This window comes from Nicotiana tabacum, chromosome 1 (genome assembly GCF_000715075.1).
Source record: "Nicotiana tabacum cultivar K326 chromosome 1, ASM71507v2, whole genome shotgun sequence".
Classification (NCBI taxonomy): Eukaryota; Viridiplantae; Streptophyta; class Magnoliopsida; order Solanales; family Solanaceae; genus Nicotiana; species Nicotiana tabacum.
In genome coordinates, this window is record NC_134080.1 from 3,129,154 (window position 1) to 3,201,242 (window position 72,089).

At 36.7% G+C, this 72,089-nt stretch overlaps 2 protein-coding genes across 3 annotated transcripts in view; both read right to left on the reverse strand.

Moving 5' to 3' along the window:
* Nucleotides 1-42,304: 42,304 nt before the first annotated feature.
* On the reverse strand, nt 42,305-52,102 carry LOC107801222 (SUN domain-containing protein 5). Of its 2 annotated transcripts, none has more exons than XM_016624506.2 (4): nt 51,734-52,102; nt 49,363-50,705; nt 49,184-49,269; nt 42,305-42,676 (listed from the first exon to the last, which is right to left on the reverse strand). In XM_016624506.2, the coding sequence occupies exons 1-4, from the start codon at nt 51,891-51,893 to the stop codon at nt 42,469-42,471; spliced, it is 1,797 nt and encodes a 598-aa protein (XP_016479992.1). In that variant the 5' UTR covers nt 51,894-52,102; the 3' UTR covers nt 42,305-42,468. The 2 variants fall into 2 exon arrangements, with proteins under 2 accessions (XP_016479992.1, XP_075084437.1); XM_075228336.1 differs by having other exon boundaries at nt 49,170-49,269.
* Nucleotides 52,103-69,576: 17,474 nt separating this feature from the next.
* Nucleotides 69,577-72,089, reverse strand: part of LOC107829268 (putative inactive ATP-dependent zinc metalloprotease FTSHI 1, chloroplastic) — a 7,907-nt gene continuing 5,394 nt past the window's right edge. Inside the window, exons 11-15 of the mRNA XM_016656741.2 lie at nt 71,843-72,089; nt 70,888-70,971; nt 70,682-70,794; nt 70,358-70,607; nt 69,577-70,130 (exon numbers count right to left, since the gene is read on the reverse strand). The exon at nt 71,843-72,089 is cut by the window's right edge and continues 28 nt beyond it. Of these exons, the coding sequence (XP_016512227.1) occupies nt 69,954-70,130; nt 70,358-70,607; nt 70,682-70,794; nt 70,888-70,971; nt 71,843-72,089 (871 nt within the window). The 3' untranslated portion in view covers nt 69,577-69,953. The remainder of the gene's footprint in view (nt 70,131-70,357; nt 70,608-70,681; nt 70,795-70,887; nt 70,972-71,842) is intronic.

The window sequence follows — 72,089 nt, forward strand, 5'->3', positions numbered from 1 at the left end:
GATCCGCAGAACGGTACATAATCCGGAGTTATCAAAAGGGTTTTGTAGTTTGGCATTTCTGTACGACAGATACGGTCACCTGGGAGGGTTCAACAATCCCGAGAGTAAGATCTGCAGTGGGGAGAGCCGGTTAGAATGGGAAAAACATAGATGTATTGCTTTTATGATAGCTTTTCTGGGATTTTTGGTGTTCCCTAGAAAAGACGAAAAAATTAACATACAAATCGCTGGGGTAGTCAATACTCTGATCAGACAAGAAAAAAGCACTCTGGCACCAATGATAAATGCAGAAATTTTCCGCGCACTCACTATCTGCAAGGCCGGAGGAAGTTTCTTTGAGGGATGCAATGTACTACTGCAAATGTGGGTGATAGATCATCTATGCCATTGCCCTCAAATTCTGAAATATGGGTCGTCGCAAAAAATTTGTATAGAAGAGTTCCCCACCAGGATCAATGGGTTCAGATTGCCGGAAGGGGTCGCCGAATGGGTCACGCTACTGCGCTCTGTTTCAGCAAACCAGATAGAGTGGGCATTCGAGTGGCTACCCCTAGATGAGGTTATACACATGTCAGCCACCGAATCTTATCTGTTGTTGATGGGTCTCCAAAGTATCCATCCCTACGCACCATGCAGGGTGTTGAGGCAGTTGGGACGATACCAAGTAATCCCGAAGGAAGAAGATCTCAGTATCCAGGTGATTGAAATCGGACCTGGTGGGCAGTTCCCTGAAGCATTCGTTTGGAGGATCTGGAATGAATGTCAAACCTTGAAGGTAAATACCTGTGTACGAGATCGGGCTAAGGGCGAAGTGTCTCCGAAATACCTCCCGTGGTACAGAAGAGAGCTTGAACATCAGAGACCAACTAAGAGAGCTCACATCCAAGGCTTTGACGAATCCTCACAGGCAGAGTGGGGCTGGTTAAAAAGAGAAGAAGGCTACCGAGCTGAAATCGGAAAGCTAAAGCAACAAGTCGAGAGGCTTATATTTGAGAACAACGTGCAAGTCGCCTCGGAGCAGGGCGAAAGGAACAAGCTAGCCCAAGAGAACCAGACACTAAAGGCCTGCCTACGCCAAGCCAGCAAAAGCAACATTGACCGACAGAAATGTCGCTCCGACGAAAGGTTAATAGCAAGTTTGAAAAATCAGGTCGTCCAAAGCCAAGAAGAATTAGAACAATCAGAAGCTCGCGTAGCGAGGATGAAGGTCAGATGGGCAAGATGCACAATGGCCCGAAGGCAGCGTCTGCAACAAGTCATGAGGAATTGTGAAATGAGCATCGGGATATTAAGGGAAACGAACTCCACTTTGCATGATCGGATCATCAAACAAGCACGAGACGCCCAGGCCGACAGAAGACATTGTTACGACGCAATGGCCTGCATGGAAAGACAAATGGAGTTGTTCCAGGATCGACTTGCCGACAATGCTCAGGCATTGGGATTGAAGAACCGACAAATCAGGCAATTGTTCATTGAAAGGGACAACGTTCGAGGAAGGATTGATGAGATTGGGAATTACATCTACATGAAATGCCTAGCATGTGAGCGAATACCTCGAAAGACCCTCCTTGTTTCCATCATGGGCTGCGTCCACAGGATTATGAACGAGTTGAAGAGCTTGCAGAGGGACCTCACGCCAAGGGCCGCGGAAAGGCCGAATGATGCTTTGCGGGCCCCTAAATTGGAGAATTAATCTTTGGTCGAGTCCTGTTTATTTGGCTTTGTTGCTTTCCCGTATGTTGTTCTCTTTTCTTTTAGTCAAATCAGGTTAAGAACTGGGGAGTCTGTACTATTGCTGTTCCTTGTTTGAAGTAATTTGTAATAGCAAAATTTTGAGAATGAAATTAATTGATTCCAAAAAAATTTTTGTGCGTCTTTACTTTGTGGTAGAACTACGCCTGGTCTGATTCGCGCGGGGACGTGATACGTAGGCAATCCCCATAAGATTCGACCGCTTTTAATAAAGAAAGAAAAGAAAATACAGAAATAAAATAAAACACAGGGTTTCCCAAAGTACTTTAAAAATGGACGAATGAGCAAGCCGAGATGACGCATGTTGTTTGGAGCAAAGCATATAGAAACGGTTAACTGCCTAGGAGCATTGCATCCTCTATGTGTTATGATCAAATCTGTTAAGCTCTAACGCTAACAAAGTTTGTTATTGTCTGAACCAGACAAGTTAGTTGTTAAAGAACTCTGGCAACACATTCTTACCAAACCAGATCCAAAGGACCGGTTGCAACAAGCATGACTACTTCAGAGAATAGTAATGAGGAAGAAAGGCCGATGAGCTAGTTGTTAAAAGAAGCGATGGAAAAGATTGAAAGGATGGGACTAGAGATTAATGCAATGCAGCTAGCCCTAGCCAAAGCACAAAAGAGCCCTGAGCCACTAGGGCACATGCCGGAATACCCTCACTCCGGCCCTTCCACAAGCCTCCCAAATCCCCGTTATCATCAAGAAAGAAGCCCTCATGATTCCCAAGCTCCACCACCCCATCAACCTTTCCCAACGCCAAATATTCCCACTTTTGTGGGACCCACATCAGCCACCTTGCAAAGAACGACCAGTGAGCCATTGTTTCAGGCCCACGATACGCAGTACTACCCCCTGAGCCTACATTCCATGCCCCCGAACCACAGGCCTACAATCCGCACTTTGAGGTACCGGCAGAGATTGAAAAGCCGGTTAAAGCCCCTGAACAGGATGAGGTATTGAGAAAGTTCAAAAGCCTGGAGCAGTCCTTCAGGAACCTGCACGGATTGGGCAATCAAGTCAGCGTGGATTACAAAGATCTATGCCCTTTCCCGGACGTCCGACTCCCGGCTGGGTTCAAGATGCCTAAGTTTGATTTATATGAAGGGCACGGTGATCCCATGGCATATTTGCGGGGATTCTGTAGCAAAATGAGAGGGGCCGGCGGCAAAGACGAGCTGCTAATAGCTTATTTCGGCCAAAGTCTGAGCGGATCTGCACTAGAATGGTATACCAGGCAGGATTCCAGTAGGTGGTACACTTGGGATGATCTGGTGCAGGCTTTCGCAGGTCATTTCCAGTACAATCTCGAGATAGTCCCTGACCGTCTCACATTATTGAGAACTGGGAAGAAACCCGGGGAAAGCTTTCGCGAGTTCGGGTTCCGCTGGAGAGAGCAAGCGGCCAGAGTCGATCCTCCCATGAGAGAGGGAGAGATGGTGGACTATTTCTTACAAACATTGGATCCAACCTACTTTGGTCACTTGGTGACAACGGTTGGAAAATCCTTCAACGAGGTGGTCAAGATAGGGGTCATGATAGAGGAGGGTCTGAGGTCTGACAAAATCCTGAACTACTCGGCACTCAAGGCAACGACCCAGGCTATTCAAAACAGCACGGGAGGTGCGCTGAGAAGAAAGAAAGAAGAAGTTGCCACGATCGAGGCAGGCAGTTGGTCCGGATCCGGCAGGTCACACTACAACCAACCCAGACCTCATAGGACAAACTACCCATACAACCCACCGCATCACTACTATCCACCCCAAGAACCGCATTTCACCGTCCATCAAGCCCAGACATACACCCAACCTCCGGTTCGCCCATAATGGCGTGCGCCGGCTCCCCACAATACATACCCAGCTCCACATAATACCTACCCACCACCACAAAATACCTACCCTCCACACAGAGCATACAGGAACCCTCCAGGGACAGGTTTTCGAGGGAGTCAAGCTGCTAAAAATGATAGGCTACAGAAACATAGAGCCTTTACTGAGTTGGGAGAGTCCTATACCGCCATATTCCACAAATTGAGACGGTTGGGTTTGGTAAGTCCTGTCGAACCCAGAGAGCAAAACCCCCCGCCTCAAAATGTGAACAGAACGATAAGCTGTGAATATTGCTCAGGGATGCTGGGGCATGAAACTGAAAAATGTTGGAGACTGAAGCAGGCAATACAAGACCTCATTGATACTAACAAAATCGAGGTCCAGACACCGGAGGCACCTAACATCAATCAGAATCCACCGCCAGCGCACCACGAGACACACATGATCGAGTTGGTGTATGAGGGAGGAGAGTTGAGAAAGCCCTCGCAAACAGTGATGATGATCCAGGCCGCTCCGAGAGGAGGATCGACCAGTGGAGGAGTAGGGGTACAGTCGCAGGGAGAAGGCGTCAAGCCAGTAGTAATATTGGGAAAGAGCCCGTCCGCCAAAACAAGCAAACCGGAGCCAAACAAGTTGGGGACTCCGCCCACACCCGCAATTGTGCTAAGGGGGGTATGCAGAGAACTGGTCACCATAAAGCCCGTAGTCCAGCTGACAATGATTGATAGCAAGGCTGTGCCTTGGAAATACGAGAAGGCGGTAGTGATGTACAAAGGAAAACAGGTGGAGGAAGTTAGTTGCGAAGCGCAAGGGCTGACTCGATCAGGTCGGTGTTTTGCTCCGGTGGAGTTAAGGAAAACCAACCCAGCTGCAACCAAGAAACCTGTATCCGAAGAAGAGGCTGAGGAATTCCTGAGAAAGATGAAAGTGCAGGACTACTCCACGGTCGAACAGTTGAGGAAAACACCGGCCCAGATCTCGCTGCTATCATTATTGATCCATTCTGAGGAGCATCGTCGGGCCTTGATGAAGATATTGAACGAAGCTCATGTGCCCAACGAGATTTCTGTAAACCACATGGAAACCATTGCCAACAAGATTTTCGAGGAGAACAGGGTAACATTCTCAGATGATGACCTGCCGATGGAAGGTACAGAGCATAATAAAGCTCTCTACTTAATTGTCAAATGTGAAAACTCGGTAGTTACTCGGGTATTGGTGGATAACGGTTCGAGTGCCAATATCTGCCCATTATCCACTCTGAGCCAGTTAAAGATCGACCACAGAAAAATCCGCAAGAATAGCATCTGTGTTCGAGGATTTGACGGAAATGGAACAGCCACTGTAGGGGATATTGTACTTGAATTAACCATCGGTCCAGTCCTGTTCACCATGGAGTTCCAGGTGCTAGACGCCACAGTATCTTATAACCTTCTGTTAGGACGACCATGGATTCATGCAGCCAAAGCAGTGCCCTCCACCCTACATCAGATGGTGAAGTTCGAGTGGGAAAAGACAAGAGGTCGTGCTACACGGCGTGCACCATGGGTGGCGCCATTATACCTTTCATAGAGACCGATGATGACAAAGGTCCCTAGGTCTACCAGATTTTCGATACAGTGTCGGCAAACAAAATTTCTGAAGGAGAAATCATCCCGCACCCTAGGGTAGCTGCCGCGACAGTCATGATGGTTTCGGAAATGCTGGGTAATGGATTTGTGCCGGGAAAGGGCCTGGGAGTCGAGCTTCAGGGGATTGTCTAACCTGTTTCCCTGCCTAAAAATCTGGAAACTTTCGGATTGGGGTTCAAACCAACCACAACAGATGTAAAGCAAGCACGGAAAATGAAGAAGAAAGTCTGGTATCTTCCCAAACCCGTGCCACGTCTCTCAAGATCTTTTGTCAGAGCAAGCGCCAAAGGGTCACCGGTCCCAAAGATTCTAGGACCATTGATTGGTATGGATGGAGACCTGAACCAGAGTTTCGAGAGGCTATTCGCTAATATCAGTATGGTAGAAGTTGGAGAAAGTTCCAGCCGCGCAGAGATACAGTTTGTGGGGCCTGAGGCCAAAACCAAAAATTGGACGGTTACTCCTCTCCCTGTCCGAGGGGAGTCTTGGTAGTAGGCTTTGATTTATGTTTTGTTTGTTTTGTTTTGTTCGGATTATTCCAGGGTGTAATCCAAATTTGACTCTTGTTTTGTAAAAAGTGTGAACCCTTTTATCCCGCAAGTTTAATAAAGTTTCTCTTCTTCTGTCCCATTTTAATTTTGTTTTGTTCTTTTTCTTTCTGAACAGTTCTCTTTTTACTGGTTCTAACGACATGGCATGCACAGCGGATCTTCGACCTAGTCTAATAAATCAATCTGAACCCGACTTAATGACACAAGAGGTCGTTTGAGACGATGAATCTGAATATGACGCAGATAAAGCCTTCGAAGAGATAAACCGAGAACTGTGCCAATTTGAAGAAAAACCCAAACCTAACCTAAATGACACTGAGGCTGTGAATCTAGGAGACGCTGATAATGTCCGAGAAACCAAAATCAGCATCCATATTGAGCCGAATGTCAGGAAAGAATTGATCAAAATCCTCATGGAATTCAAAGATGTTTTTGCATGGTCATATGACGATATGCCGGGATTAAGCACCAATTTAGTGGTTCACAAATTGCCCACTGACCCGGCATACCCTCCGGTCAAGCAAAAGTTAAGGAAATTTAAAACAGAAATGAGTGTAAAGATCAAAGAAGAGGTGATTAAACAGTTGCAGGCGAAGGTCATTCGGGTCACTCGATATCCCGAGTGGTTGGCCAATGTGGTACCAGTTCCAAAGAAGGATGGGAAAATCAGGGTGTGCGTCGATTACCGCAACCTCAACAAAGCAAGTCCCAAGGACAATTTTCCATTGCCCAACATCCATATATTAATCGATAATTGCGCTGGCCGCGAGATTGGATCCTTCGTGGATTGTTATGCGGGTTATCATCAGATCCTAATGGACGAAGAAGATGCGGAAAAAACAGCTTTTATTACGCCATGGGGAATATACTGCTATCAGGTAATGCCGTTCGGACTGAAGAATGTCGGGGCAACGTACATGTGAGCAATGACTGCTGTGTTTCATGACATGATACACAAAGAAATTGAGGTGTACGTCGATGATGTGATCATAAAGTCTTGGCGTTAGGAGGACCATGTAACAGACCTAAGGAGATTCTTCCAAAGACTCCGAAGGTATGACATCAAGCTTAACCCGGCCAAATGCGCATTCGGGGTTCCATCAGGAAAGCTGTCAGGATTCATCGTCAGTCGACGGGGGGTTGAGTTAGACCCATCCAAGATCGAATCCATCCGAGATTTGCCACCGCCAAAGAACAAAACAGAGGTAATGAGTTTGCTGGGTAGATTCAATTACATCAGCAGGTTCATCGCTCAACTCACAGCAACTTGTGAACCCATATTTCGGCTACTGAGAAAGGATGCTGCGGTAAGTTGGATGACAGTGTGTCAAGAGGCTTTCGACCAAATCAAAGGGTATCTGTCTAATCCACCCGTATTGGTCCCGCCTAAGCCAGGGAAGCCCTTAATTCTTTATCTGACGGTCCTGAAAAATTCATTTGGTTGTGTACTGGGGCAACATGATGACACAGGAAGGAAGGAGCAGGCCATCTACTATCTTAGCAAGAAATTCACAGTATATGAAGTCAAGTACACTCAACTCGAGAAAACATGTTGCGCCCTAACTGGGTAGCTCAGAAGTTGAAACACTACCTGTCCTCGTATACTACTTATCTCATATCCCGTTTGGACCCATTGAAGTATATCTTTCAGAAACCTATGCCCACAGGGAGGTTGGCAAAATGGCAAATTCTGCTCACAGAGTTTGATATTGTCTATGTGACTAGGACGGCCATGAAAGCCCAGGCGCTGGCCGACCATTTGGCAGAGAATCCCGTTGATGAAAAATACGAGCCTTTAAGAACGTATTTTCCCGACGAAGAGGTAATGCATACAAACGAGCTGGAGTTACCCGAGGAACCGGGTTGGAAGCTTTTCTTCGATGGAGCTGCAAACGCGAAAGGGGTTGGAATAGGAGCAGTACTCATTTCTGAAACAGGACGCCATTATCCTGTTACGGCTCAACTACGCTTCTATTGCACCAACAATATGGCCGAGTATGAAGCTTGCATTTTGGGTCTGCGATTGGATGCGGACATGGATGTCCAAGACGTCTTGGTCTTGGGAGACTCGGACCTCTTGGTACATCAAATACAGGGTGAATGGGAAACGCGAGATCTAAAACTCATACCATATCGACAATGCTTGCACGATCTGAGCAAGCGATTTCGGTCGGTGAAGTTCAAACATATCCCGAGAATTCATAACGAGGTTGTGGATGCATTGGCCACCTTAGCATCAATGCTGCACCACCCTGACAAAATGTATGTTGATCCTCTGCACATCCAGGTCCGTGATCAGCACGCTTATTGCAACGCCGTAGAAGAGGAAGCAGATGGCGGGCCTTGGTTTCATGATATCAAGGAATACCTTAGAATGGGAATATATCCAGAACAGGCCACTGGAGACCAAAAAAGAGCCCTTCGGCGTTTGTCGAATGGTTTCTTCCTCAGCGGAGGAGTTTTGTACAAAAGAACCCCGGATTTGGGATTGTTGAGATGTATAGATGCCGGTCATGCCACGACGGTCATGGCAGAGGTACATGCTGGAGTTTGCGGGCCACATATGAGCGGATATGTGGCAAGGAAGATCCTTAGGGCAGGGTATTATTGGCTCACCATAGAACACGACTGTATCACTTTCGTGAGGAAATGCCATCAGTGCCAGATACATGGAGATATGATTCATTCTCCGCCAACAGAGTTACATACGATGTCAGCACCCTGGCCGTTTGTTGCATGGGGCATGGATGTTATTGGACCTATCGAGCCAGCAGCATCCAACGGTCATAGGTTCATTCTAGTAACCATTGACTACTTCACCAAATGGGTTGAGGCTAAAACCTTCAAGTCGGTAACTAAAAAGGCGGTGGTGAATTTTGTGCACTCCCATATCATCTGCAGATTTGGGATCCCAAAAGTAATCATCACGGATAACGGTGCGAATCTTAACAGCAGCCTGATGAGAGAGGTATGCCAACAATTCAAGATTACACACCGCAATTCCACCCCATATCGTCCCAAGGCGAATGGAGCGGTCGAAGCAGCCAATAAGAACATCAAGAAAATACTGCGAAAGATGGTGGAAGGGTCCAGACAATGGCACGAGAGATTACCCTTTGCTTTGTTGGGTTACCGCACTACCGTCCGGACTTCCATAGGTACAACTCCTTATTTGTTGGTGTACGGAACTGAGGCCGTAATACCGGCAGAGGTCGAAATTCCGTCCCTTCGGATTGTCGCTGAAGCCGAGATTGATGATGATGAATGGGTCAAAGCTCGATTGGAACAGTTGAGCTTGATAGATGAGAAAAGATTGGCAGCAGTGTGCCATGGTCAGCTGTATCAGAAAATAATGGCGAGAACATATAATAAGAAGGTACGCCCCAGGAAGTTTGAGATAGGGCAGCAGGTATTGAAGAAGATCCTCCCACACCAGGTCGAGGTAAAAGGCAAGTTCGCCCCAATTTGGCAAGGGCCTTATATCGTAACCAGAGTATTATCCAATGGAGCTTTGTGTTTGACGGATATCGAGGAAAGATGTGTTGACATGGCTATCAATTCGGATGCAGTCAAGAGATATTATGCGTAATTTCTTTGACTATGGCAATTATTGGTTCGTTTGTTTGTACTTGGTGCTTATTGGATAATGAAATGACGGAGGCAATTCTTTCTTCTATCCAAACACTTTTTACCCTCGTTTCCCCTTTTTGAGCCTTAAGTTATCCTTTCATACCCCTCTTTTGGAATCACTAAACGGAAAAGATATGAAAAGAGAAAGAAGAAGAAGAGAAAAATTTTAAGAGAAAGTGGAAAAAAAAACATAAAAGGGAGAGAAAGAAAGAAAAGAAAACAACTAAACAAAAAGAAAAATGATAACAAAAGCAAAAAGAAAAAAGTCAAATGAAAAAGAGGAAACTGGGAACTACGTTTGACCTGATTCCTCAAAGAGGATACGTAGGCGCCTCACGGCTCGGTCATAGTATGCATAATATCCCTAGCGTGCATAATAGGCACAGTGTGCATAACGCACATAGCCCAACGTAGTGTAAAAAGTAAAATCCCCCAAACAAGAAAACTGGGGCAGAGGTTATGTTTTAAGGTTCCAACAAAGGTTTGATTCCAAAAGTTGTAGCGTATCACCCATCAAGTTATTTCATTTTGTTAGCCTCTCTTTTAGCCCCACACCGAAACCAACATCGACGCCCAAAAGACCTCCCGATTAATATCCAAGAGGTGCCAAGTCAGGCAAATAAAGCCGAGAGTAATGCACTAATCCCCGGCAAAGAAGAGGAACATAAAACGGGAAATGAATTGATCTCCAGAAGAGAGGGTCATATCGACAGCACTCCAATCCTCCGTTGAAAAAATATATAATAAAATAAGAGAGTCTTGGCAGTGAAAACCTTCGCAGGCACCACAAGGCGACAAAAGATGAGGGATATAAAACGAGAGAGTCTTATTGGTGAAAACCTTCACAGGCACCATAAGGCACCGGGAGCTGAGAGAAAAGAGAGAGTCTCATTAGTGAAAACCCCTCGAAGGGCACTATGAGGCGACGAGACAGATCAACAAAAGGGATCCACGTTCACAAAGAAATGGACGCCCATTTATCCCCAGCAAGTAAGGTCATCTGGCAAGTTGATTGATACAAATAGACTGGGTCGGCAATCTATGGTGCACGTCATGATCACAAGGACCAGTCATGTTATCCAGATAAGTTCTTCTCTTTTCCTTTTTTTCCACCAAGTATTGGTTCAGAAAGATTTTCCTCCTTTTCTATCTTTTTCATTTTTCTTTCTAAGAATTCGTTTTGAAAAAGATTTTTCAAAGTTTACTACCAGAGGCCGAAGGGGTACGAAAGCAAAATACGAAAAGGGTAGGCCAAGAGCCGAGGCAATAAGACAAAAGGCACGGGTGAAGGACTTGTGGACCAAGTTCCGAAGAGGTTTCCCCACAGAATGTTGATAAATCCCGGACCCGAATCCGAAGTGGTCAGACGCCAAAAGAAAGGGAAATCAATCCGGTGCGAGATATCCCCGGGCAATGCAATTCTATGCCTTGCAGTTCCGGGAGGAAGTAAACCCCTAAAGGGAGTAGTTTCGGGACTAAAAGCAGACTCCCACAGCATGTCTTGAAAAGAGAAAGCAGAAAAGGGGACAAAGGGAAAACCACCCCCAGCAAGCAGCGTCGTCCACCAACCGGGAAATAAAGGTTGACATGGCAGACGGACGCGATACTAGAAAGGTCACCAAAACCGGGGCAGAAAATTTTCTGCCATGACCAAATATTTTCTCGGAGGAACGAGAAAGCAAAATCAAATATGTCTTAGTTTAAATAGGCGCCCACCTGTATAATGAGAGGAATAATTTCCAGTCTTAGTTTAAATAGGCGCCCACCTGTATAACGAGAGGAATAATTTTTAGTCTTAGTTTAAATAGGCGCCCACCTGTATAACGAGAGGAATAATTTTCAGTCTTAGTTTAAATAGGCGCCCACCTGTATAACGAGAGGAATAATTTTCAGTCTTAGTTTAAATAGGCGCCCACCTGTATAACGAGAGGAATAATTTTCAGTCTTAGTTTAAATAGACGCCCATCTGTATAACGAGAGGAATATTTTTCAGTCTTAGTTTAAATAGGCGCCCACCTGTATAACGAGAAGAATAATTTTCAGTCTTAGTTTAAATAGGCGCCCACCTGTATAACGAGAGGAATATTTTTCAGTCTTAGTTTAAATAGGCGCCCACCTGTATAACGAGAGGAATATTTTTCAGTCTTAGTTTAAATAGGCGCCCACCTGTATAACGAGAGGAATAATTTTCAGTCTTAGTTTAAATAGGCGCCCACCTGTATAACGAGAGGAATATTTTTCAGTCTTAGTTTAAATAGGCGCCCACCTGTATAACGAGAGGAATAATTTTCAGTCTTAGTTTAAATAGGCGCCCACCTGTATAACGAGAGGAATATTTTTCAGTCTTAGTTTAAATAGGCGCCCACCTGTATAACGAGAGGAATAATTTTCAGTCTTAGTTTAAATAGGCGCCCACCTGTATAACGAGAGGAATATTTTTCAGTCTTAGTTTAAATAGGCGCCCACCTGTATAACGAGAGGAATATTTTTCAGTCTTAGTTTAAATAGGCGCCCACCTGTATAACGAGAGGAATAATTTTCAGTCTTAGTTTAAATAGGCGCCCACCTGTATAACGAGAGGAATAATTTTCAGTCTTAGTTTAAATAGGCGCCCACCTGTATAACGAGAGGAATAATTTTCAGTCTTAGTTTAAATAGGCGCCCACCTGTATAACGAGAGGAATAATTTTCAGTCTTAGTTTAAATAGGCGCCCACCTGTATAACGAGAGGAATAATTTTCAGTCTTAGTTTAAATAGGCGCCCACCTGTATAACGAGAGGAATAATTTTCAGTCTTAGTTTAAATAGGCGCCCACCTGTATAACGAGAGGAATAATTTTCAGTCTTAGTTTAAATAGGCGCCCACCTGTATAACGAGAGGAATAATTTTCAGTCTTAGTTTAAATAGGCGCCCACCTGTATAACGAGAGGAATAAATTTCATGTCTTAATTTAAATAAGCGCCCACCTGTATAACGAGAGGAATATTTTATGTTTTAGTTCAAATATTTCAGGTTTTGAGAGCAGTAACCCCACCGGAAGGTAGAGGGTTACAACAGGAATATCCAGCAGGAAACAATAAAAATCCCCAGCACCGGAAAGCAGAAGGCGGCAAACTCAGGCACACGAGTCAAAAGGACGCGTAAGGAAGCGTTTTGAAAGAAGCAGCTTGTGAACATTGAGTCATGCCCAGCGTGGCAAATCTGATGAAGAGAGCCATACCGCCGAAGGAACCATTGAAAGGCTTGATGAAGAAGCCATGTCCCAAGCGGATCAAGCAAAATGATGAAAGCTGGTACTCAGAGGAGCAAAAGGCCCATACCATCCCTCAAGTTCACAAAATAAAAGCATCGGAGGAAAACGCAAGCCGACAAGAAAGCAAGGCGACAAGAACAAGTTGAAGATAGGTGGTATCTTATGATCCATAAGCTAGCCTAGCTTCTTGTTTTCGTTTCAAGCACAATGTAACGAGGGGATCGGTAAGCAATAACGGCATACAGCAACACGTAACAACACACGATATCGGCAAGCACTACAGTCACACGGTAGTCCCAGCTACCAAAACTTCCCGAACTACATTGACTTGATTCCTGTTCAGCCCAGGATATGTAGGAAACCTCGGAAGCAAAGGTTCGGTCAATTTTTATTTTTTTTTCAAAAAATGCTTCACACGGAGTACTCGGACGAGCAAAAATCGCTCGCTTTATCTTTGCGCGAAAACCCTTTGTGTCTTCGGGCAAAGAGGGGCAGCTGTAGGCACGTGATATTTGCTTCACGGACAATCACTCCAAAAAGAAATCAAAAATAATGGCAAATGGCCTCGTTGTACAATTTTTCGATTTTCACGTGACACGTGTTGGTAGTCATTTGTGGTTCTGTCCATTTTTCGTTTAATCTTATCAAACAAAATACAAAATATGTATGTCATGTGTAATTAAACCATAATTCGGTCATTAAAAGAAAATTCAAAAAATATATATGCATCTTTTATTCTAGGTTGGGATTTAACCTACTTAAATATTTCCATATGTGTGTGATAATTATGTTAAAGTGTTACAATATTGGTTGTTTTAATTTCATTGTTTTTTAGTTATTTATTTTTATTTTGGTTCATTTAGTTTAAAACTAGAAAACAAAAGAAAGAGTGCTGAAAATCGTTTTGGGCCAAAAATGAAACAAAAAATAGGCCCAAGTCCAGGACACCGATCCAGCCCAAACACAGGCTGCCCGGACACGGTCCAAACGGCGTCGTTTCTGTCCCGTCTAAGCTGGGCCGTTGATCTCAAACGAATCAACGGCCAGGATCACATCCCCTAAACCCGTTAATCTGGTCCGACCCATTTCCTTACCCGGTCCAACCCACCACACGCCTAAACGACCTCGTCCTTCCTAAGAGAATAGATCCTGGCCATAAATCTCACTTGATCCAACGGCCAGGATCTATACCCTCAAAGCATATATAAACTTAACCCTTTTACCCCGCCCCCCTATCCAAACACCCACCCCCCGTTCCTTCGTCTCTCTCAGAAGGGACCCCCAAACCCCTGAAACCCTAGCAGCCGCCCTGGTGCCCTTTCAGCATAAGTCCGGCGGCCAGGATGCCGGTGGCTACCATAGTTACACCCCTGAACCACCACGACCCCCCCTCTCCAAATCCACACTCAACTTGCCTCGAATCTTCCCCGAACGTCTAGAATCTTCATTCGAAGATCCGAGACCAAACCTAGATCTACACCAAACCACCCCATATTCACCCTGGTCACTCCCCTAACGTCCCTCAGGCCTTAACTAGCTTTGGTCCCGGTCAAATACAAACAGAACTTGTCAAATCCCAAATCTGAGTTCAAGAACCCTAAAAAACCAAACCTGTTTTTGTTTGAGGTAAGTTCCGATGTAATCGTCTTTTCTTGCTTTTGTTTAAGTGTTATGCATATGTTTATGGTTCTGTTTAGTTTGTTTTTAATTATTCTCTGTCCGTCTTCAAAGACCCTTTTGTTTGGTCGATTTCTTTTCTTGAATGTTAGTTGAGTGTTATAAGATGTTTAGTCGCTTCGATTGATATTGTCGGTTAGTTAAGTTTCATAAACTGCATAATTGAATGTCCCGAGTTTTGAAATAAATTGGTACCATGTTTAGTCTATGTTGTTAGTCGTTTAATTGTTATGTATGATAGTTCGTATAGCCGACCTGAGTAACGTCGTCAAATAAATAAGTTTGTAAAGTTCCATTGTTGTCCGGAAAAGGCCTAAAACGCTCAGTTTGTTTCTGTTTTAAGTTTAGTTGATTAGCGACTAATTAGTATACGTTATAATTCGCAAAGTCGACTCGTCACATGTTTGACGTTAGTTTCACAGTATTAAATAACAAACGACCTAACTGGCTGATTTAGGTTAGTTTCACATCCAGTTACTGGCTAGTTTTTGTGAAGGTTTTGTTTGGACTGATTATAGTTTGGTTTGTTAGCTGTGGGAGGGGGGATTCGAACTGGAAAATCTGACTAAGTGTTCAGGATTGAAAGAAGATGTCAAGTGTCAATTAAAATACTATTAATGGGGAACAAAACACAAGAGCATGAGAATTAAATGAATACTTAACTAAGCCCATAACCCTTGATTAGAGTAATGAGACAGAGCATGAGGGGCTGATTAAGGATTCCAAGAAAATGCCTTTAGGCATGGGAAGCTAAGGGGTATGGGCAGACTGCGACTTGCAGGAGTAAAGACAGTTGGACTGGCCTGGGGGTTTGGCTTATAAATAAGCTGTTTTAGAACATAAAAGGGGCTGGACTTTTTAGTCTTCAGAAAAAAAAAAGAAACATAAAGAAATTTTCAGAATATTGTAACCAAACACTGTCTGAAAACTGCTTAGGAGTTCCAGTTGGCCAAGCTGTCTTTGCTAATTGTTTGTGGGTTATTTGCCGAGCTGTTTGTGTTGGTCGAATTGCTGGTGCTGTTACATTGAGTACTCTGGCTTTCTGTTTGTTTCATCATTCTGTTTCTGGGACTGCTTGTTTTTTTGCTCGACCACTTGTGAACTTCGTCATTGTGGCTGGTTGTTTGTTACTGTGTTGTTGCTGTTTATCTGCTGCTGATTGTTTGCTGTATACTGCTCAGCTGATCATTCCCCTTCTTCTTTTGCTTTGCTATACCAGGTACACGATTAACAGTATCAATGTAACTTGAAAGTTAAGCATGAATACAAAGAGAAGATCTGAAGATGTTTTTGTACATAGACTGTTATATTGAATATCATGTAATGTATAATAGTTTACATTTTGTTTGGATACCAAAGGTAGCTTGCACGCCTAGTAGATATCAATGTATGGTGATTGAATGTTAGTTTGTATATGTATGCTGTTAGGTAAAAATATTCCCAATGCAGTAGGTTGTATCCTAGACTTAGTTTAATTGTGTAACATATTCTTTAATACATGCCAAGCATGAAACTATCCATTACTAGTTAAGTTCATCTCCTTTTGATAAACTGCTTTATTATAATTATTTATAAGCCACACCTTTAGAACAAAGAACATAAGTTTACGGTCTCAACCTCATAAAGGTCGAGCCCAAGTTTAAACGGACCAAGCAGGCCTGGTCGGAAAATTAGTGGCCCAAGCCTGGCCAATCCCGCACAAACTGGGCTTGAGCCCATGAGATTCGATCGCTTGTCCGTGGGGCGCAGCCTTGTTTCTGATTTTTTAAGCATTCTGAATCCTGCTATAAATGACCTGCAGGCATATAATTAACTAGGACTATCTCTGCTTTCAATTAGTAGAGATAAACGCGACAAGAAACGTAGTTGCTATAGGATATCCTTTTAAAATAAAGACGAGATGAGCCTCGACAAATGAAATAAAAACGCACAAGCTGCGGGGCCCTCGTTAAATGTATATATCAAAGCATTCAGTTTCCAGGACGGGCCGTTTAGCAAATTTCACGGCCCTACCCAAAATAATAATGCGCTAGTTGCTTTAGGCGCGCCTTTAATAATATTATCTCCCTAAACTCGGGTGCACATTTATGTGACCCAAATCCAAATCTCAACGGAGTCGAAATATGTCTCTAGTCACGGGCACATTGATTGTGGCGTGGCCCGAGATGCATTTCCATGACGTTGTAAATTCCTTTTAATAATAAAATGAGACGAGCCTCGACAAACAAAAAATTGTAGAATCTGCGGGGCCCTCTAAATGCACATATATTAAAATACTTAGAATTCGGGACGGGCCGTTTAGTAAATTTTACGGCCTTCCCCAAAATAACAATACGTTAGTTGCTTTAGGCGCGTCTTAATAATTTATTCTCCTTAATTCGGGTGCACATTTATGTGACCCAAATCCAAATCTCAACTGAGTCGAGATATGTCAATAACCACGGGTGTATTGTTGTAACGTGGTTCGAGATATGTTTTCACGACATTGCAAGTCCTATAAAATAAATAGTGAATGATAAAAGTGGTTAAAAGATAAAATTGGCACATAAGTTCACATTTGTATAAAATCAGATAATCAAGCCGAATATAACAGTTGAGCGACCATGCTAGAACCACGGAACTCGGGAATGCCTAACACCTTCTCCCGGATTAACAGAATTCCTTATCCGGATTTCTGGTACGCAGACTATAATATAGAGTCATTCTTTTCCTCGATTCGGGATTAAAATTGGTGACTTGGGACACCCTAAATCTCCCAAGTGGCGACTCTGAAATAAATAAATCAATCCCATTTCGATTGTCCTTTAATTGGAAAAAACTCCCTTGTACCCACGCGGGTATGTAAAAAGGAGGTGTGACAGTATGTTCATTAGAAAATTAAAAAAGAGTATGAGCCTATTTGTGGTAAATGGTTCATACTTTTAAAATAGTTTAAAAGGCATAATCTAACTCTGATAAGAATGGACTTTGGGCCTAACTCAACCCCAAAAGCTAGCTTATGAAGTGTGGACTGTCCAAGACCATATAAGGAGACCAAAATACCTATAACCAACCGATGTATGACATAACTCAACAAACTCTATTGATCCATGCTCCTTTCAAAATATGACTAATTACTCCCTACACTTTGATAATTAACTGCTTTCGATGTATGTGATGCTACTTAGTACTTCTGATTTGTCAGAAATTAGTTCTTGACTTATTTTTCATAAAATTAAAATATTCTCAACTTTGAAGTGTCCAATCTTGCTAATTTGGGTAAGTTTCATACAGGAAAGAATCATAAGATTTTTGTGAGAAATATTTTATTGCAATAAATCAAACTGCCACAGTGTTGATAAAGGTGACGGTCACAAACAAGGTTTAATTTTCAAATACTCACTGATAATAAATATTAATATGTTCTCTAAGCTTCCTTATTTTATGAAATTTTGCACTTTCATTCATAAAAATTTGTACTTTAATCTTTTATGTGTAATTATTTACTCATAGATTTATTTTTATAATATTGCTATTATCTTACATAACCGTATACTACATGACTGTGGAGAAACTAGTATATTATTAAATATATATTCATGTTAGTATTTAATATTTAATCATGATATTGGAACACATATAACACACATACAATGAAACTAATACTCATTCAGAAGGAAAAGGTAGAAAAATATAATTGAACAGTAAGACCTCTCCTAAACCCAGAAGAATACTAAATGAGGAGTTTAATGATTAAAAAAAAATCGAATAATAAGGCAGTCCATCTGATGGTAGTAATTAAATCATATAATTAGTGATGCCTAAAAGAATGGGGAATATAGGTAACTCACTCCATCTAAACCTCTGCCTATTAGCAGAAAACAAAAACAAAAAAACAGATCGATCTGCCCTTCTCTCCCTCTTTCTCTGTCTCACTCAGCACCCAAAGGCCGAAACTATTATGGCTACTAGCGGTAATGGTGGTCGGCCTTTCCCTGAGGATTTAGCGGTGGATATTCTACTCAGGTTGCCAGTGGAGTCCTTGTTGCGATTCAAATGTGTCTGCAAGAAATGGTACGAGATAATGAAGAGCCATAGCTTCATCAGAGAACACATGCATCGGAACAGCAAGAGCAGATCCCCTCAAATCTTGATTTATGATACATAGTGCCCCACATGATTCCCATCCGATCACTTTTGTTTCGGTTTCAGATGCTAGTGTACTTGAAAATCCACCTGATTATCTCCAGGGCTTTAGAGGTATGACGTACCTTTTAGGTTCTGTGGATGGCTTATTTTTGTTGGAGCGAGAAATCGATGGCAGCATATTCAACATCTCCTTGTCATTGTGGAATCCTGCCACCAGGGAAGTGAGGCCCCTTCCTGCAGCCAACTTCGAGCTTCAACCATCTTTCAAACAAATGGACCGTCAGTTTGGGTTCGGATTAGACCCCATGACTAATGACTACAAGGTTGTTTGGTTTCGGTCTTTCTGGGATGACATCGGAAATCATAATATCCCTCGACAGTATGCAGCAGTCTATTCTTGTTCTAAAGATTCGTGGAGAATCCTTGAACCTACAAATCTCATACATGAATTCTGTGTAGAAGCCTTTGGTACTGCTTATTTAAATGGAACTTATTATTGGCTGCTAGGCGGCGGGAGTTGTGCTTCTAATGATTGTAGTGTTCTTTTATTTGACTTTGGCAATGAAGTGTTTGTAGAGATTGGAGGGCCAGATGTTGGGCGCGCTTTCAATCATCGCAATGTGAGACTGGTATTGCTTGATGACTTCATTGCCCTCATGACCGTTGTTGAAGGATTTGTTTGTGATATATGGGTAATGATCCAACCAGGTGTTTGGAACAAACAATTTACCTTTCAATGCACATCCTACATAAAGTCTTGGTATTCTAGCGCTCTCATTTTTGTAAATAAACGTTCCCACCTATTCTCCTATGATGTTAGGACTCAGACGACGAGGAATCTCGGATTTCGTCATCCAGGCCTGAGGAGAACCATCTGGAAAACCACAGATGGTTGTTCCGTTCATTTTTATAAGGAGAGCTTAGTAACAATTAAACGAGAGAATGGAGAGTCGAACCATTGAAGCATACTAACATATTTGACTCTTTGATTAAAGTTTAAACAAGAGTGGATAATATATTACCACTCTCCCTCAAGTTTCCCTAGCTAAGTGTGTCTAGTGTCAATAAACCTTTCTGGTTTAAAGATCACAATCATGTTATTATTATTGTTTATTTGTTTCAAATATAACTTTACAGTTACTAATTTCTCTTTCTTGGAGATCACAATCTTCACTTTCTATATATATATATATTGTCACACCTCCTTTTTAACCACGCCTGAGAGGGCGCAGAGGGTTCAAGGAGTTTTTCCAATCAAAGGACAATCGAAACGGGATTTATTTATTAAGATTCAGAGTCGCCACTTGGGAGATTTATGGTGTCCCAAGTCACCTGGTTATAATCCCGAATCGAGGGAAAGAATGACTCTGTATTACAGTCCGCGAACCAGAAATCCGGATAAGGAATTCTGTTAACCCAGGAGAAGGTGTTAGGCATTCCCGAGTTCCGTGGTTCTAGCATGGTCGCAAAACTGTCATATTCGGCTTGTTTATCTGATTTTTATACAATTGTGAACCTATGTGCCAATTTTAACTTTTAACCGCTTTTATTCAAATTATTAAAGAAAATTGAACATCGTTTAAAACATGTCTTTGGATTGCGTAACATGAAATGCACCCGCAATCCTGAACACATTTGATTCGATGTTTTGGGATTTGGATTAGGGTCGCATGAAATGCACACCCAAATTTAAGAAGGTAAGATTATTAAACACGCGCCTAAAGAGACTATCGCGTTACTATCTTGGGATGGGCCGCGAAATTCGCTAAATGGCCCCTCCCGAAATCTATGCAATTATTAACATCTATTGAGGGCCCCGCAGCCTGTGCATTTTATTTGGCGAGGCTCGTTTTATTTATTTTTAAAGGATAATCCTAAAGTGACTATATTTTTTTATTAAATTCGTCTCTAACATAAAAGAGAAAAATCCTAATTGATTACATGCTTGAAAAAGGGCGTAACATATTAATTGTTAGACTTAGACAAATGTTAACGGAAAGGAATATTACTAAAACTTGAAATTATAAATAAAATACAGAATCGACAAATAATATATTCAGAAGAGACTAATTATCCTATAACTAGTTTAAACTCACATTGTTAGATGACTTGAACCATTGGAATTAATTATTTACAAATATTTGAAACTAGAATTAACCTTAATCACTAATACTTATTCGAAAGTTTATTAAACTTAAACGTTATCTAGTCTTGTTTGAACTCAAATCATGCCTTAATGCCTAATTCACGAAATTAGTTCAAATTCATGCCTTAACTAAATTTAGCTACATGTTCACGATTAATCTACTGTTGACAATATTAAAACCTTCATAGCTAGTGAACTAACCAGTTTTGCCAAGCCGATTCACTAAAGACCAACTTATGTTATTTTCCTCTTATTCCAATTATTAAACAGTTTGACAGTAATGAGCATGCTTAAACATATACTGCCTAATAACCAAACTAAAACAGAGTATTATTTAGTACATCACTACAAGATGCCTAGTTATGCAAAGCGACAGAAATTTATAGAATAAGAATACATGAAATAGCCTAAATACAATCAGTAAAAGAAACAAAGAAAAAGCTAAATTAAAGCTTCAAAGTTCCATTCTTCATATGTATTCATGCTTTCACATTTCAGCTTACAATATCGATAATATTACAGCCATGTACCTGATATTAGAAGTAAAAAAAAAAACAGCAGTAGCAAAGCAACAAGAACAGTCAGCAACAGCAGTGGCAAATTGAACACCCAGGGACAAACTTTAAAACCAACAGAGATGATTCCACAACCAGTAACAGATTCAGGAATAACCCAACAGCAAACAATATCAGAAACCCAAGCTGAAACCCAAGAATTCAATTAAACAGCACTCCAGAACCAAAAGAAAACCCAGGAAGACCAATCTGAAAATCAGTAGTACCAAATGCAAATCACAAAAGCAGTAACAATATTCTGATTCTCAGTAGTAAAAAAAGGCTTTACTTTCAGTTTTTAATTCTCAAAGACTGAGTTTTTTAAGTTCTGACCAATCAGTTTTCTTTTCAACTTAAGCTCTGAATTTATGATGATCAAATCCAGTCTATTTTTTTTAACTCTCTAACTCTGACTCTCCAAGATTTTTCAGAAGTCCCCTTAATTCTGTCTAAACTCCCCTTATTTATGTCCAAAAAAACAGACCACTTTAAACAATTAAACGAATAAAGAAAAGGTCACATTTTCTTGAGCCCCGTAATCCCACTACTATATGTCTTGTTCCCCATTACTGATTAAACAAATACATTATCCCCATCATTATATCTTGTTCCCCATGCCTACCTTAAACAATTATATTATTCCCCCACTACATTATGTCTTGTCCCCCACCATGTACTATTTTAATATTATTAATGCTTAGTGGGCGGAGCACTCAAAATAAATAATTGCTCAAATTTTTAATTAGTAAAATACCCCTCTGAAATTAGTAAAATTACCATTCTACCCCCATCAGCTATAACCAATTCACCTAAATCAATTAACCAAAATATAGCAACTATAACCAATTTTTAATCATATTCAATCAACAAATTCAAACTAAATGATGAACAACAAAGAAACAACTGGAATTATTTTGACTAAACAATATTTTCTAACAACAAACCTACTTTCAGATTCAACAACAATAACAAACAAATTTATTCAAATTCGAATTAAACTTAAACGGAACAACTAAACAGATTCAAATCACTAAACTCAATAATCAGTGGCACCTCAAACTAAATCTAACAATTTTACAAACAAGGTAACGGATTCAATTGACTAATACATTTCTATATTAAAACTAAACAAGAACAAATGAATAAAAACAAACTGAAGAAATAATCAAAGTGAAAATAATGAACAAGAAAAGAATCAAACTTATACTAATTTCGGATCCGAAAATATCAAACAAAATACGGAGAGAAATGAAACTTAAACCAACTAACCGGATTGGAACAACGACGAACTCGAACGGAAACAAATCTGCCCGGAAACAATCATCGCACCAAAATAACTCGACGATGAAGACGACCAATGAAGAAGCAGCTGAACGTAGCAGTGGCGTGCTACTTGCTGGACGGAGTAGCAGCAGCGACGCTGCTGGAGTAGCCATGGAGGTGAAGCAGCGACGAGCTGCTGTGACGAATGATGCTGGGCTCGCGACTGGAGCTTGGAGATGGCAGTGGTCGTTCATGGCTGGAGCTTCGTGCCTGGAGGAGCTGGGTGTTCATTGTGCTGCTGGGTGGCGAAGACGAAGCAGTGGCAGCGGGGTCGTTCATGGCTGGAGCTTCGCGCCTAGAGGAGTTGGGCGTTCATGATGCTGCTGGGTGGTCGTTTGAGATGAGAAGATAAAGGTGAAGGGGCAGCCATTGTCGAGCTTGAGCTAGACATGGAAAAGACGAAGAAGATGGCAGCCATGGGAGCTCGAGCTCAACGACGAAGACGAAGCTGGGGCGATGGGGGTGTTGGGTATCGAAGGTGGACATGGCTAGGGGGTCGACGACTGTGTGTGTACGTGCGTGTGTGTTGAAGGAGAAGAGGAGGCAGCCATGGTTGGGAGCTTGGGGTGCTTGGTTTGGAGAAGAAGAGAGGGGAGGGGGGATGTTTAGGTTTAGGGTTTGTTTGTGAAAAATGAAAATGAAGTGAAGATAGGAGGTTGGGCGGGTGGTTTGGTTATGGGGCGGACCGGGTCGAGTTGACCCGGTATGGGTTTGGTTCTTTGGGCTTGTGGTTAAAAATTGAAGAAAAGGCCCAACCCGATTTTCTTCTATTTTTGTTCTTTTCTATTTATTCAATTTTCTAATTAATAAAGCTAAAATTCTAAGATTAAATTATAAAACCCAAAATTATCTAAAAATACTAATTAACTCCTAATAACAATTATCACACATAATTAAATACCAATTAAGCATAAAATTGTACGATTGGACATTAAATGCTAAAAATGCAAAATAAATATTTTTATGATTTTTTTATTTTGTAAAACAAACTTAACTACTCCTAACTGTAGAATTAAATATTAAATGCAAATGCGACATATTTTTATATTTTTTATTAATTTAAGAAATAAACATGCACAGACAAAAATACAAATAATTATCCAAAATGCCACGAAAATTCTCAAAAATTGCACGCAAAGAAAAATTATTTTATTTTGATTTTTTTGGGAATAATTCTCATATAGGGCAAAAATCACGTGCTCACAGCTGCCCCGCTTTGTCCGAAAACACGAAGGGTTTTCGTGCAAAGATAAAGTGAGCGGATACAAGCGATTTTTGCCCGTTGGACTACTCCGGGTGAAGCATTTTTTTGAAATATTTAACTGAACCTTTGCTTCGAAGGTTTCCTACATATCCCTGGCTAAAAGGGAATCAGGTTAATGTAGTTCGGGAAGTTTTGGTAGCTGGGACTACCATGTGACTGTGATGTTGCTGTTACTGCTGTTGCATGTTGTTATCGCTACTTACTGACCTCCTTATTACACCATGCTGAAAGAAAACGAGAAGCTAGGCTAAACTATGAGTTACAAAATCTTCTCTATTTCCGACTTGCTCTTGTTGTCTTGCTTTCTTGTCGGCTTGTGTTACTTCGGGTGCTTTTTCTTCCTGGCTTGACTTGCAGTCTTTCTTTTGATTTCTGCAGTGCAATTTATGTTGGGGGTAATTTGTCGTAACCCTCCGCTTTACTGCCTTCTTACTTGTTCTTGAATGTATTCCTCTGTTCTACAAGCGGGCTTCTGACTTCAACAACTTTGAAAATACAATGCATTTGGCAATGATTTATGAAATATATATTTTGGCAATGTTTATACAAGCAGGACCACTCGGGTCCAAATAAATTTAATGTCCTTTTGAGAAAGGATTAAATTCAATATCCTATTCGAGGGTGGATAGACCTGAAATATCCTATTCGAGGGCGGATGAACCCAAAATATCCTAATCGAGGGCGGATGAACCCGAAATATCCTATTCGAGGGCGGATGAACCCGAAATATCCTATTCGAGGGCGGATGAACCCGAGATATCCTATTCGAGGGCGGATGAACCATAAAATCCTATTCGAGGGCGGATGAACCCAAAATATCCTATTCGAGGGCGGACGAACCCAAAATATCCTATTCAAGGGCGGACGAACCCAAAATATCCTATTCGAGGGCGGACGAACCCAAAATATCCTATTCAAGGGCGGACGAACCCAAAATATCCTATTCAAGGGCGGACGAATCCAAAATATCCTATTCGAGGGCGGACGAACCCAAAATATGCTATTCGAGGGCGGACAAACCCAAAATATCCTATTCGAGGGTGGACGAACCCAAAATATCCTATTCGAGGGTGGACGAACCCAAAATATCCTATTCGATGGCGGACGAACCCAAAATATCCTATTCAAGGGCAGACGAACCCAAAATATCCTATTCGAGGGCGGAGGAACCCAAAATATCCTATTCGAGGGCGGACGAACCCATAATATCCTATTCGAGGGCGGATGAACCCAAAATATCCTATTCGAGGGCGGATAGACCCATCTTCAAAACTTGAAATTATCTTACCTCCGATTGTTTTTCTTAAAATCGTGTTGTCTTGCTATCTCTTAAAACTTGAATTGATTTCCTCGTTCCTCCGAGAAAATTTTCAACAATGGCAGAAAATTTTCTGCCCCAGTTTTGGTGCTTTTCCTTGTGGCATGTTTTTTCGCCATTAATAAGATTTCTTTTTCCTGCTTCAAATCAAAGAAAATTTGTTAGTTTTAAAACATGGTGAGTGGTCGTGTCACTCCTGTTGGGGATGGTTTTTCCCTTTCTCCCTTCTCGCTCTGTGTTTCATTACGCTATCAAAACTTGCTGGGGATTATTTTGCTGGGGATGAATTTTCCTTTTCTTCCTTCCCCACTCTGTGTTGTCCGACCCTCTTGGAACTTGGTCGAAAATCTGTCGGGGATGCCCCTACATCTCGATGATCTGCTGGGAGCCCTCTTGGAATTAGGTCCACAATTTTCTCAACTGTTGTTTTCCTGTTTTTCTCCAACTTCCCCTGGAAATTTGGTCCTCTTGGGATCTAGACCCATTCATCATTTGGTCTTGCGACCAACTTCTTTTCGCTTTATCGCCTTATCTTTGGCCTGTCCTATTCGCATTTTGCTTTGCATTATTTTGGCAACTGGTAGTAAGATCTGAAAATCCTTTTTTAAAAACAACCTGCTGGGGAGGTAAAGTCTTTAAACCAAGAAATGAAAAAGTGATGATTTCAAAAAAAAATAGAAAAAGAAAAAGTCTTTCTGAACAAATGCTGGGGAAAAGGAAAGAAAAGAACTTATCTGAATGATATAACCGATCCCAACGATCATGTCGCGCATTCCGGATTAATCAACCTAGTTTATTTATATCAATCAACCCTTCGGACGGCCTCATGTTGCTGGGGATAAACTGGCACTCAACTCTTTGCAAATGCGGATCCTTTCCGCCAATCTTGTCTTGTCGCCTCATTGTGCCCTTCGAGGGGTTTTCACTAATAAGACTCTCTCGTTTCTCTCCACTCCCGTCGTCTTATGGTGCCTGTGAAGGTTTTCACTGATAAGACTCTCTCGTTTTATTTCTCTTATCTTTCGTCGCCTTATGGTGCTTGTGAAGGTTTTCACCGATAAGACTCTCTCATTTTATTTTATTTTTCAGCTGGGGATTGGAGTGCTGCCGATACGACTCTCTCTGTTGGGGATTCTTTCGTCTATCAATTCATTTCCAGCTTATGATCTTCTTCTTTGCTGGGGATCAGAGTGTTATTCTCGACTTCCATTTGCATGACTTTGCACTTCTCGGATACTGATTGGGAGGTCTTTTTTGGACATCAATATGGGTTTTTGTGTATGTCAAAAAGAAAAGGGGTATCAAGAGGGTTCAAAATCATTTTGATGGGTAAAACATTACAACTCTTGGAATCGAACTTTCTTCCCAAAATTACAAACACAACTTCTGCCCCAGTTTTCTTGCTTGGGGATTTTTTTTTGTTACACTATGACCGAGCAGTGAGGCGCCTACGTATCCTTTTTTGAGGAATCAGGTCAAACGTAGTTCCCAATTCCTTTGTTTTTCTTGTGACTTTTCTTTTGTCTTTATTATCATTATTTTTCTTTTTCTTCTCTTTTTCTTTCATTTTCATTATTGATTCCAAAAAGAGGGGTATGAAAGAAAAAAATAAGGCTCAAAAGGGGAAGCAAAGCATAAAGTGTTTGGATAGAAGAAAGAATTATCTCCGTCACTTCATTCTCCGATAAATGCTAAGTACAAACAAACAAAAATTACAATTACAAGAAATCATACATAATATCTCTTAACTGTGTCAGAATTGATAGTCATGTCGATGCATTTCCCTTCGATATCTGTTAAACGTAAAGCGCAATTGGGCTTGCTTTGTTCAGATTGCGATAATCAATACACACCTTGATTTTTCCATCTTTTTTGGCCCTGGCACCACATTAGCCAACCAATCAGGATATGGAGCGACCCGAATAACCTTAGCATGCAGCTATTTAGTTACTTCTTCCTTAATCTTCACACTCATATCGGTTTTGAACTTCCTCAATTTTTCTTGACGGGAGGAAATGCCGGGTCAGTGGGCAATTTGTGAACCACTAGATTGGTGCTTAAATCCGACGTGTCGTCGTATGACCATGCAAAATGTTTTTGAATTCAATAAGTGCTTTGATTAGTTCTTCCCTGATGTTTGGTTCAATGTGGACGCTTATCTTAGCTTCCCTGATATCATCCGCATCCCCTAGATTGACGACTTCCGTGTCATTTGAGTTGGGTTTTTTTTCTCTTCAAATTGGCTCAACTCTCTGTTAATTTCTTCGAAGGCTTCATCCTCATCGTATTCCGACTCATTATCACAATCTTATACTATAAGTTCGAAATCAGATTGATTTTTTAGACTAGGTTGAAGATCCATCGTGCATGCCATGTCATTAGAACCAGTATAAAGAGAACTGTTCAGAAGAGAAAAAGAAGAAGAAAAATTAAAACAAAATAAGGAATGAAGAAAAAAAACTTTCACTTTATTAAAATACGGGATAGCAAGGTTTCACACTTTGGCGAGCACAAAAAGAAATCTGGATTACAACCCTGGAATAATCCAGACAACAAGAAAGAAAATCAGAGCCCACTACCAAGACTCCCTTCGGATAGGAAGAGGAGTAGTCATTCAATTATTGATTTTTGCTTTCAACCCCACAAACTGTACATCCGCCTTGCTGGACCCTTCCCCCATCACCATAACTGGCTTGTCATCTACACACTACACCACTTCTTTTCCACTGGTCGGTTTTTGTTTCGAACTATTTTCACTGGCACGGATCGTCATTACTGTTTGTGAGGGCCTTTTAAGCTCCCCTCCTTCGTGCAGTAGCTCGATCATGTGGGTTTCATGGTGTGCCGGCAACGGGTTCTGATTGATGTTGGGTGCCTCTGGTGTCTGAACCTCAATCTTGTTGGTGTCAATAAGATTTTGCACAGCATGTTTTAACTTCCAACACTTCTCGGTATCATATCCGGGAGCCCCCGAACAATACTCACAGCTTACCGAGTGGTCCATATTTTTGGGAAGGGGATTTGGCAATCTGGGCTCAACATGACTCAACAAGCCTAACTGCCTTAATTTGTGGAACACGGCAGTATAGGTTTCTCCCAACTCAGTGAATGTTCTCTGTATTCTTTCATTTCTGAAAGCCTGATTTCACCGGAAACCTGCCCCTGGAGGGTTCCTGTAGGCCCTTGGCGGCGGATAGGTGCTTTGTGGGGGTGGGTATGTATTTTGTGGAGCCGGCGCGTGCCATTGCGGGCGAGCCGGAGGCTGAGTGTATGTCTGGACTTGATGTACGGAGAAGTGTGGTTCTTGTGGCGGGTAGTAGGGTTGTGGAGGGTAATTTGGAGTGTGAGGGTAGTTTGGGTGATGGGGTCTGGGTTGGTAGCGAGGGGAAGGACCTCTCGATCTGGACTAGTTGCCTGCCTCTATTGTCGCGACCTCTTCTCTCTTTTTCTTTCCAAGCGCACCTACCGTGCCGCTCTGAATGGCTTGAGTCATTGCCTTGATTGCCGAGTAACTCAGGATCTTATTGGACTTAAGTCCCTCTTCTATCATAACTCCCATTTTCACTACTTCATTGAAGGATTTGCCAACTGACGTCACCAAGTGACCAAAGTACGTTGGCTCTAGAGTTTGCAGAAAATAATCCACCATTTCGTTTTCCCTCATTGGAGGATCAACTCTGGCTGCCTGTTCTTTCCACCGGAACCCAAATTCCCGGAAGCTCTCCCCGGGCTTCTTCTCAAACTTTAGCAATGTGAGACGGTCAGGGACTATCTCAAGGTTGTACAGGAAGTGACCTGCGAAAGCCTGTGTTAGATCGTCCCAGGTGTACCACCTACTCGAATCTTGTCTTGTATACCATTCTAGTGCTGACCCACTTAGGCTTTGGCCAAAGTAAGCTATTAACAGCTCGTCTTTGCCACCAGCTCCTTTCATCTTGCTACAAAAACCCCCTAGATGTGCCACAGGATCGCCATGCCCTTTGTATAAATCGAACTTGGGCATCTTGAACCCTGCCGACAATTGGACGTCAGGGAAAGGGCATAGATCCTTGTAGGCCACGCTGACCTGGTGGCCTAACCCATGCATGTTCTTGAAGGATTGTTCCAGGGTTTTGACCTTTCGAATCACCTCCTCATGTTCTGTGTTCTTAACCGGTTTCTTAGCTTCCTTTGGGATCCCAAATTGGGGTGTATATGTGTATGGCTCAGGAGCTTTAAAAGTGGGTTCAGGAGGAAAATATTGGGTGTCGTGAACTTGGAACAGTGGTTCACTAGACGATCTTTGTAATGTGGCTGGGGGAGGTGCCACAAAGACAGGAACATTTGGTGGTGGAGGGTTCTGATTGGGTGGCGGAGCTTGGGGATCATAGGCATCTCTCCCCTGATAGTAGTGGTAGCTTGGGAAGCTTGTTGAAGGGCCGGGGGAAGGGTATTCCGGCGTGTGTCCCGTTGGGGGAGTAGGAGCGACAGGTGGTTCGGGCCCCTTTTGCACCTTAGCCATGGCTAGCTGCAGTTCATTCATTTCCAATCTCATTTTTTCCATATTGGCCATCGCCTCCTTCAGCATCTGATGTGCCGTCTTTTCCGACTCAACACTATTTTCTGAGCCAGTCATACTTTCTGGTATAGGCCCTTTTGATCTTGTTTGATAATGGTATGGTGCCAGTATGCTTTAACAACTAACTGTTTGGAATTAGACAAACAACAAACTTGTTAGCGTTAGAGCTTTAACATATATTGCAATTGCACGTTGGGGGATGCAATGTTCTTAGGCAGTTAACCATTTCAAACATGTTTTTGCTTCTACCACATGCATCCTCCCGGCTTGTTTTATTTGTGCCTTTTTCAAGTGTTTCGGAAACCCTTCATTCCCTCTTTTTTCTTTTTTTTTCTCTCTCTCTCTCTCTCTCTCTCTTTTTCTTTTCTTTTATTCACTTTCTTTTTTTTTTCTTTTTTAGCGGTGGTCGAACCTTATGTAGATTGCTTACGTATCATGTCCCCCCATGAATCAGACCTTGCGTAGTTCGGGCCAATAAAAGATAAATAATACTAAAATATTTTTTGGAATTTTCAATTTCCATAATAAAACAAACTTGATTACAAAAGTTTAAAAACTGATCATACTAACAGACTTTGACAAAAGACAACAAACGGTCTCGAAAATCAAATAACCCGCATACTCTAATCAAAGAATTACAAACTCAAAAGCAAACAGCCAGATTCCTTCCCCTATATGCCAATTTTAACCAAATGGTTGTTTTTCAGACGTGGCCCCTTCTCAATTTCACATGAATTTTAAGGCCGGGAAGGATTATTTTACGACCTTTCACAAACTTGTTCGTTCTTTTACGAAAATAGCCCTTCGACAACTGAAAGATACTCTAAGGCTATCTCGACAAGAACGGTTTAAGACATCACCGAAGCCGGGCCGACTTATTTTAACTAAAAACCAAACGGTATTCACTTGACCACTGACTATTTTCTTGTTTTTCAAATAATAAAAGACCTGGTTTTGCAAACACGACCTTTCAGCACTTCGGAGACGAAGATTTTAAGGTTGTGCGGGATAACTGGTCGCAACCCAAAAGAATGACCAAAGATGGTCGTTTATGCAAAGTCAGCCTTCCGGCGTCCATTTCAAGAATATTCGGCTATTTTTGACAAAACGGCGTGACCCAACTTTTTTGACTCTTTTCTTGTTTTTTTTTTCAAATCAGAATAAAAGACCCGGTATTGCAAACACAACATTTCAGCACCTTGGGGACGAAGAATTTAAGGCTGTGTGGATAACCGGTCAAAATTCTAAAAGAATGACCAAATGTGGCCGTTTATGCAAAGTCAGCCTTCCGGCGTCCCTTTTGGGGACACTTGGCTATATTTGACATGAGCGGCATTACCCGACTTATTTATGACAAAAATTCGACATTGTTTTGGCTATTTTTTGCAAAGGAGAGGTTGGACATCACCCGACTTATTTATGGCAAAAAAAATTAAAATTTTGACATGTTTTTTTTTGGCTATTTTAGCAAAAGGGAAGGTTGGACCCGATGAGGGCTGCCTACGTATCTCACATCCTGTGAGAATCAAACCGGCATAGTTCGCCAAATAAACTAACTAATTTTTGAAAACAAACATATTTCTTTTATAGCAAAAGAAACTATTTTTCCTTTCCGTTTTTTTTTCTTCTTTTTTTTTTTTAAAAAAAAACAAAGCTAAAATAAAGAACTCTTTCCTACACACTTTCTGTTTTTTGGGTAAACAAACAACTTTTAAAAATAAAATATTTTTTTTTTCAAAATTTCAGCAGAGTTCCAACAGTACTTGGACACTGGTTTTTTTCTCTTTGTTTTTTTTTTCTAAATTAATCATCTAACTCTCCCCTTGCTATTTTCTTTTTTTCTCAACTTTTTTTTTTCCAAAAATTTTCTAACATTCCCTTAGATTCAGAAGCCGGTCAACATGCGGGTTCGAAACAAATAAATGCACAGAGCGTAAGTAAGATGCATCAGGATGGTCTTTTCTGTTTCAGGTTGCTATTCCTAGATGGACCCAACCCCTGTGTTGAGTCCCCTAAGTCAAAAAATGCACATGATGCAGATAAGCGTTCCTACTAGGGATCCGGCATGAAGTTGAGTTATTCTAGGTTCAGAATCTGGGTGTTTGTTTTAGACCTGGCTTACCCAAGCGGACAGCTCGAGCCGAGGGGGGAAGCGTACCAGGGATACAGAAGCTCAACCCGGCTTTGCAACTTATCCGAACCTCGTTCTAAAAATGGGATTGACTCTAAACAGAAAAGAAGTCACACGAAGTGCACCCTTCTTCATGATTTAGAAGACTCAGAGAGGAGATGGGTTTCGGCACAGTTTATATACAGTTCACAAAATATCAAAGCGGTAAAAGCATCATTTTGCATATTAAGCACAGATCATATGAGAATATCAGATAATAAAGTCAAAATACAACAATTTATTAAGCTCGAATTTCTAATCCCGAACCGGTGGTTCTGGGTAAAACATCCCCAGCGGAGTCACCAGAGCTGTCACACCTCTTTTTTACCCGCGCCTGAGAGGGCGCAGAGGGTTCAAGGAGTTTTTCCAATCAAAGGACAATCGAAACGGGATTTATTTATTAAGATTCAGAGTCGCCACTTGGGAGATTTATGGTGTCCCAAGTCACCTGGTTATAATCCCGAATCGAGGGAAAGAATGACTCTGTATTACAGTCCGCGAACTAGAAATCCGGATAAGGAATTCTGTTAACCCGGGAGAAGGTGTTAGGCATTCCCGAGTTCCGTGGTTCTAGCACGGTCGCTCAACTGTCATATTCGGCTTGTTTATCTGATTTTTATACAATTGTGAACCTATGTGCCAATTTTAACTTTTAACCGCTTTTATTCAAATTATTAAAGAAAATTGAACATCGTTTAAAACATGTCTTTGGATTGCATGACATGAAATGCACCCGCAATCCTGAACACATTTGATTCGATGTTTTGGGATTTGGATTTGGGTCGCATGAAATGCACACCCAAATTTAAGAAGGTAAGATTATTAAACACGTGCCTAAAGAGACTATCGCGTTACTATCTTGGGATGGGCCGCGAAATTCGCTAAATGGCCCCTCCCGAAATCTATGCAATTATTAACATCTATTGAGGGCCCCGCAGCCTGTGCATTTTATTTGGCGAGGCTCGTCTTATTTATTTTTAAAGGATAATCCTAAAGTGACTACATTTTTTTATTAAATTCGTCTCTATCATAAAAGAGAAAAATCCTAATTGATTACATGCTTGAAAAAGGGCGTAACATATTAATTGTTAGACTTAGACAAATGTTAACGGAAAGGAATATTACTAAAAATTGAAATTATAAATAAAATACGGAATCGACAAATAATATATTCAAAAGAGACTAATTATCCTATAACTAGTTTAAACTCACATTGTTAGATGACTTGAACCATTGGAATTAATTATTTACAAATATTTGAAACTAGAATTAACCTTAATCACTAATGCTTATTCGAAAGTTTATTAAACTTAAACGTTATCTAGTCTTGTTTGAACTCAAATCATGTCTTAATGCCTAATTCACGAAATTAGTTCAAATTCATGCCTTAACTAAATTTAGCTACATGTTCACGATTAACCTACTGTTGACAATATTAAAACCTTCATAGCTAGTGAACTAACCAGTTTTGCCAAGCCGATTCACTAAAGACCAACTTATGTTATTTTCCTCTTATTCCAATTATTAAACAGTTTGACAGTAATGAGCATGCTTAAACATATACTACCTAATAACCAAATTAAAACAGAGTATTATTTAGTACATCACTACAAGATGCCTAGTTATGCAAAGCGACAGAAATTTATAGAATAAGAATACATGAAATAGCCTAAATACAATCAGTAAAAGAAACAAAGAAAAAGCTAAATTAAAGCTTCAAAGTTTCATTCTTCATATATATTCATGCTTTCACATTTCAGCTTACAATATCGACAAGGTTACAGCCATGTACCTGGTATTGGAAGTAAAAGAAAAGGAAGATCAGCAGTAGCAAAGCAACAAGAACAGTCAGCAACAACATTAGCAAATTGAACACCCAGGGACAGACTTTAACACCAACAGAAATGATTCCACAACCAGTAACAGATTCAGGAATAACCCAACAGCAAACAATACCAGAAACCCAAGCTGAAACCCAAGAATTCAATTAAACAGCACTCCAGAACCAAAAGAAAACCCAGGAAGACCAATCTGAAAATCAGTAGTACCAAATGCAAATCACAGAAGCAGTAACAATATTCTGATTCTCAGTAGTAAAGAAAGGCTTTACTTTCAGTTTTTAATTCTCAAAGACTGAGTTTTTTAAGTTCTGACCAATCAGTTTTCTTTTCAACTTAAGCTCTGAATTTATGATGATCAAATCCAGTCTATTTTTTTTTAACTCTCTAACTCTGACTCTCCAAGATTTTTCAAAAGTCCCCTTAATTCTGTCCAAACTCCCCTTATTTATGTCCAAAAAAACATACCACTTTAAACAATTAAACGAATAAAGAAAAGGTCACATCTTCTTGAGCCCCGTAATCCCACTACTATATGTCTTGTTTCCCATTACTGATTAAACAAATACATTATCCCCTCCATTATATCTTGTCCCACATGCCTACCTTAAACAATTATATTATTCCCCCACTACATTATGTCTTGTCCCCCACCATGTACTATTTTAATATTATTAATGCTTAGTGGGCGGAGCATCAAAATAAATAATTGCTCAAATTTTCAATTAGTAAAATACCCCTCTGAAATTAGTAAAATTACCGTTCTACCCCCATCAGCTATAACCAATTCACCTAAATCAATTAACCAAAATATAGCAACTATAACCAATTTTTAATCTAATTCAATCAACAAATTCAAACTAAATGATGGACAACAAAGAAACAACTGGAATTATTTTGACTAAACAATATTTTTTAACAACAAACCTACTTTCAGATTCAACAACAATAACAAACAAATTTATTAAAATTCGAATTAAACTTAAACGGAACAACTAAACAGATTCAAATTACTAAACTCAATAATCAGTGGCACCTCAAACTAAATCTAACAATTTTACAAACAATGTAAAGGATTCAATTGACTAATACATTTTTATATTAAAACTAAACAAGAACAAATGAATAAAAACAAATTGAAGAAATAATCAAAGTGAAAATAACGAACAAGAAAAGAATCAAACTTATACTAATTTCAGATCCGAAAATATCAAACAAAATACGGAGAGAAATGAAACTTAAACCAACTAACCGGATTGGAACAACAACGAACTCGAACGGAAACAAATCTGCCCGGAAACAATTATTGCACCAAAATAACTCGACGACGAAGACGACCAACGAAGAAGCAACTGAACGTAGCAGTGGCGTGCTACTGGCTGGACGAAGCAGCAGCAGCAACGCTGCTGGAGCAGCCATGGAGGTGAAGCAGCGGCGAGCTGCTGTGACGAATGAGGCTGGGCTCGCGACTGGAGCTTGGAAATGGCATTGGTCGTTCATGGCTGGAGCTTCGCGCCTGGAGGGGCTGGGCGTTCATGGTGCTGCTGGGCTCGCGACTGGAGCTTGGAGATGGCAGTGGTCGTTCATGGCTGGAGCTTCGCGCCTGGAGGAGCTGGGCGTTCATGGTGCTGCTGGGTGGTCGTTTGAGATGAGAAGATGAAGGTGAAGGGGCAGCCATTGTCGAGCTTGAGCTAGACATGGAGACGACGAAGAAGATGGCAGCCATGGGAGCTCGAGCTCAACGACGAAGACGAAGCTGGGGCGATGGGGGTGCTGGGTCTCGAAGGTGGACATGGCTGGGGGGTCGACGACTGTGTGGGTGCGTGCGTGTGTGTTGAAGGAGAAGAGGAGGCAGCCATGGTTGGGAGCTTGGGGTGCTTGGTTTGGAGAAGAAGAGAGGGGGGGGATGTTTAGGTTTAGGGTTTGTTTGTGAAAAATGAAAATGAAGTGAAGATAGGAGGTTGGGCGGGTGGTTTGGTTATGGGGTGGACCGGGTCGAGTTGACCCGGTATGGGTTTGGTTCTTTGGGCTTGTGGTTAAAAATTGAAGAAAAGGCCCAACCCGATTTTCTTCTATTTTTGTTCTTTTCTATTTATTCAATTTTCTAATTAATAAAGCTAAAATTCTAAGATTAAATTATAAAACCCAAAATTATCTAAAAATATTAGTTAACTCCTAATAACAATTATCACACATAATTAAATACCAATTAAGCATAAAATTGTACAATTGGACATTAAATGCTAAAAATGCAAAATACATATTTTTATGATTTTTTCATTTTGTAAAACAAACTTAACTACTCCTAACTGTAGAATTAAATATTAAATGCAAATGCGACATATTTTTATATTTTTTATTAATTTAACAAATAAACATGCACAGAAAAAAGTACAAATAATTATCCAAAAATGCCACGAAAATTCTCAAAAATTGCACGCAAAGAAAAATTATTTTATTTTGAATTTTTTAGGAATAATTCTCATATAGGGCAAAAATCACGTGCTCACATATATGATTGCCTTTTTTCTTATGCTGGAATACGAGTTAAAAACATAATTAATTGGCAAGGATAAAGCAAAAATATGTTCTCACTGTGACCCGATCGGTTATTGTGGGGACTCCTTTATAATTTAAGAGGAACTAATATGTGTTTTTTCTTTGCTATTTATTTCGATAAAATATTAGTAAAAGAAGATTAGACTAATTAACCTTTTACTTTTGTGTTAACCAACAAAATCTTACCAATGTTTCAATTATTAATACTTAACCATTATTAAATACCATATGTTTTGCACATCATATTAGTTAATAATTAAAAACTAGTCTTAAAGGTTGGGCTGGTATTATGAGGAAGTATGTAGTAGAGCCTGCAGAAATGTGGTGGCCATCTACCCTTGTTCAAGTCTCTATTTTTAGGTAAAAATTAAAAATAAATACTTAGGACTTTCTGTTATTTCACTTTCCAGAGAAATAACAATTTTAAGGTCAAAGAAATTTCAAGTTCCTAACATTCTTCTCTTGATGAAGTAGTACATCACATAATCTTTAAAAAGAAAATAACAAAAATGTTTTAGTAATAATGATTTTAGCTAGTCTTACGTGATGGTTTCAGAATTAATGTAACAAATGCTAGAGATTGTTCAATTTGTCACTAATGTACAAGAGTGAACCTTCTCACTTAGTCGTATTATTACCTGTATTTACCATTAGTTTGCTTCTATATATTTGTTTTGGCCATTTGGTCGAATTACTTAGCTGAACAATTCTGGTTTACATGAAATTTTGCAGGGCACTACATGAAAAAGACAGTAGTGGCAATTACTCTAGAGGAAAGTTCTTTTTAAAAGCAAAACTAGTCTTCGCTAACATTCCACTTATCCTTAATAGTATTATAGTTAATTTAAAAAGGTCCATACTCAGGAGGCAATGAGTTCAGAATAAACTGAACCAAGAAGGAGTCATCCACTTTCATCCCCAAAACCTGAAGTCTTGCTGCAATGTTAGTCATCTCGATGATATGGTTTTGCATACTACATGACCCATCAACTTCGTGATCATGACTTCAGCCATTGGTGTACCAGCGAGAGACTTATCTGCAGAACGAAAATGTTCTTCCACAAACTTCAGGTATTCCCTGGGACTTTCTGTTTATGGAATAATACTCTTAATGTTGTTAGCAATAGTCATTCGCATAAACATAAGGATCAGCATGTAAGAGCGTTTCCATGCTTTATGGAGAGACTTCTCATTCGCTCTGCTCGTATCAGTAATTGCCGCATTTGCGGAGTCGCAGATGCGGAAGGCTGGCCGCAAATGCGGTTTGCGGCTGGTAAGTGATTTTCGCATAAGCGGAGGAGTGACCGCAAATGCGGTACCGCAGAAACGGTTAAAGGGTCATAGATGCGAAAATGTCTGGGTAGAAGGTATAAATTGCCCCTTTCGCGAATTTTAAGTTATTTCACCATTTTGTACTTCGGCTTGGGAGCTTTTTGGGCAATTTGAAAGAGGGATTTCAAGGGAACTTCATTGAGGTAAGGAATTTGGACCTAAAACTCGTTCCTATGCTATTATTTCAAAGATTAGAGCTAGAAATTATGGGAATTAAGGGTGAAATTTGGGGAAACTAGGGCCTAGAAACTTAGACCTTTCATCGTGAAGTTGAAGGACCGTTTGGGATCGGATTTCTGAACTATTGATATGTATAAACTCGTGGGGAGATAAGGAATCTATTGATGTAAAAATTATTGTATTCCGAGACGTGGGCCCGAGGGCCGGGTTTTGGTAATTTCGGGATTTGTGCCCTTTATTGATTGTTTTCGCTTGGGCTTCGTTCCCTTAGCATATTTTGACGTCCGCGTTCTAATTTTGGATAGATTAGACGCGAGTGGAGGCCAATTCGAGGGGCAAAGGCGTCGCGAGCTAGAGATTTATCCGGTTCGAGGTGAGTAATGATTGTAAATGATGTTCTAAGGGTTTGAAACCCCGGATTGCACATCGTAGTGCTATATTGAGGTGAGACACACGCTTGATGACGAGCGTGTGGTCGTGCACTATTGAGGATTGTGACTTAGTCCGTCTCGATTGATAATTTTACCGCGTATTTGATTGAAAACTATTTGATATCATCATTATTTGGGTTGAATGCCATAATTGGGCCTAGTGTCAACTATTTGAACCCTTCAAGGCTTTTTATTGTTATTTCCTCATTGTTTTGACTTTATACTTGAACTCAATCATGTTATTTTCCATTGTTTTCATACTCAACCATGTTTACTTAGTTTTAAGACTTAAATGATATTTTAAATGATGTCTAGGCTGAGAAACACTGTTTTACTATTACCCGAGGGGCTTGTGAGGATTTTAAGTTATTTGGATTGTATGTAAATAATCTTAAAATTTACACTTTCTCAGTAAATATAGATAATCATTGGATATTAACTACATGAAAAAAATTAACCATTTCTTCTATTTTTCTTTTTGATACCATTCTTGTCGGCGTCATTGGATCCTAAAAATAGTCAGGAAGCAAAATAATAACTCATATTTATGGCAAAACAATCAAACATTGAGACAATGAATGACTCTTTGGATAAGACTTAACTCTTTTACTACTACTTGAACTCTTATTTGGTGTGTTGATATCTCTTAAAAAATATTTCTTTCTTAAAATTTCAGTTTCTAAAACATTATTTTTAAATAATAATTATTTTTATAATAATGTAATTGAAAATATTATTCTTAATTCAAAACTCATTTTAGTTGGTTATCTAAAAATATAAAAAATTCTTTAGCTAGTGAATTTTTTTACTCCATTTTGATATTTGACATTAACCATGTTAAATATCTGAGTTATTTGAATTATATGTAAATAACCTTAACATTTAAACCTTCTAAATAATTATAGATAATCGTCAGATATTAATTAAGAAACACTACATGAAAAAAGACTAACATTTTCTCAATTCTCGTAGTGATAATTTTATTTTTGCACTATTCTCATAGGTGTCATTGGAACCTAAAAATAGCCACAAAGTGAAATAATAACTCATATTTATGGCAAAGCACAAAGGTTGACACGATATAAACGATTCTTTGATTACGACGTGACTCTTATACTACGGCTTGAACTCTTATTTGGTATGATTTTATCTTTCAAAAAATATTTCTATTTTGAAATTTCAATTTCTAAAACTTTGTATATATTATTGTCACACCTCATTTTCCTATCCCGAAAGGGTATAAGGGAGTTTTTTCCAATTTAAGTGACAATCAAAACGGGATTATTTATTTAAAATTCAGAGTCGCCACTTGGGATAATTTATGGTGTCCCAAGTCACCGGTTTAAATCCCGAATCGAGGAAGTTTGACTCTGTTTTACAGTCTGTGAAACACAGAAATTCAGGTAAGGAATTGTGTTAACCCGGAAGCAGGTGTTAAGCATTCCTGAGTTCCGTGGTTTTAGCACGGCCGCTCAACTATTATTATTGGCCTATTTATCTGATTTTAAAACACTCTTGCAACCTATGTGCATTTTTATTCCTTTTAAACCGCTTTTAATAATCCGATGTTATGCGACTAATTATTCGATTACACGTCGCGAATCATATCACGGGAACCGTACCCACAATCCACAACATGTTTATTTTATTAACAAGACTAAATTATGGTCGGGGCACATAAATGTACCCCCGGTTTGAAATTATGTATCACAACTACGTCACGGTAACCGTAAAGATTTGTTTATGTAAAGTAAAGAGTAATTTTTTCGAAATAATTTGTTTACATTTAAAAAAATATTTCACATCATACTAATTTTTTCTTTATATATACTCTTTTTTACACTTAAAAGTCGCTATAAAAACTATCAATTAGAAACCAATTTTATCTTTTGTTGAGTTTGAAAAAAAAAACCTTTCACATAATCTAATGATTCAAAACTAATATTCTTCAACGAAAAAAATATTATACCCTTGCAATATTTGCTTGACTACAGCTAAATGAAGGGGTTCCAGCTTATACCCTTCAATTCCTTGAATGTGCTAAATTGAAATTAATGATAGCAAAGTTTTGTTATTTGTTTGATGTCCATTTATGCAAATTAACTCTTCAAACAAATATTCTTCAAGAAGAAAAAAGAAACAATTTTTTTTAAATATTGACTGATTTTGTGATGTTTCTTTCTCCAGCATGTATGTTTACTTTATTATATATGTAAGTAAACTTTTATTTGGTTTTGTAAACTCTTTTTTGTTATTTAGATAAACATAGACTTGTACCCTATATATTACATTTATTTTAAAAGAATTTCGTTTTATTCAATTCTAGCTACAATGTTTCAAAGAACTATACTTATAGGATGTTAAATGTGAAAATGTTTTATAGTTATATGGAGTATTATTTTTTTTGCTAAAGCGAAGTAGTATTTAAATACTTAGAAAAAATAACAAAAGTTCCTAACATGATTACATATGATCATTAACCGAATTAAGTATGATAACATGATAAAAAAGATAAATTTTATTTTTAATTTAAATTCGAATTTTAGAACTTTATCTATAAATTCAAAATTATCTTTTAATTCAAATTCCGTATATATATATATATATATATATATATTATATTATATTATATTTGTATTTAACTAAAATAGTCAAATATAGAATAAAGTTACCATATACTATTGACATTTATTAGTTTGCCACTTGGCTTAACCATAATGTCAATTATATATGGTAACTTTCTATATATATATATATATATATATATATATATATATATATATATATATATATATATATATATATAGAGAGAGAGAGAGAGAGAGAGAGAGAGAGAGAGAGAGAGAGAGAGAGAGAGAGAGAGAGAGAGAGAGAGAGGGGTCGTTTGGTTTGAATACTGCTTATGCTGGGATAAGTTATGCTGTAATTAGTTATCCTGGTAATGTTTTTATCCACTGTTTGGTATGTTAAATGATGATTAGTTATCCTGGTATTGTTTTTATCCACTGTTTGGTATGTTAAATGACAATTGCATAATTTCTAAGAAGAATGTATAAGTTATCATGTCACTAATTACCCCGCCCCTACAAGGTATAAGTTATCTCGATACTAATTTTAATCCCGAAATAACTTATACCAGGTTTGCTAACCAAACAAAGTATTAAGGTGATACAAAATTTTTATAATAGCACTATATCTACTTATACCTCATACGTTTGAATACGGCTTATGCCGGTATAAGTTATGTTGGGATAAGTTATGCTGGGATTAGTTATGCTAGGATTATTGTTTATCCACTGTTTGGTATGTTGTATTAAAAATAACAATTGCATAATTTATAAGAAGAAGATATAAGTTATACCGGTGCTAATTACCCCACACTCTATAAGGTATAAATTATCCCGATGTTAAAATTAATACCGGAATAACTTATACTTGATTTGCTAACCAAACAGAATATTAAGGTGGTATTAAATTTTTATACCATCCTTATACCTTCTTACACCTCATACCAAACGACCCCTAAGAGTACTACACATTTCTAAATGTTAGAGTAGTTCAAATAACGATATGTTATTTAAGTATTACATAAATATTAGATTAATAATAAAATTATTAAAATATCTCAAAATTTGTAGTTTCTTATGTGAAAAGTTAGAATTATACTTGCAGGATCAATACAAAGCAAGTGTTGGAGGAAATTTTGATAAAATGCAAGATGCCAAATGAAGTCTTAAGACTAGGTTAGCTGACAGCATGGTAAATGTTCAGTTGGAGTCAGGTCTAAGCAAAATATGGTTTTTGAGAAATCTTGTTATTGCCAATATAGTAAAATTGTTAGGCCAAAAATCATGTGATGCGCTCTTACCACTATACGAAATCCTCAAGAGCCACACCCCCTCCTAGTAATTCCCCCAAGAAAAACAGTATTCCTATAAGAAAATGTTGAGAAAGTAGAATCCCCCCAAGAATAAGGGAAACATGAAGAAACAAGATTAGTAAATATTAAGGCAGCCCGGTGCACAAAGCATTCCGCGCTTGTACAGGGTCCGGGGAAGGGTTGCACCCCAAGGTGGTGTGTGTAAGCAACCTACCCTTATGCAAGCCTCAGTGGCTGATTCTACGGCTCGAACCCGTGACCTACGGGTCACACGGAGATAACTTTACCATTGCTCCCAAAATAGTAAATATTAGTGCATCATTAAGTACAATGTCCATGATCTCCAAAGGCAAAAGTTCTATAAATGACTTCTTTTCAGTTAAGCTTTTCACTATGAGTGAACAAATTTCTACAAGTATAAGATTTTCTAGCAATGAGGTTAGTAACTTAGTATATATTAGCTGTATAGCAATGTGACAAATGCAGTTAGGCTGCTGCTAACAAGAATCAACGTCCAACCTCGGCCTGTCTGAAATGCTGTTTGAAATCTCTCTGAAACTAACTTAAGAATTGCAATACATGCAAAAGATAAGCTGATTGAAAACACAGCCAACTCTTTCTTTTCCAAACTCTCTTGGTCATTCACAACCTTTTCGACGTCTAATCTGCAAAAAGTTCAAAGCAAAAAACAGCAAAAAAAATCATGTCAGACGAGCTAGCGTGTCACAACTCACAATCGCAATCTTCTCAGTTTGAAACAAAAACACACTATATGCACGAGGTTTTATCATCCATTTCAATTTTCATTGCAGTTGTTACCAACTAGCATAGCACATGCAAACTTAATATCAATCTCTCACCTGTAACCAAAATTGGATTCAAACCTATTTCAGAATTTAAAATTTTAAGGTCGAATTTCAATTGCAATATTTTCTCAGAGCCCCAAGCTGACATCCTCAGTACGTAGGTCCTTGTTTCACCATTCTAACTTTCAGCATCTTTAGTATATCGCTGAATCGGTAACAGGATATTAGTGGAACCTAACGAACCGGATTGAAGTGAGTTTTATCATTAAAATTACACTTCTTAGTGATACCTACAAAGTCAATTGCCCTCATAGGGGTCCAGAAAGTGTCATGAGCTTTGGTCCTTGTAAACAAGTAATGTCAACAAGCATTCCCATCCTTTCTCTATTTACCCTTTTGTCAGCTTCAACAAAACTATTTTCATCTTATTTTAGCTGATTATGACTCAAATCGTGTATGATGTAGAAACATGTAATGTTTCAGAATTTCTTACTCTATCATTTATTTTCTGTTGGATTTTACAAGAGGATCTTTCCCGGTCACCTTCTTGTTCCATCACTAGTTAGGAAGAACAAAATAAGCAGATGGACTCTTTCTACAAACAATACTTTAGCTTCTTAATCAGTTATTCTGTGCTTTACACAAGAAAATTGCTCATTCCTCAATGGTTTCTCAAAATCATTTGCCAGCACATGTAGAGAAAACAGCATCAAGAATAGCAATGAAAATGAAGCTTAGTCCATATCCCCCTTAATTAAACTCAGATGCCCCTTATGATCCAATAATAAGTAATTAGCAGGGCAATGCATTGCCTATGATACACCCAACTCAAACAGAATTCTTTAGTGAAAGTAATTGAACACCAGATTTCTCATGGTATCCTTCTTTTCTTTTTGGTGCTGTAAAAGGTTTTGTGATGACCCAAAGGGTCATCTTCTGTTTTAGAATTCGAATCCGTGTTCCGAGGCCTAAAAAACCTCATTTTATCTCTCTTCGATTTGCGTGCACAGTCCGGACGTGATTCCAAAAAGCTTTTATTTGGAAAATTTATGAAATAACAATTTTTGGCATAAAAAGTTGATTTTAATTGACTTCGGTCATCGCTTTGGGTAAACGGATCCGGACCCGTGTTTTGACGGTTCCAGTAGGCCCGTAGTAAAATATGGGACCTAAGCATATGCCCGGAATCGAATTCCGAAGTCCCTAGCCCGAGAAATAAATTTTTGATGAAAATTGTAAAACTGAAATTATAAAGGTTTTAAGAATTTAGTTAATAATTGATCTTGTTGATACTGGGTCACTATTGTGGTTCTGGAACCCGGTACGGGTCTGTTATGATATTTATATCCTACCTGTGAAGTTTGATGAGAAACGGGATTGATTTGACGTGATTCGAACCTTTGGTTGAAAAAATAGAAGTTTTAAAACTTTCTTGAAAATTTCATGCAATTTGGTGCTAAATTCGTAGTTCTAGGTGTTACTTTGGCGATTTGATCGCGCAAGCAAGTCCGTATGATGTTTTAAGACTTGTGTGCATGCTTGGTTTGGAGCCCCGAGGGCTCGGGTGAGTTTCGGATAGGCTGCGGAGTGATTTGGACTTAAGGAATTTTGCTGGTATGATTTGGCTCACAAATGCGAGCACCGCATTTGCGAAGAAGTTTCGCATTTGCGATTAGAAGGGCTGGGAGGGGACCTTCGCAATTGCGAACAATTGTTTGCATTTGCGATGGTAGCAGGTCCTGGACATTCTTCGCATTTGCAAAGGGATGTTCGCATTTGCGGGGTTCGCAAGGGTTCGCATTTGCAAACCCCTGATCGCAAATGCGATATCTCCAACAGTTCAAAAACGATTTTAGACGGAATTTTTCATTCATTCTCCCATTTTTCAAAACCTAAACCTCAAGAGGCAATTTTCCAAAGGCTATTTCTTTCCCATTCTTAACTCATTTCTTTCAATCTTTTACTTCTTTTCACAAGATTTCATCCTAGAATCTAGGATTTTTCATGGTGGAATTAGGGATTTTTGGGTAGAACTTAGGAATTTTGAAATTTGGAGATTTAGACCTCAAATTGAGGTCAGATTCCAAAGCCATTGTATATCCGGGCTCGGGGGTGAATGGGTAATCGGGTTTTGGTCCGAATTTCGGATTTTGACCAAGCGGGCCCGGTGTCGGTTTTTGACTTTTGGGGGAAAATGTTGAGAAACCTATAATTATGCATTGGAATTGATTTTTTTAGCGATAATTGATGTTATTAAGTTAATTATGACTAGATACGAGTGGATTGGAGGTGGAATCTAAGAGGAAAATCGGTAATTAAGCAGTGAGTTGGCCGTTGTATTGAGGCAAGTGTTTGGTCTCACTTTGACTCGAGGGATTAGGGATCCCCGACTTATTTGCCACGTGAAATTCCATGTGTGTGGCGTATAGGTGTGGTGACGAGTACCTATGCGCCACCAAATTGTTTGTTTAGCCTGTTCCTTTCCCCGTTCCTATTATATTGCCTTCCTGTCTTAACTGCTACATGCTTATTGGTGCTTCCATGTTTAATTGCTTTTTGTTAGATGTTGTTTTCTTTATTGAAGGTACTAATTGTTCCGTAGCTTCATTGTGTTACAGTATTGGTTTAAGTTGAATTTTTCGGTGTTTCATGGCATATTTGGGTTGGTCTCGCTGTGTAGTAGTAATTGAGTGAAGTTTCTTAAGTGTATAGCCTTCTAGTTGCTTTGATTGGAGACATAAATATTATGGAGGGTTTCGAGCTAAATTGTGAAATACTTGTTCTTATTGTGTGATACTGTGATTGGTACTGATATGGTGGGATCGGGTTGCACGCCGCAACAGGAGGAATAAGAGTGGTATATTGAGGAGGAATAAGGGTGAAATGTGATTGTCTGGTGGGATCGGGTTGCGCGCCGCAATAGGAGTAATAAGGGTGGACAAGTATGATCGGATTGCACGCCGCAACATAAGGAATACGGGTGATATATTGAGGAGCAATAAGGGTGGACTGGAGGGATCGAGTTGCACGCCGCAACAGGAGTAATAAGGGTGAATGTTCATATTGTTCCTGATGATATGGTGGGATCGAGATGCGCGACGCATCATTTTGTTGTTTATGTAGTCTTCTTCTGCCCTGATTTTATTCTGTAGCATTGTAACTCTCTTGAGGATTGGTTATATCTGAGTACTGGCAAGATAATTGAGTTCCTATTTATTTGACTGCAAGTTATTGTTCTATTTCGTTCTGTACTTTCTTTTTTTTTTGCTTTATTATAAACTGTATGCAGGTTATATTGTAAATGTCCCGCCTTAGCCTCGCCACTACTTCGTCGAGGTTAGACTCGGCACTTACCAGTACATGGGGTTGGTTGTACTGATACTGCACTCTGCACTTTCTGTGCAGATTTTGGAGCTGGTTGTGGCTGATCGAGAGGTCTGTTGCAGGCATTCATCTAGGAGACCCAAGGTAGTCTTGCAGGCGTCTGCAGGCCCTGGCGTCCCCCCTCCTATGTTTCTACTTTCCTGTTTTATTTCGAAACAGATGTACTTTTCTTTCAGACTAATACTTGTAGACATTCTTAGTTTGTTCTTGGATTGTGACACCAGTTTCTGGGTGGTAATGGTTTCGGTATTGTTAATAGTATATGGGTAACCGATTTATTAAGTACTTCCGTGTTTATTTCTGTTTGATTTAGCTTTGTAAATTTTAACTATAAAAATGTAAAGGAAAAAGGTCAATATAACCCTAACATTGGCTTGCCTAGCGAGTGCGATGTTAGGCGCCATCACGGTCCCGACGGTGGAAAATCCGGGTCGTGACATGTTCGCCGAAAGAAACTACTCTAGCATCAAAAGCACCTGTCATGGATGTTAATCTGGTGCATACCGACACACTTTCTAATGGATCACAGATCACTCTCCCTTGTAGCAGATACAAAATGAACAGACTAAATTGTCACTTGGCCTGTTGAAATGCCACATTTTCTTATGGGTCACAAATCTCTCACTTATAGCACAGACAAAACGAAGAGATATCAAATTGTCACTTGTCCCTGTAATGCGATTTGACTTTCAGTGCATCAAAACTGAATCACTACTAAACGGCCTCATTCATAGAGACTTTTGTTAACTCAAAACCAAATCTTCAAATTCCCTATGACTCCAAATAAATAAGATAGTAAAGAAGATTATTCAGTTCGATGACACATTTCAATTAGGTCCTGAACAGACATGATTATATATTATGTGGGGAATATAGTTGTGAAAAGTTAACAGAAGAACAATGATAAGAAGCACATAACAAAGTACACTCAAGAAATAACTTGAACCAGAAACGCTTTATGAATTATGCACGAGTAGAATAAGCAATAAAAAATGATATAAGCCTGATGGGAAGATATATGTAGCAATAAAACCAAGCACCTTCTGAGTTCAACTGATTTGAAATCCCTACACTTACAAGAAATACATCATTTTGCATGCATAATTAATGCAATGTTTGTAACTCACACCAAAGCTTTCCGTAAGGACATAACCATTTTGGATGGATTTCAGGTTCTCACAATTTTTGTTGTCATATGAACTCGACTCAAGGAATAACTAGAATACGTGAAATGTTATATGTACAAGTAGAATAAGCAAGAAAACTATATCAGTCTGAGGAAAGAATATTCAACAATCTATCCAAGCTCCTTGTGGATTCAATGATTGAAATTCATAGATTTACATAGAGATATATCATTGTGCATGCATAACTCTAAGAGTCACTCTCATGGTTAACATCAAAGCTTTCAGTAACCATTTCAATGGATTTCAGCTTTTCTCTATTCTAGTGTCAATATGAAATCCTTAGGTTTGTAATATGTGGCTCACAATAAATGGATTTGAGATCTTTACTGCTATCAAGTTCAGACATAAACAATGGAGTTTGCTGGGTAAAAGTTTTCAAACCCTTGGGAGTATTTGAAATTAGCCGATCCAAATTGAAGCTTACTTCTTTTACATATGACACAATGAAATAACACTATAACAGAATAAACACTCAGCAACTAGTCAAAACACCTTCTTCACTTTCATTCTGATGCCATCCAAACGATTAAACCCAAGTAGTCAAAATGGAAAGCATACAATGCTTATAACCTGTTCAAAGTTCAAATAACCCGTTTCATTTCTAAGACAGGAGGCATATCTCATAACCAAGCTGTCTCTCTTAGCTTGAAGCCTAAAACCCTCTTCAAGCACAATCCAAAATTACAGAGCTACGATTTTAGAGGTCTCATGTGGTTTCAAGTATGTGTGGCACTTCGTCCTACATGCCTTCCTCATTTCAAGTTGACACCATCCCTCCCCCCACCCCCCACCCCCCCACCCCCCCCCAAAAAAAAAACTCGCAGTCAAACTAAATATTATAAAGAGCTTGTCCAACAGGTACTAAAACAAGCAGCATGGTTTTCCTTCTCTCGGCTAGAGCTTTATATCCTAGTTATCAACCTTACATGTTTGTACTCATGTAAGATACAGTGTACGAGGAAGGGTGTAACAGACTACTATATTGCCTGTTGATTCATGATGAGTCACGACGCATATAATTTCTCGAAAAGTTTTACCTATCTTGAAATAAGGAATTGAAATCAATAAAAGTCAACCCAGTTTCTAGAAAGTAGAATACTCTGGATCAACAAAGGCCAACGTACTGGGTTCTCCTACATGAATTACTTTGAAATGAGAAAGGCAAAATACACCAACAGATCAACATTTTTCTCCAAATGCATAATGACGCGATGCATGAAAAATCAAATTAAACTCTTTGGTTGTATTTTGCTAGAAAAATATTCAAATACTCTTCAGAGAATAACTTTTTCCTAACTGTCACCCTCATTTTTTTTGGGAACAGGGTATAAATTATGCTCAGAAAGCTGCTTTCAGCTTTGTATTTTAAACAATTAAAAAGATCGTTGGTTTTTCTTTTTTGAGGTCAGGAAACATAAGATTAAATCTAAAGCCGACCATTTACTCGCTGCAACATCAAGCTCCTACCTATCTTCCTACACTTTTGAAATTCCTATAGCTTCAGGGTTTCAAGTTCTTTTAGAACTTCTATATTCAAGTTGAAATACAGTGAATCTGCAGAAACCTTAAGAAGAAGGAAAAATGATAAACAGACGCACTTCACTCAGATAACAACAACAATAAACACAGTGTAATCCCACAAGTGGGATCTGGGGAGGGTAGTGTATACGCGGACCTTACCCCTATCTTGTGAAGGTAAAGAGGTTGTTTCCACAATTCACTCGGATAATAAAACAATATCAACTTACAGTACAGGGGTACAAGTTAGTTTAGGTGGTTACATGGAATCCACTACCTTAGCATGCGATTTCCGTCGACCAATAAATCCAATTGAGCTGAGACAGAAGCTTTCCAAGATTCAAGATCACTATTTTCTTTCTCCTGCAATGAAAAAGAGCTTGCTTGTTATGACAAAAATGTGTCCTTTGCTCTGCTCATTAGCAAAAAAAAAAAAAAAAGGATAGTCATACATACCATATTATCTTTCCATATCAGGAGATCCTTGATCTCCAATTTGCTTTTCTCTAAAAGTTCTGAAACATGAGAAAGTTCTTTGTCTAGCTCAGGCAAAATGTCACCTTGTCTCTTGCTCAGCTCTTTAATGTACTGCTCCAGGACAGATAAGTTCAACTCAAGCGCTCTCACCTTCTGCAACAGTATTTTTAGGACTGCATCCCCGTGAGTTCTTCCATTTGACTGCTTCCTACGTTTTGGTGTAAAATCAGGGGTAGTGGTTTCTTTCTTTGCTTCATCCAATTTAAAACTTTGCTCTGCATCAAAATTTTCTACCCCCTTATTTGCCGGTTCAACCATATTTTGAACGACACCCTTTGTTTCACGGTAGTCAGAACCTGAATCTGGTATCATAGAGATTATAGCAGTTTTATTAAGATTTTCCATTTTATCAGCAGAAGGTTCTGGAGAACTGACAATAAGATCCTCAAGCATTTGCTCTATTGCATCAATACCATACACCTCGACAAAACTTATAGTGCAATAAAATTCAGAACCATAATGAGTGAGCAGATTTAGCTTCAAGTACCTAAGCCATTTTGGTTCGGGCAGCTTAAAACACTGAGCATGCTTGACATTTTCAGCAACAAAAGTCCCCAGAGGATTCCACGTCTCAGTTGGATATACCAAACTCCCAGATAATTCAAATTCTTTAAGCATAGATGAATAATGCTCGAAATTTGCAATTTTGACTGCATCGACTAGAGTTTCATCAGCAAGCTCAATAACGAAGAATTTCCCACCCACAGAACAAGGGTTCCTGAGATACTTATCATGATCCTTGTTCAGTATGTTGTTTGCTCCTTTCGCTTCTTTATTGTGGGCCACCACTTTAGCACCCTTGGATGACGAGGCATAATTGTAAGGCGTACCATCAGGCTCAAGCCTATGGGTTATATTTACTAACTGGCTTGCCGTGCTCCCTCTCTTCTCTTGCTTTGTAATGTTTCTGAATTCTTCAAGATTTGGATAGGCCAAGTGAGTTCTTCCATTTAGTTGCCGATCTTCATTACGCCTGTTGTGCTCTACTGGTGGCTGCATTTGGCATATTAACATATTGTAACCTAAAATACTTGATACTACATCCTCCAAAGCACTTGTTCTCTGAAGCGAATGCTCAGGGGTTGCATTGTTATCCTTAGGACTACAAGAATCACTAATCTTCACTGATATGTTGAGTTCCAATAGTACTCCAGTTTTGCAGCTCTTCTCTACACTTTCGAGAAGCGGTTGAGTGGAGTTGTGAAACTCTTCATCGTTCAAACTAGAATTGGTTACAGTCTCTGCATAGGCAAGGGAATTCCCTGCATAAACTCCATTGAAACGATACGTAACTCAGAGAACTATTATATGAGCTATAACAGACCATAACTCTCCTATTTGCTCTGTATAAATACATTATGCTCTACATGCTAAACTAGCTTCAACCCCAATAAACATAAGTTAGACACTTCAGTTTTTCCAACTACTTAAATTGACATCTGGGTGAAAATTAAAGGACCAACAAACATGAAAAGCAAAAGAATAATCAACGGACAATGCCATAATCGGAGGGAAGAAAAGAACATTAAAAGCTACTAAAAACTTCACACAAAATCGAGTCTAATAGTCTGAGATTAGCTTAAATGGAGAAACATGGCATGTGAAGATTCATATAGCTGACCCCAACTTGCTTGGGAATAAGCCGCAGTAGTTGTTTCTGAAAATGAGTCTAATAGTAAGACAAACTTACTTGATCCCGGTCTTTAAGTCAAACCAACAAACATATAACATGTCTCATTCTTTCTCTTAAACTTAAAACTATGATTAATAATGTGTTTTCCAGCTGACTTTAAGCAAAAATCTAAGAAAAGATTAAAACTTTCAAACTTATTCAGTTGCCTTTTATACTCCATAAAGGATATAGCAGCATCACCATATGTAAAAAAAAAAAAAAAAAAAAAAAAATGAACTTCAAATATTAGAACAAATCACTTAAAAATTCATAGCTCAGACTCATAATCAACCAAAGAAAATTAAAAAACCAAACCTAAGTCATCTCAGTTGTAACTAAGCTCCACCTAGAGTTAAATTAACTAAATTTGGTACAAACACTGTGTCCAAGTAATTGTAACATTTAATAGCACTGAGTTACAGTAAATGTAAATTTAAGAGTATTTAGTAACCATTAACCAAGAAACTAAAAACGGGGTCATTAGCAAATTAGCATACACATAAAAACCTATATATGGTTTTCTAATTAGCAATTTAGTATACAATTAAACAATCATTACAATAAACTAGCATGTAAGAATTAAATAAAAGAAAACCCAAATGGGTAAACGAATTTTACCTGCATTTCCGTGAACAAACTCAGAATAAAAAGGGAGAAGAGCACAGAAAAATGAAAAGAAGAGCGGCAAAGACAGCTGACGGAAGCTATTTTTATTGGGTCTATAATGATCTTGTCTTGAAACTACATCGTTGTTTTCGACATTACGAAGTTTCTTCATTTCTCAATACTAAATTTCATCATTGTCCTAATTCTGTACAATTTTTTTTTTTTTTTTTACTTTTTTTTTGTGGGGGAATATGATGATTAGGAAAAAGGAGGAGGAAGATGAAAAAAAGGAATCTTGTCTTTGTGGAGATCAACCGCTTAACTTCCCCAACTAGCGGAAACTACTTTTTTCCTTTTTCTTTTGTTTTAATTAATGACATTGAGAATCTCTCTATATCTATATCTATATATATATATATAAAAAAATATATCTATATTATATTAAAAGAAGAGTAGTATGCATTGTGGTTAAGCCAAGTGGCAAGTTAAAATGAAGTCATTTGGCAATTGTAGGACAACATTAATTATTAGAAATTATAAATGGAAACATACTTAAGAGAAGTAGTTTAATGAATCTTATACATAATCTAAATATATCTTAGACAAATCTAATCTATATATCTATAATTAAATTTATATGTATATTTGTATCTATATCTATATCTATATCCATAATTCTATATTTATATTTATATATTAATGTGCTCATAGATTTTTTTCTATATTAGCTAGAAATATGGAGGTGAAAAATTAATTAAAAACTATAATAGAAAAAAATAAAAATATATAAAGATGTAAATTGAGATAACCTATAACTATTTATACTTTGGAGTAAGTTAAAATATAAAATAAAACTAAAATTTACTTAAGATATTAAAGATTTATTGAGTTTAAAAATTAAATAATTTCAAGCGGCAAAATAAGATCTTACACAAAGTATACAAATTATTTATAAGGTAAGAGAAATATTAAATAATTAACAAAAGATATTTTAATAACAAGAGTAATAAATTCATATTAATACTGATAAATCGTGCAAACGAATATTTTATACGTAAATATTACTAAAACATTTAGAAATAATGTGTTTGAACAATTAAGAAAATAATTTTCTATGATTATATTTGAATTAAGTTAGTTAGTTTAAATTTGAATGCATAACATAATTTTTTGAAAATATAGTCCAATTAAGAAAATAGAATGATAAAAATTATTTGAATTTGAGATGAGAAAGTTTTTAAATTTTTATCTATATTATATTAGAATGAGTGTGGTAAAAATAGATACTAAATTCAAACAGGCTAATAAAAATTCACATGACAATGTAATAATATTAGGTATTGAATAATATAAAATCAAAAATAAAGAATAAATAGAGAAAAATAAAAAATCATATTTTTTATCATAGAAAAAAGGGTAAAACTTATTTAAATTTGAGATGAGAAAGTTTTTTATATTATACTAAGAAAAGTCAAAATATAAGTCCACATAACTCAAGTCTAATAGTTAAAATCAAAACTAAAAAAATTGAACAATAAAATAAATTAGAGATAATGTAATTTATAAATCATAAGTTTAGAAAATAAAATAAAATAAATATACAATACTTAAAAATATTATTAAATTTTAAATAATTTAACATTTTCGAGTAATGTTTTTAAAACAAAATAAATATTTATTTCATAATTAAAAAATTATATATTTATCTTATATTATTAAATAAAAGTAGTTAATAATGATATTAAATAAATTTACAAGTTAACGAAAAGCCACATAAAATGTAATAAGACTATATATTAGATTAAAAAAATAGCAAAATTATGTTAAATTATTAGAAATTTACTATTAGAAATTAAAAGAAAAGGATATTTGAATTTGAGATTGGAAAGTTCTTAAAACTATGATGTGAATGCTCAAATTATGAATAATACCACGAAATTGAAGTCTTACTTATGAAAAATAAAAAATAATAAAAAATAAAATTTTAAATGACAAAATAAATTTCTAATATAGGTAATTTTACAAAAAAATAAATTTGTATCTTAAACTAAAAAAGAAAGAAAATTTATGTAAAGAAATAAAATGATAGTGAAAATATTATTACAACATTTAGATATAATATGTTCAAACAATTAAGAAAATATTTTTCTATGATTAATATCTGAATCGAGTATAGTTAGTTTGAGTTTGAATGCATAGCATATTTTTTTTAAAAATGCGGTCCATTCTAGAAAATAGAATGATAAGAATTATTTGAATTTGAGATGACATTATTTTTTTATTTTTTAAAATATTATGTAAAGAACTAAAATGACAGTACAAATATTACTACAATATTTAGAAATAACGTGTTCAAACAATTAAGAAATTTTCTTCTCTGATTAAATAAAATTTTAAAAATGTAAAATAAATTTCTAATATTGGTAATCTTACTAATGAAATTAAAAATTAAATTGTATCTTATAGCTAAAAAAGAAAGAAAATTTAACTGCATTTAATACAAAATTAATTATAAGATAACTCAATACATTTGGAACATGATAATCAAATAACTTATGTATTAATATTTTAGACTAATTAAAAGCTACAATTTAAAATAAAATATGACATTATTTTGGCTCTAGGTAAAACATTAATATAAAAACCAATTAACATTTGTTGTAGGGAAAAGAATGTACATAAAAAATAGAGGTAGTGTGAGGATACTTATACTTTAAATTAATTTAAAAATAGATAAAATAAAATAATTAAATTATATTTAAAAATATTACTGATAAATTTAAATAATTAAAATATTATGATTAAATATTAAATAATACAATAACTATAAGAAAAGAACAAAAAAAGAATTTATGTAAAAGTGATGTGATGAATAAGATATATTCTACTTCCAGATAAACATAAAGTGATAATAAGAATTTTGTTAAGATAATATGATCTAATGTGCTCGAACAAGATAGATCACAATATGACATGTTTAGTATTCTTTAATATCGACAGCGGAACGAAATACAAGTACCAAAATCAAAGGGTTAGGTTGCTACAAATATATATTAAAAAGATTGGTTGTTCACTACGAGATTTGAACAATAATTTCATATCATGTTTCATAATTAAATTCTCATGTTATATAATTTTTATTTGAGAGGTTTATATTTTAAGTTTATTTGTACATGATTCAAACAACCTACATCGCAATTTGAAATGATTTGTCCGCGCATCGCGCGGGTGCTGATACTAGTTATTATATTAAAAGGAGAGTAGTGAAGCATGTGGTTAAGCCAAGTGGCAAGCTAAAATGAAGCCACTTGGCAATTTTAAGACAACATTAATTATTAAAAATTATAAATAGAAATATAATTAATGGAAGTAGTTTAATGAATCTTATACATAATCTAAATAGATCTTAGACAAATCTAATCTATATATCTATATTTATATGTATATTTGTATCTATATGTATATCTATATATTGATCCACTCATAGATTTTCTTCTATATTAGCTAGAAATATGGAAGTAAAAAATTAATTAAACGTTAAAAACTATAATAGAAAAAAATTTAAAATACAGAAATACGTAAATTGAAATAATCTATGACTATTTATATTTTGTATTATGTTAAAATATAAAATAAAATTAAAATTATTTATGATATTAAAAATTTATTGAGTATAAAAATTAAATAAATTCAAGCAGCAAAATAAGATCATACTCAATCTATCTATATTATATTAAAAAAAGAGTAATGAAACATGAGGTTATGCCAAGTGGCGTATTGAGAAAAAGCTACTTGGCACTTTTATGAAATCTATTTGTTGGATTCTATTTGTATAACATTGAAAAAAGTATTATTTGATATTCTTTTGTGTATAATTATTAATTGGATAAAAAATATGTTGGGAAAGAAAGATGAAATCGAGCTATCCGTGAACATATATTACCATATCTATATTATATTATATATACGTTCATGGTTTCCGTCAAAAAATTATTATTTGATGTTCTTTTGTATCTAATTAATAATTACTTTTTTTTGGTGCGAATGAAATATGAAATAGAGTTGTCCGTGAACATATATAATCATATTTGAAGTAATATTACATATGACAAATATTCTGTTGAAATATGAAATTAATGCTTTGAGTTGATATGGGCAAGAGAAAAAGATATGAAATATTATGCTGACATAAAAATGGAAAGAAAAAATTCTTTCCAAAAACGTGTTATGGACCAAAGTCCAAAAATAAGTAAAAGAAAAAGATCATTGTGACATGACGATATATGATTACTCACACTTGCCATACAAAATTACAGGATCGTCGATTTGTAATACTATTAAGGATTTCTTTTATGGTAGGCATCCTTTTTCGAGAAAGAATCAATTTTAAATTTTATTTTGTATTTTACACATTTAATTTTAAGTTGAAATAATAACTCTATATTTAGTACAAACTTTGTATCTGACCTTATTTGCGAACAATATACATTAATACAGGTATCATATACATTATTATAAGTATCTTTAATTAAATTGTGTGTATAATTCAGTTATGGTACGTATTCTTTTTTCAGAAATAATTAATTAAATAAATGTTTTGTCTTACATCTATATTATACTAAATAAAATAATATGAAAAATTTAAGAAAGAATTAATTAAACTAAAATGTTCTCTTTTAATGATCAAAGTAGAATCTTTTGGTCGTACACAAAAAAAAACGCAATTTTCATTAAGCAGACCAATATACTATAATTATAGGTATCTTTAATTAAATTTTGTGTATAATTCAGTTATGGTATGTATCCTTTTTTTTTAGAAAGAATCAATTACAATTTCGTTTTGTATCTTACATATTAATTTTAAGTTGAAATAATAATTCTATATTTAGTACTAGCTTTGTATCTGACCTTATTTACGAACAATATACATTATTATAGATATCATTAATTAAATTTTGTGTATAATTCAGTTATTATAGGTATTCTTTTTTAAGAAAGAAATAATTCAATAAACGTTTTGTATCTTACATCTATATTTTATTAAAGGAAATAATATTGAAAAATGAACAATAGGACAAAGGAAAAAGACAAAAAAAATAAGGCTTGGTGGTTAACAAATTTTAATTAACCAAAAAAAACGTTGAAAATTAAAATACGCCAAAAGCTAAAAAAATGAAGATCCGTATCATTTTTTGCGCACTCACTTATACAAATTGATTTACACATACCTTTTTAAATATTAGAATTTCATATATTTAAAAATTGATTTACTAGATTGTATTTCCTTAGAAATCTTTATTTAAACAACTTTTGCTTGTGTTTGACTTCTCTACATTACTTAGGGTTTAGCTTCCACACAAACTTCTGCAAAGTATAGCTCCAAACTATAACTATATCAGCGAAATATTAATGTCCAAAATGAGTTGGAATTTGAAGGGTCGTGTTGTTAGATTATGGCACATTCCAGACCGCGAGAAACCAAAAAATTCTAATTTAATTGAATTAATTATTCAAGATGAAAAAGTGCATACTCTTTTACATGTTATTTTTTTCGAGTTGTGATGTATTTTCTTCAACTTATACGCCTTACTAACTTAAATTTCTTTTCAAATTTTTTATTTTAGGGAGATCGAATTCATGCAACTATTGGGATTTTCGTACTTTCAATACAAGCATTAGGAAATCTAAGATGTCTTATGCATGATTAGGTTTTCAATTTTCCAAATTATTAGTGACAGGGGTTCACCAGAAATTCTTAAGTTTTTACCCATATTTTTTTTTTAGTGATAAACCTCATTACAGAGGATAATTTCTGGAAAATGCACTGCAATATGTCATGAGCATTTGCTACAAAAATGTTCCCTTAGGCACGTGCTACATATTAAGCAAATTTTATAGCATCATTATTTTTTGTGGAACATTCATATCAAACAAATTGTATAGTATCATTATTTTTTATGGAACATTTATTAGGAGATGGAATGAAAGTTTTACTGGAGTCTTAAAATATTTTTAATGTTTGGTTGTAAAGATGGAATTAACATTATCGTATTAAACTTAATGGTATAAATCGTTCTTTTTAATTATCCGCGCATCGCGCGAGTACTAATACTATGTATATATATATATATGTATATATATATATATATATATATATATATATATATATATATATATATATTTAAAGCGGCAAGAAAGTTACCATATATAATTGACATTATGATTAAGCCAAGTGGCAAACTAATAAATGTCAATAGTATATGGTAACTTTATTCTATATTTGAGTATTCTATATTTGACTATGTTATATATATATATAAGGATAATTTTGAATTTATATATATATAATGTTTTTAAATTTGAATTAAAATTAAAAAATATCTTTTATTATCATGTTATCATACTTAATTCGGTTAGTGATCATATGCAATTATATTAGGAACTTTTGTTATCTTAATTATGTAAATACTACTTCGCCTCTGGCAAAAAAAAATATTCCATATAACTATAAACTTTTTTATATTTAAAATCCTATAATTATAGTCTATAGCTCGATTTGAATAAAATGAATTTCTTTTAAAATAAATATAATATATAGGGTACACGTCTATGTTTATCCAGATAAAAAAAAAGTTTAAAAGTTGATAAAAATTTACCAACATATATAATAAAGTAACTTATATGCTGGGGAAAGAAACATTACAAAAATCAGTCAATATTCAACACAAGTTATTTTTTTTTCTTTTTGAAAAATGTTTGTTTGAAGAATCAATTTATATAAATGGACATCAAACAAATAACAAAACTTTGGCTATATAATTTATTATTTTTTATTTAACACCTTCTTGGAATTGAAGGGTATAAGCCGAAACCTCTTCATTTAGCTGCAGTCAAACTAACATTACAAGGGTGTATTATTTTTTTTCATTGAAAAATATTAGTTTTGAATCATTAGATTATGTGAAAGATTTTTTTCTCGATTTCAAAAGGAGGGATATTGGTTTCTAATTGATAGTTTCTATAGTGATTTTCAAGTATAACAAAAAATATATTTTTAAAAAAAATTGGTATGGCGTGAAATAGTTATTTTTAAAATGTAAACAAATTATTTCGAAATGGGATTATTTTTTAAATTATAACATAATTTTTAAAATAAAAGACAAGATATTTTTAAATTTTAGTAGAGAGTTTTTAAAATAATTATAATAGAAGTCATATCATGGATAAAATCAAGAAACCGAAATCTTATGGATTATTACATAAATATCCGGCCAGATTTATTGTTTATTTTTTATAGCTAATATACATAGATGATATACCTATTACAAATGATTATACACATGTTACATATGAATTATATATAAACTATACATCCTCAATTTTTTTAATTTAAGTGATTGGGTGAGCTCCCGTTTAGGTTGATAAGATAAAACCAAAAGAAAAATATTACGGAATTTCAACCAAAGACTAAAAATATAAATAAAGTTCTTATGTAGACAATTTCTATTAAAACTCATCCTTTTATTACGAAATAACTTAATTTTGTGTAAGAAAAGAAAAAAACATAAAAAAAAATAAAAGAAAATAAATATAGAAAAAATGTATGAAAAATCTAAAAACCAAAAATAAGAGCCCACAACGAATTTCTTCTTCTGTTTCATCTTTGTTGAGTGTAAAAAATTTGGAAGACGATCTCATTAATTTCAAATATTTTTTTCAACTCAAATACATAGATTATAAGATAAGGATATCTTAGAATATTTTTTTTATTTACATTGTGTGTTGTTTTTAAAAAAATTACTATTACTAACAAACTAATATGATATTCGAATTTGAATTTTATTGTAACTTAGTAGTTTGCATTGAGGTTAAGTCAAGTATGGTGTCGAGAAAAAATTGTTTGGCAATTTTAAGACAATATATACAATGCTATATAATTACAATCAATTAATCTAACATTTAATGATTCAAAGAACAAAAAATCTGTATATGTATAGGGTATTCAAAATTTAAAATCCGTGGCTAGAGATATCAATAAACTCAAGATGGAGTCATACTGGAATAAAATTTACGGCCAAAGAATCATTTAAATTTTTAGATAGCCAATTAAAGTGAATTTTAAATTAAAGATAATATCTTCACTTGCATCATTATAAAAATAATCATTATTGAAATATATATAATGTTGTAGAAATTGAAATTTCAAAATTGAAATATTTTTTTTAAACATAATAGCATACCAAATAATAATTCAAGTCGTAGTAAAAGAGTCACGTCGAAACCAAAGAATCGTTCATATTGTGCCAACCTTTGTGCTTTGCTAGAGCTCATAAATACGAGTTATTATTTCGCTTTGTGACTATTTTTAAGTTCCAATGACACCAATAAGTATGGTGCAAAAATAAAATTATCACTACGTGATTTGAGAAAATGTTAGCCTTTTTTCATGTAGTGTTTCATAAACAATATCTAGCAATTATTTATAGTTACCTAGAAGGTTTAAATTTTAAGGTTATTTACATATAATTCAAATAACTCACATATTTAACATGGTTAATATCAAATATCAAAATGGAGTCATACTAGAAAGAAAATCACTAGCTAAAGAATTTTTTAAATTTTAGATAGCTAATTAAAATGAGTTTTGAATTAAGGATAATATTTTCACTTATATTGTTATAAAAATAATTATTATTGAAAAATAAAGTTTTAGAAAATAAAAATTTAAAATAGAAATAATTTTAGAATATATCAACACACCAAATAAGAGTTTAAGCAGTAGTAAAAGAGTCAAGTCGTATCCAAAGAGTCCTTCATAGTCTCAACCTTTGATTGGTTTGCCATAAACATGAGTTATTATTTTGTTTCCTGACTATTTTTTGGACTCAATAACACCGGCGAGAATGGTACTAAAAAAGAAAAATAGAATTATAACTAGGAGATTTGACAAATGTTTAATCATTTTCATGTAGTGTTTCTTAATTAATATCCAATGATAATCTATATTTATCGAGAAGGTTTTAATTTGAAGATTTTTTTACGTATAATCCAAATAACTCAAATATCTAAGATGGTTAGTGTCCGCGCATCTATGCGGGTGCTAATACTAGTGTAATATAAAGGTGTTAACCGGACGGGCTGGTTCGGGCGAGACACAAAAAAAAGAGAAATTTTCATAAAGCACCATCTTTTAGGAGTAATTAGTCATCTATAGATATCGTTTGCTATATTACGGATTATAGATATTTTTTCTGTGGCTATAAGATGTATTTAATGTATTTAAGCTATTGTATTCATGAATACAGTAGCAAAAATAGGCGTGAATCAGAGAAGTCCAGCTAATTAGTTGTTGTATTCGAGTGTATTCGACTGTATTCATGGAGTGAAATATGGGATTACAGCTGGACAGATTATTGTATTCGACTGTATTCACGACGTGAAATAGGGGATTGCACTGTTTTTAGAACGAAAAGTGAATCAATTAACATAGATAGACTCCTAATATAACTCAACAAACTCAATTATAACACACAAATTTTGTATTTTTCAGTTATAAAAAAGATTCTCAACCGCAAAATACCCCAAAAACATAGCAATCTTCAGAGAAATTTATAACACATAAATTTTGTATTTTTCAGTTATAAAAAAGATTCTCAACCGCAAAATACAATGAAATAGATAGAATACAGAGGGATACATTGAAATACAATGAGAAAAAAAGACACTGAATACAATGAAATACATGGAATACAACGAGATACATTGAATTACAATGAAAAAAAGATAGTGAATACAATGAAATACATAGAAATACAGCGAGATACATTGAAATGCTCTTAAAAAAAGGCAACAGAATCTTCAAATTGCTCAACCTCAAACTTCAAACGACCTATTTTAGTCGATAATTTTTCAACGACCATTGGATTTCGACCATGATTCCATAAGCAGTGATGAGAGAAAGAAGAAGAAAACGAGAAATCACAGAAATCAGAAATCAGAGATTCCGATTTTGATATTCGTGGACATGAATAATACGCCAACTCCAGTATGTTTCTTCTTTTTCTTCCATTCCGATTTTGATTGTTTTCGTAAAATTCCGATTTTGTTAAACTCCAAGGCTGTGATTTCTCCTTAAATAAATAGCACGCGGTTACGCCAAAATTTAGGCTTTTGTCTTCTTCATCTTCAATTGCTTTGTTTCTGCATATTTGCAAGCTGGCTTATTAAGGTTTGATGGATTTTTGTTTCGTACTAAAATGTTGTTCCAATAATCAATATCAGTATTGCCTTTATTGGAGTTATTTTGGTTAGGAGGAAGAGGTCCATGAAATTTTGGGAGAATGGGATGTATCAAAGTAGAGAGAGAAAGAAAAAAGTGTAACCGATGAGCGTATTTAGTGACTTAGGGCTAGCAGGAAATCAAAATTAAATATCTTGCTATAAAGCTTAAAAGGTATCTATAGAATATAATTTTTTTAAATGGTATTTATTTAAAATAAATAAGGTATTAACCTTTGCTATATGAGGTAAAAATTCCCAAAAAAAAAACAGCCCGTACGGTTAATGGTCCAGGCTGGATAATGGGCTGCTTAACCGAGCTGGTAACGAGTTAAAAAATTCGTGTTAATTAGGACCCATTCGGGTTCGGGTTTAGCGGGTCTGGACCGGGCAGAGTTACTTAATTTTTTATTTTTTATTTTTAAGGGGAGCCTTGACGTAACTAGTAAATTTGTTGTCATGTGACCATGAGGTCATCAGTTCAAGCCGTGGAAACAATCTCTTGCAGAAAAATAGGGTAAGGTTGTGTACTATAGACCCTTGTGGTCCGGCCCTTCCCCACACCCCGCACATCGCGAGAGCTTAGTGCACCTTCTGTCTTTTTTTTAATATATATATTATGTTTTTCTTATTCAATGTTATTGATACTTAAGTGTTTGCAAACTTTTAATTAAGGAAATAAGTATGTTAAGGCTTATAATTAAACTTTAAAACTTTAAATTTGAATTTTGAATTTTAAAATTTTAAAATTGATATTTGAAAGTAAGTGGCTACAAAAAATTATTTAATAAGACCAATAGGCAATATGTAAGGATCAAACTCCAAAGGGTTTCATTTTATATTTTTATTGAATAATAAATAATACTTCAAATTAATTTGCAAGTTCTATTTTGATTTTTTTATTTTTGAACTTGCAAATTAAAAGTTTACAACAATTATAAAAAATAAGAAAGAGTACATCATATGCTTTGCATTATTTTGTAAGTCCATCCATATCAATATGAGGTTCTTAATTTTCGACATTACTTGAATCGGAACCAGAAACCATTATATCTCCAATTTCTTGGTCCTCCGTTTCATCTACCTCTTCACGCCCTTGATTTTGCCGTCCTGATCTTATCCAATCTCTGAAGCACATTAGAACTTTCAATCATTGCTACCCAATGAATGACAGGTATCTCCTAGCTGCTGTCTTGCTTAGTTAATTGCGCTCTTTGATGTGACTGTTGAAATCGGCACATTTAACATGTCTCGAGCCATGGCCAAATAACAGGAAATTGATTTGAGTTGCTCCTCCACCAACCCAATGGTAGAAATTCCTTTGTGCGGTCTTTGGTGACTTTTGCTAGTATAATTGGAGTTCATCAATATTCCTGCTACTGGTTTATTGATGCTCTCCTAATGTAGACCAAATAAAATAATCTTCAACATCATCATTATCCTTCAAAGCACCAGATGCAGATGTTGAAGCTGAACTTGAAGTAATATTTACATCTACAACAGCAGAAGCATCAACAATGTTAGCATAATAATTATATAAAATTTGTAAATGTTTGTTTAGATCAGAAATACAAGTTTCATCATCAGGGATTTCAGTTGGTACAATATCTATATAAACATATAAAGCAGTGATTAATTGGCGATAAGTGACCATTTTAATAGAAGGGTTTAAAATAGCACCAATTAGGTAAATATGGGGAATTTGATATAAATATTTCTTAAATTATCTAGCATAGATTCAACAACAGAACTATATTCTTCTTTCTTCTTGAAATTATGGAATAAAAGAGAAATTTCAGCAATATGAACTAAACCATTTGCAATAGTAGGATAATAAACACCAGAAGTATAATGAGAATTAGCAACTTAAGTTATATGCATTTTATATTTATAACAACATCTAAATAAGTATAATTCCACCTAATAACTATTTCTTCAGGTATGAGTCTTGGTTTTACTCCAAATTGTACACATTTATCCTTAAATGCATTTAATCTAACACTTCTATTATTTCCTTGAATTACACCAACAACTCTTCTAACTAAAGTGATCTCATTTCTAAATAATTCAAGGCCACTCTTAATAATTAAATTATAAATGTGACATGCAAACCTCACATGAAATATTTTAGGAAGTGGTGAATGTAGATGCAATTTTAATATTGTAATAGCATAATTGTTGTTAGAAGCATTATCAAATGACATACACAAAACTTTTATTGCAAGATTGTAAAATATAGCAACTTCTTGATAATATTACTTATAAATGCACCAGTATGACTTTGATCTTCATCATATTTAAAAAGCAATAATACATTTTTGCATATAAAAATTATCATCTACCCAATGGCGTGTAACAGTCAAATAATCATTTCCATTAACAACACGATCAATATCAGAAGTAAGAGAAACTCTACAAGAAAGACTAGCGAACAAATAATGGATATATGTCTGATATTGTCCAAAAAGCCTAAAAATATCAGTTCTACAAGTACTTTTAGAAATACCTTTAAACAAAGGGTTATAAATTCTTTGAATATAAGTAACAAGATATGGTGAAGCAGCAAAACTAAAAGGTAAACAACCTAAAATAATTACTTTAACTAATTCTTCCCGATCTTTTACTATATCGTATTTACCCATTAAACTGTTAAGAACCGAGTTAAGTTTTTATTGGCCATCTTTCTCATCAGCAACCCATGCAATAGGGTGGTTAACTACCATGTGCCTACAAAATTGACCCGTTCTCCCCTGCTTACCTCCAGTCTCATGTTTATAAACTTCCTTATAAATTTGACATCTTACATAATTTATACCTTCTTCTAGTCCTTCAAAAAAATTCCAACAATTACTTCTTAATATTCCATTCTTCTTAATAGGGAGGGGAGGTGTCACGACCCATATCTACTATGTCGTGATGGCGCCTAACGTGGAACGAGGCAAGCCGACTCTTTTACCAAAACAATCCAATATTTCAAAACAAAGACTTCTTTAAGCTATTTAATAAACAAAAAAACTTCATAAGATAAATCTGAATAACAAAGTGCGGAATGAAAAAGCTCGACATCGGGGTGTCACAAGTCATGAGCATCTACTAAGGACTGTCCGATAAACATAAGACTAATACAGTCTCGAAGTCACTAATAATATCTAAACGAAGATAGGAGGGAGAAGAGCAAGGCTGCGATTACCATGCAGCTGCCTTGCTAACTCCACAAATCCACGACTGATGAAAATCAACGCTCGCTAGCACATCCAGCAACCCTTGTATCTGCACACAAGGTGCATGAAGTAATGTGAGTACGCCTACTCAGTAAAAAATAAAGATAAATAAAAACTGAGCAGTAGGAAACACATAAAATTCACACCATGAAATCTCAGTAAGTACAACATGCTTTCAAATCAGTATATGAGTCAAATCATCTCGTTAAAATCCAGTTTTCGGTAAAAATCATTTGAAGATGCTTTTTAATAGTTTTAACAGAGGCTCAATGCAATTTAGAGTAAAAGTGATGAAAATCATAAACAGCCCCTCGGGCAAACATAGTTCGTATATATCCCCTCGGGCAACATGAATCATAAATCGCCCCTCGGGCATAACATCACTCAGAATCAATCCTTTGGACAAACCTCACAGTCACTCGTAAACAACCCCTCGAGCACAACATGAATCAAGAACAGCCCCTCGGTCAAAACATCATATCACTCACTCAAGGTACTCGCGCTCACTTGGGGTGTGCAGACTCCAGAGGGGCTCCTATCAGCCCAAGCGCTATAACAAGCCACCTCGTGGCATAAATCAATCAGGCCATTGGCCTCACTCAAATCACAAATCAATAACAACATGCTGCGGCGCGCAGCCCGATCCCATAATATCATTACAAAAACAGGCCCTCGGCCTCACCCGGTCACAAACCCCTCAAGTCATTCGGGCTATCAGCAAAGAATATGGTGCTCAGCCCAAAATATTATTTATGCATCAAAACGGAGTAATAAAGACTGAGTTATAAAATCAGTAAACACATTATGACTGAGTATAGATCTTAAATCAAAACAGTGAGGAAATAATAAGAAAAGGGTCCTAAGGGTCCAACAGCTTTGGCACGAGGCCCAAAAATGGCATTCAACCCAATTTATAGAAATTCTTTCTAAAACACATAAGTATCATATAGTTTTCAGTCAAATACACAACTTAATAGTTGCTACGGGACGAACCAAGTCACACTCCCCAACGGTGCATGCCTACACGCCCGCCACCTGGCATGTGCATCACCTCAAAGTAGTGAAACGATGTGCAATCTGTGGTTTCATACCTTCAGGACAAGATTTACAATCATTACTTACCTAAAACCGGTCAAATCCCTACTCTGCGACGCCTTTGCCTATGGAATCGGCCTCCGAATGTCCCGAGTCTGACCAAAAGCAATACAATGCAATCAATATAGGCCAATGAACCAATTCCATACGAAAAACTATCAATTTAGACCAAAATTCCGAAATTAACCCAAACCCGGGCCCCGGGGCCACGTCTCGGAATCTGACAAAAGTCACAAAACTAGAAACTCCTTTCACTCACAAGTCTATGCATACCAAAATCATCAAAATTCGACATCAAATGGTCCCTCAAAACCTCAAATTAAACTCTCCAATTTCCAAGCCCTAACCCCTCAATTTCATCCTTAAACAACTGAAAATTTCCATAATCACAAGTATTAAGCTCAAACAACTTACCTCAATGAGTATCTCCTTAACTCCCTCTTCAAAACCCTCCAAAAAGCTCCAAGTCTGAATAAAAATGGTGGAAACAACTCAAATGTTGCGAAGGGTACAATTTATAACTTCTGCCCAGGCATTTCCGCACCTGCGACCCCTTTCTCGCACATGCGCAACTGCTTCTGCGGTCCAAGAAATGGCACCTGCGGTATTTTACTTAAAATTTCAAGACCGCATCTGTGCCTCAGGAACTGTACCTGCGGGCCCGTAGATGCGTCAAACTCACCGCATCTGTGGTTCTTCTCTTGGCCCTCAAATTCTGCATCTGCGACCTCGCACCTGCGGTCCCCAATCCGCAGGTGCGGTTATGACAACTGAAGAAAATTTTCAGCATTTCCTCAAATCTCATCTTTGATCCGTCAATCCTCGAAATCAACCCTCGGATCCAATTTTCGGAATTTCATTCTGACCCCGATATCAAAATTTTCACCTTCGACCGAGAATCACCAAATTCTTAATTTCGCCAATTCAAGCATAATTCTACCACGGATCTCCAAATAACATTTGGGACGCGCTCCCAAGTCCAAAATCACCTAACGAAGCTAACCAAACCATCAGAATTCTCATCCGAGATCATTTACACATAAGTCAACATCCGGTTGACTTTTCCAACTTAAACTTCTAAATAGGAGACTAAGTGTCTCATTCCACACCGAAACCACTCCGGGCCTGAACCAACCAACAAGATACGATGAATACCGTTGAGGAACACATAAAGAAGCGGAAATGGGGGAAACAAGGCTATAAATCACGAAACGACCGGCCAGGTCGTACAGGAGGCCTACCTGTATTACCACGATCTCCACTTCTAATATTTTGACTAGCAGTACCAGGTATAGGTGGTGGTGTTTCAAGATTATCAGATTATTGAATATCATTTAAATTATCATTTCTACCATAATCTTCTTGAAGTTACTCATAATTTACATTTAAATTTTCAGTGAACTTTCAGAAATATGTGTAAAGCTACTAGAAGAACCAGTACCACCTCTTGCTATTTTAAGATTTTTACTATTACTACTACCACTCCTACTAATACACGTTTTTTTTGACTGCTGTAAATATATCCATTATATAAATTAAATTAATAATTCTAAATAATAAAATAAAAATATACACCAAATAAGAGAAAGAGATGGAACGAATGTACTGGGATTCCAGATGCCGCACTAAATTTGATATCACACTTCAATTGATATTTGATGATATTGAATATTGAGACCACACTTCATTTGGATACTTGATGTTTGATAACTATAATTTTGTAGTGACTAAAGAAAATATTTGATGAAACTTAAATAATAAGTAATTGAGAACTTGAGAGAATAAGCAATACGATCAATGGGACCATTGATCGTTTTTGAATTTGACTATTGGCAACGATAAAAAAAAATTTTAAAAAAATAAGAATTTGTTCAACGATAACCGGACTGGACCGGGTTGTAGCCCGGTGAAAACCCAGTAGTGGGTAACCGGGCTAACCGGGTTGCGAAGCATCACTTACCAAAATAGGCCCGCCCCGTCCAGCTCCACCCCTACCCCCCAACCCGTCCCACCTCCCCAGCGGACCGGGTTGGCCTTGGCTGAAGCGGGTCGAGTCGGGCTGTGAGTGGGCTGGCCGGGCCGGCCCGTTTAACAGGCCTAACGTAATTTAACCAGTGTGGCATCATTTAAATTTGGACCTGATAAATTATGAGCTTAATCTGTCAAATTCTACTGAAATTACATCAATTCTTTCATTTTCTTATTTAAACTATTACTCCATCTAACTAGTCTTAAGGTATATATGTTGCGGGTATATTTTGTTTCAATTAGTTTTTTTTAATCGTATAATATTATATTAAAATTACGTTTGAGTTCTAAAATAATTTTTAAAACACCTTAAATTGAGGACAATAATTAAGCACAGTATAAAAATTTAATTAGAATAATTTGTTTGTATCAAGAACCTAACAATAACAATAAAAACTCAAAAAAATTATTTACACAATTGAGATAAAAGAGAACAAAGGCTTTTAAAGGATATATACATGTAATACAAAAAATAATTATTTAAAATGGAGGTATAATTACAATATACATAATAATGTTATATATGCTTGAAAATTTTATTCAATTATTTTGTTCCAACATTTATATATCTGAAAATTACTTTTTACCTTTTTTTTACTTTATAAATAAGATTTATTTACTCTATAGGTAAGTCCATAATATAGAGTTAAAAGAGAGAAAAATCATAATATTAACAACGACAACATATCCAATACGGTCTCACAAGTGGGAAAATCATTAAAAGTATTTAAAAAAAAAAGATTGATAATTTAGAGGATGAAATAGGTATTTAGTGATTAAAAATTTGAGAAATGTTGAGTGATCTTCTCAGTGCTGTATAAATAGTGATGTAACCTTTCTGCTACAAATAAAGAAATATATTTTATTAGGCAATTTCAAATAGTTAAGTGATTATTTGAATACTACACTCCTATTTTGAACCATCGAAAAGGATTTTTTTTCAACGGTCAAGAACTTTAAAATTCCAAGTACACTATGGACTCTTTTAGTAAATTTATGAATTGCTTGACCACAAACAAAAATTAATTACAATAACTTTTTAGCACTGGATTCGACATGCAGCAATTAATAGGATGAAGCTGATCAGTATGCAAAAATCTTCAACAAACCATAGGTGAAATGTATGTTCAAACGCCTACTTCATAAAAGGGCAGCCCTGTGCACTAAGCTCCCCCTATGCGCGAGATTCGGGGAAGGACCGGACCACAATGGCCTATTGTATGCAGCCTTATCTTGCATTTCTGCAACAAATGCAGAAATGTTCAAACGCCTACTTCATAATTTACCAAAAAATTTCAAGTTACAATCTTACTATTTTATGTACTTATTCTGCCTCTTCAGCTGTCAGAACAAGCAATGAATACAAGAATCACAGAAGAAAAAAGATATAAACCAAATCAACAATTTTGACTAACTTCCTATTGATATGGGGATACATACAGCAAACAAAACTGCATTTCTAAGCATTTCTCACTATTTGCTTTTCTTCTGAAAATTCTAAGCTCTGATATTTCTTGCTCTAAATGCACCTCAAAAATGAAGCAAAAACTAGCTTCAACTAGTGTAGAAAGCTCTTCTTTGCACTGGATCAAGTGAATCCATTTTTTTTTTCATGAATTCAACAGACTGTACTCGACGTTATTATGTTGTTCCTGCTTTTCGTTCAAAAATGGAAGACTTCCCGGATCTCTTTCCTCCAGCAGAAGACTTGTGGGTGTATTTTGCGGATAGTGGCTCAGGATTAAGTCGATTTCATCTCCACTGATCTCTTTGTGATTCAGAAGAACCTACAGGATAAACATGCACATGAATCAATCATATCATCACCTGGTTTAACTAAACTACGCTAAATAATTTGGACCTAAGCAACTTTTAATCACCCTAAACAATTGGTGGCGCCTTTTTATATAAGAAGCATTTTCAAACATCAAGTTTTTGTTTAATTTCTTTTGACTAGGAAGTTCTATTTAAAAGTCTGCAAACTTCAATGACGAACATGTCAAGAAGTAAGTACCTTCACTGTTTTGAGCAAAGCAGCATCGTGCTGCCTAAGCAGAGCAACGGTCTTCCCATACATATCACATATGAGCTCTTCTGTCTTCTTAGCAATATCATCATCCAAATCAAAGTTGGTAGGAGGCTCAATTAAGTCATAATCATCATATAGCGATCCTTCAAAGTCAAGCCGTGGACCCACAAACCTCACTTTCTTTCTCCAGGGGGGAGGTTCTCCGTGTATGGCCATTGGGTTTTCCATATTCCATCTGTTCAAGGACGTAAGTCACAGCTCTAGCAAATACTGCAATGCAAATATAATTACAATTAATGAAAAACGTACATTGTGATTATCTTACGAGCAAGCCAAGACGCATCCGCAAGGTAGTTTACAGATGCTCTTGAAGTATCACGTCCGTAAATGACTTCTTCAGCAGCTCTCCCTCCAAGAAATACCTTTCCAAAGATATGCATAGGCGACCATCAGTTTTGCATATTGGAATAATAAAGAGCAAGCACGAATCAGCATAATAACTTCAAAATTAGTACCTGAAGGCGGTGAAGCAACTGTGGTAGCCGCTCAAACATGTACGACTCATCATCAAGACGGTTGAACACAACTTGGGACAGGGTCTGCATTGCATCACTTCTAAATTTTCAGTTATCAGAGGAAAGAATGAACATTTTTTAGATGAATTCTCTAGTAAAAACGTACATGAGACACCCAATACAAGTTCAACTTTGTTAACAAATGGACCTTGGGTCTTACTCAATCACAAAAGCTCACCTAAGCAGTGAGCATCATCCAAGACCGTAGAAGGAGACTTAGACCATATAAAGAGACTGAACTACAAACCATACACTTAACCGATGTGTGATCTAACACCCTCCCACACGCCCAGGACTGGACATTTGGAGTGTGATATAAAATATGGGTAGCCCAACACTGGTACCAATACAAGTTCAAGTTTGTTAACAAATGGACCTTGGGTCTTACTCAATCACAAAAGCTCACCTAAGCAGTGAGCAACATCCAAGACCGTAGAAGGAGACTTAGACCATATAAAGAGACTGAACTACAAACCATACACTTAACCGATGTGTGATCTAACACCCTCCCACACGCCCAGGACTGGACATTTGGAGTGTGATATAAAATATGGGTAGCCCAACACTGGTGAGGCCAAAATTAGAGGAAGGACTGGCTCTATACCATGTTAAAACAATAACCATGGACCTAGGTCTACCACAAAAAACTAGCTCAAGTGGTGAGGATTGTCTATTATAGTCCATGCACTTCAATCGATACAGGATTCTAACAACGCCGTAGCCTAGTAATATAGAACTCAATGAGCTAATATAGAATGCAGGGAAGATATACATGAAATATCATTTTGGTTACAGTGTCAGGAACAAGAAAGGGAAAAAGAATAATAAGACAAGAAAAAGCAAGGTGAAAAAAAGATGATGTTCAAAGACGGAGCAACTAGAGAATAAACCAAACCTGGCCACGTGGATTGATAGATATTCGGTCACAACGCTCAACGTTTGCATTCTCATAATGCCTTAAAAGGTGAGAAGTCAATGCAGCCCCCACTTCAGTAACAGCTCGACGACACTGTCCCTGATGACCCAACTCAACCCCAACCCGCTTAGGTCCTACCGTAAGTCGGTCAACTGCATCATCCATATCTGAATGAAGAATTGAATTATGCCCTCTCCTGACTGCTACCAGAGCAGCCTCCTGGAGA

Excerpts from the sequence above, each read along its gene's own strand:
- LOC107801222 (XM_016624506.2), bottom strand. The coding sequence starts at position 51,893 with ATGAAGAAACTTCGTAATGTCGAAAACAACGATGTAGTTTCAAGACAA. Across the intron at positions 49,270-49,362 it reads TGATATGGAAAGATAATATG|GAGAAAGAAAATAGTGATCT; the intron begins GTATGTATGACT and ends TTTTCATTGCAG. Across the intron at positions 42,677-49,183 it reads GACGGAAATCGCATGCTAAG|ATTAGACGTCGAAAAGGTTG; the intron begins GTAGTGGATTCC and ends AACTTTTTGCAG.